At 41.9% G+C, this 67,733-nt stretch overlaps 1 long non-coding RNA gene across 4 annotated transcripts; it reads right to left on the reverse strand.

Moving 5' to 3' along the window:
• Nucleotides 1–26,687: 26,687 nt before the first annotated feature.
• LOC103279456 (probable RNA-directed DNA polymerase from transposon BS) lies at nt 26,688–60,236 on the reverse strand. 4 transcript variants are annotated; one of them, XR_010001026.1, is made up of 3 exons: nt 59,825–60,236; nt 31,727–46,474; nt 26,688–30,279 (listed from the first exon to the last, which is right to left on the reverse strand). It is a non-coding gene; the product is annotated as a probable RNA-directed DNA polymerase from transposon BS (long non-coding RNA). The 4 variants fall into 4 exon arrangements; XR_010001027.1 differs by having other exon boundaries at nt 31,727–32,059; nt 59,825–60,226; XR_010001028.1 differs by lacking the exon at nt 59,825–60,236 and having other exon boundaries at nt 31,727–32,059; nt 46,345–52,678.
• Between the last annotated feature and the right edge of the window lie 7,497 nt (nt 60,237–67,733).

Raw genomic sequence — 67,733 nt, forward strand, 5'->3', positions numbered from 1 at the left:
GGGCCCCTTCCTCGTCTCACGGTAGTTGTCTCCGGCCCCCGCCGCCGAGTTGGGGCCGTCCCGTCAACGGGATCCGCCTCCACCTCCCTGGCCCGTCTTACAGGATATCACGTCGGGGTCACCAAAAAATGTAGCGGAACCTTTGTGCTACGGTCCATGCGAGCGCAGTGGGAGGAATTGAAGACGGACAACTGGAGTCTTTCCAAGAAAAACAGTTTATTGGCAAGCGGCCGCTGGGGTTCCCCCTAGCACAACACGGTGCTTTCCAAGGGAGAACCCCCAGCGGTGGGCTGAGTAAATATTTATACAAATTACAGGGTTCGGGTCATGCCCACCCACAAGCAAATTCATTGGCTTAGAGTTGTGACGCGGCTCGACTTGCATCCAATCAGCGCCGACCAGCGGCCCGGGCGCACTCTTTCTGTGTCGTGTTCACAATCACTCAGAGCGCCTGCGTGCGCACGCGCAGTTTGTCTAGTCTTAGCTTTCATTTCTTCAGAAACACGTGATTTCCCAGAAATCACATGTTTCTGTGAGCTTATGCACCCGGCTCGCTAGCCGTCGCCATCTCTGCCCATATATGGCATTTCCTGGGGTTCTTTAACCTCCCGCCTCACAATAACTCAGATCTATGGAATCATGGTCTTTCATTAAACTACAACTCTCTTATTGAAATACTAGCTGTGCCCAGCCACGCGTTGCTGTGGCGAAGTATGGTGGTATGGGAAATAAAGTATTGAGGAATTGGTGGTAGTTAAGGTAAAGGGTAAAGGTTTTCCCCTGACATTAAGTAATAAATGGGTGTGGAAGAGGCCTAAGTGAGGCCTAACTCTGCCTGTCCCCTGGGCTGAGTGGGTTGCAAGGAGACCAAGTGGGCAGAGCTTAGCCTTCTAACTGGCAGCAATTGGATAAAAACAATTATTCCTCTCCCTCTAATTAGGACTTTATTTTTCTTTTCTTTTTGTTGTATGAATGTAGAGGCATGGATGAGTGATTGTGCTGCCAAGTTTAGTGTTTCTGGGATGTGTAGTTTTGTTGTTTTGTCCTAGGCCGAAATTTCATTACCCTTTTATATATATAGATTTATCATGTCAGAAGCGAACCATGGGTACAGTTGTAATTTATTTAAAAACACAAAGTTAAAAACTTGACATTATACTAACTGTCCTTTGCTCAGAAGCTGGCCACTTGGAGTGCCTCTGGTGTCGCTGTAAGAAGGTCCTCGCTTGTGCATGTGGCAGGGCTCAGGCTGCCTTGTAGTAAGTGGTCTGTGGTTTGATCTTCTCCACACTCGCATGTCGTGGACTCCCCTTTGTGGCCCCCATTTCATAAGGTTGGCTCTGCATCTCGTGGTGCCAGAGCCCAGTCTGTTCAGTGCCTTCCAAGTCGCCCAGCCTTCTGTGTGCCCAGGACGGAGTCTCTCATTTGGTATCAGCACAACTCTCATGATTCTGTAGGATTCAGCCACAATTTTAGTGCTTTTAAACTGCACTGACTCTATAATATAGATGCACCCTAATGTAACTTTATGTGTATTTTGCTAAGTAGAAAAGCTGCTTTAATGAACCAAATAGGAGTCGTGGTGGCACAATGGGTTAAACCCTTGTGCCGGCTGGATGCTGACCCAAAGGTTAGGTTGCAACTTGAGAACATACTGCAAGTCACTTCTGGTGTGAGAGAATTTGCCATCTACAGAGACGTTGCCCAGGGGACACCTGGATGTGTTGCTGGGGGGCTTCTCTCATATCATACCATTATGTACAAGGTTTTGTGGATGAATTGCTCAAGTATTTTAAATCTGTTTTTAATTGCTTATATTTTATTCTTTTGTATTGTTGTATATTGGCATCGAATTCTGCCAGTTTTGTAAGCCACCCTGAGTCCCTTCAGGTGAGAAGGGCGGGATAGAAATGATGAAATAAATAAATATAATAAATAAATATCCCTGCAAGCTAGAGCTGACAGACAGGAGCTCGCCCCATCCCGCGGATTCAAACCGCCAACCTTCAGGTCAGCAACCCAATCTTCAGGTCAGCAGTTCAGCCGGCACAAGGGTTTAACCCATTGCACCACCACTGCTCCTGACCATATCATTACTAGAAAAGAGAATTATATTTGGGAAAGTAGAAGGCAGCAGCAAAAGAGGAAGCTGACAACAGAAATGGAGAGACTTCACCGGGGAAGCCATGGATGCATCGCTGTGCAAAACCTGAGCAGGACAGTTTATGGTGACTCAAAGGTCTCTCATTCATGGGGTTACCATAAATTGAAGTTGACGTAGCCATAGTTAACAAAAACACATGGTCTTTCAATCTATACCAAAGCCTCATATGGCTTTGTAGGTCATCACCAATGTTTCAAATTGCACACTGCTAAATCCCATTGATTTCAATTGGAAAGCTTCAGCCCTGTGCTTAACTTTCATGAGGCTTAAAATGGGCCCAAAATCACCATCTGGACGTACTCTAGGAAGAAAGGAAACACAAAGGACATATCTGTAGGGCCATCGGATGTCGCAAGCTCATCAGTTTACAGGTCTTTGGCTATCTCTGAATGGATTAGCTGCCTTTTATGAGATGAATTGATTAAATCATTAATTCTACTGATATTCGTTTTGCCAAATCTCAAAGAAGGTGCCCTTGACGACAACATCCCCTTACGCCTTTTGTTGCAACAACAACAAAAAAAGGCTCAAAGTTTCAGATTTTCTGCTCCTTCTGGATACCCACCAAAAGCAGAAGTCAGCTTAAAGTTTTCCCCGACGCCATCAAATCGGACACCAGGGCTTGCAAAATAACAAGTTTGGAAAGAGATGCTGCTTGCGTCCTTGCTATCTGTCCCATCAATTAACTGGAGGGCAAACATCTCTTTGCAATTGAAACTTCAATTTCCAACTAATGCTTCAGTTGATTAATCACCCCAATTAATCAATTAAAGATTGCAACCCTATTTATCTCAGAATCCAAAGGGCAAGGAACTTCAAAAATGTTATCAAGCTAGTCTGTTTAGTCTGAGTATTTCAATACAGTATTGTCCAGACCTTGTTTACCTGGCTATTGAATCCTGGGAGTTAGGATACTACATTCCTTTAATTATTCTGAGAATTTAATGCACATTGCTAATACTCAATGCACTGCAGACAAGTCAAGAAATAGTTAACACCATTACAAGGAGACCCAGATTGTGCAGCGGATTAAACCGCTGAGCTGCTGAACTGGCTGACCGAAAGGTCTGCAGTTCAAATCCAGCAGGCAGGGTGAGCTCTTGCTGTTAGCCCCAGCTTCCGCCAACCTAGCAGTTCGAAAACATACAAATGTGAGTAGATTGCAAGAGATGCGTCACTTTGGGCATCCAAGGCGACGTAGACCCTTTTCTTATTCCATGGCTGCTTGTCTGGATACACCTCTGCCAGGCAGATTGGGTGGCAAATCTTGGGCTTGTGGCTATTTTGACAAAGCTTGGTGCAGGCAACCGCAGGAGCCTTGAGGGCTACCTGAGGTTCTGTAGGCTTTTGGTCTTCTTTGGTTTCTTCTTTGGCAGGAGAATTTGACTTTGCTTTGAATTGAGGGGAATCGAAGTTGTGCATTGCAGAGCAATGCTTGATGCTGTTGCAGTGTTGGCATTTAACCTTTTGTTTGCAGTCCTTGGAGAAGTGAATAGTGGCGCCGCAGCACCTAAAGCACACCTTGGCCTTTTGAACTATTTGGAGTCGTTCTTTGTAAGGCTTCTTTGCGAACTCTCTGCATTCAGCTAGGCTGTGTGGCCTTTGATGAATGGGACAGGATATGGTGTTGTTGCTGACTGGTTGAGCAGAAGTTGCAGGAGTTGCGTCTGTCATCTTGACACTCAGGTTCCTTCTAAGATCTTTGCCCTGGGCTTTGTCTTCTTTGGAGGTCTTTTCAGGCTTTAGGTCTTGGTACAAAGCAAGAAGACCTGTTTGAGGGTCATTCCTCTCACGGGCTGCTCTAGTGATGAAATCCACCAAAAAGGTGAAGGGCAGGTATACATTTGCATTCTCCTCTTTGTACTTGAACACCTGTTTCCCCCAAGCTTCTCGAAGAGGAAAAGGAAGTTTGCAGAGAATGGCACTCTGCGACGTGTGCTGGTCCAGACATGCTAAACCTGGCAGCTCTGGATTTCCTTTGGCTGAAGGGTAAACGATCTAGTAAACGATCACTAAAGTCCCAAAGCTGTTTGCAATCTTTCATCTTCAGTGATGGGAACCTGTTGAGTCGATCCATGAGGGACGCTTCTATCTCAGTGCTCGCACCGAAGCGCTGGTCCAAGCGAGACCACGCTGTGGACAAAGCTCTTTGGGGGTCTGCTACATGAGCAGCGTAAAGTCGGGTCCAAGCCACGCCATAAGAAGGGACAGTTCTTCATCCGCTTCTAGCTTGAAATCTCGAATGGCCCTCATGAAGGTGATTTTCCACAGAAGGTAGTCATCCGGTCGGTCAGTGAATTTCTGGACGCCTTTGTCTCGGATGTCTCTTCTTGGATTTCTCAAGAGGGAACCCAATTGAGACTCCAGTGTGTAAGGGTACATCTGAGGAGTGTGATGTGGCCCGACGAAGTCAATGTTCTTCGGTTGAACACATCTTTTCATGATGGTAGGCGATGCTGGGTTCAGCAGATTGCTGGCAGGCAGCACCTCTGAAGCCTTCATCTTCAGCGATGGGAGAATTGACTTGGCTTCAGCCATTGCAAGCTCTATTTCTCTCTGGGCCCTGGCCTGTGCTAGGTCAGCTTCTTGTTGGGCCCTAGCCTGAGCTAGAAGCAGTTTCTGCTTGGCTTTAGCCTGTTGAAGGAGGAGTTCCTCTTCATTGAAGGCAAGGTCTTGCTTAGCCATTTCTGCAGATGCCTCTGCTTCTAAAACCTCTTTTCTAATTTTCAAACGGACAGCCTCTCTGTTGTAGTGGGCTGCTTTGGAAGAAGCACTGATGAATGAATGTATGGATTGGGAGGAACTGCTATGCCTAGATGAATGCTTGGATTTATGGCTAGCATCATTAGATGGAATCTTGAGCAGACTGGATCTAAGGCTTACACATGGGGAGCCTTGAACCCTTTCTTCTGCACCTTTGAATAAGGAACTGGGCTTTGGTTCAGATAGAACCGCGCTGTAGCGCCTCCTCTCTTCTTGTAGGCTAAAAGAAATTTCCTTAGCCCTATCTAAAGACTCTGGAGTGTTAATTTTGTTCAGTACATAGATTATTTCTTCTGCAACAGCACTCCCATTATTGAAGGCCTTTAAAAATTCTTGCCTAAGAATTTCCTTTTCCTTTGGGCAAAGGGATGCCTTTATTGCATCAGCTATGGTTGGCAGGTTTTGCCAAGCTCTGTTAAACCTCTGCCTAAGCTGGCCTTCCTGCTGCAAAAGGCAGAGCATTGTTTTCTCTGTGGGGTGCCTTTCTCTGACAGGGCGGGGGGATTTGACCTTTGTTTGCAAAATCTCATTGCTATGACTTGCCATTATGAAATTCAAAAGGAAACTTATCCCAAGTTTCAAACAGTACAAAAATTTAATACTATATAACTATACAATTAAAGGCACACAAAAAGGGCAATGCAATATTTTAAACAAGACAATTAGCTGCTTAACTGGGAAGTTAAGCCTGGGCTTTCATAAACTTGCAGCAGGCTCTGAAGAAATGGCATGAACTGCAGAAGGTTGGAAATTTATTGCTTTGCAAACTGGGTTCTGGAAGAGGCTTGGTTGAGCTGTAAAGGCTGGCTTCTGGAGAAATGTATCTACTTTGCAAAAAGCTTGATCTTGTGCAGTTGAAGAGCTGAATGTAGCGATTAGCTAGCTAGCTTGAGAAACAGAAAAGGCGGGAAGCCTAGCAAATGTTTCAATTTTGCAAAGGCTAGGCATCTAGCAAAATGTATCCACTTTGCAGAAGGCTTGAACTCGCTGCAGCTGCAAGAGCTGGATGTATCAATTTGCTGCTTGAGATGCAAAAAAAGGCGGGAAACCTAGCAAATGTCTCAATTTTGTGAAGGCTGGGCTTCCCTCTTGAGGCAAAGGCAGGCTTCTTTTGACTTCTTTATCTTTAGGAGACTATGGGCTTGGCAAATGTAAGGCCCTTCCACTCCTTTTCCCTTCTTAGCACTTCTGGAAGGCTTCTTTCAGCAGTTCTGGAAAAGAAGGCTTCTCTCAGCAGTTCTGGAAAAGAAGGCTTCTCTCAGCACTGTGCCGTCGCGCCTGGGGCTGTACTCTTAGTAAAAGAGGCATGGACGTGACATCTTTCCCCAGGGGATTGCTTCTTGCCCTCCTTTAGGGAAACTGGAACTCCCAAGGACCAAAACACTGTAGATAACTCAGAAACTGGGTTTATTGTTCACAAAGGGGTAAAAGAAAATATACATTACAGTCTTTGATTGTTTAAGTCCGTGGAGCCTTCTAGATCCCTCTTTCTCTGGCTGTGAATGCCGGAGCAACTCAGCCTCAGTCCAATGACCTATATCTGAAGACAAGAGTCTTCCTCTGTTGCCAAAGGACTGATGTGAAGGCGCTTGAGACTCCTCAACGTTGTTCAGGTTGGCCCTGAACATGAAGTGTTAGTCCCAAGGGTAAGAACCTCAGAATTGGTGCTGAGAGGTAACTTTTGAAGGGCTTTTAGTGCCAAGTCTCTCTCTCACATCCATCCGATAGAGAGCTTGCTGGTGGAATGAAAAGAGGAAACACTGTCCTACTCGGGGAAGAGGTGGAGCCAAACAGTTTTGCTGAGTGAGCAATGTAACAGGTACAAACAACATTGATTGACAGATATAAATAACCAATCCAACTACATTTACAGGGTAAGGGCAAAATCAGGCATGATACAACAATTCAAATCTTGCAACTTATACTTCAACATATAGATGGCGCCACTCGCGCCATCACATGTCCCTACAAGATAATCGACCAAAGAATACATTGTTTTGTTGGTTTTCAAGGTAGGAATCACTGGCCTTGAAAGCCTTCAGCAATACAATGTGTTGGCCAAGAGAACCTCTGTAGATGCCAAACACAGATACAGGCAAAACATTAGGAGAGATTGCTGCTAGAACACGGCCATACAGCCCAACTATATCAATTATGACCACATAGATGGCCACAAGTACATACATGGGCATAACTGCAAATCATACCTTTGCATGTCACTAACATGAGCCATCTGGACATAGTTGTTAGAGTTTTGGACTAGAATTGCAAAAGACAAGAGTTTGAATACCAACCGAGCTGCTAAAGAAAACCCTATAGGTCACAAAGTATTGGGCTTGGCCTGAAGGTACATACAAACCATGTCGCAAACATGGATGCAATTGTCTTTCCTCCTCCAACAGGGAACGTGGAAGACTTTATGGCTTGTGATATTCAGTCCTTTTTTTAAGATGTTAATTCAACTATTTTGGTCACTTTTGACCAAGTAGAAAGTAATCTGTTTCCTCTGTGTCGTGGAAGGCTTTCATGGCCAGAATCATTGGGTTGCTGTCTGCTGCCTAATGCGTGTGTGTATGTGCCTTCAAGTTGCCTGCCAACCTATGGTGACCCCATCAATTCTATAGGCTTTTCTAAGGCAAAGAATGCACAGAGCTGGTTTTGCTAGTTTTTATTATGAAATGGATCTTACAACACTTGATATCCATTGGTGATTTCCCATCCAAGGATGGCCCTGCTTAGCTTCCAAGATGAGAACAGAATCTGGTGCTTTTAGGATTTATGAGGAAATGAAATCCAGTTTGGGCTGCTGAGAGTTTTCCGGGCTGTATGGCCATGTTCCAGAAGCATTATCTCCTGATGTTTCGCCCACATCTATGGCAGGCATCCTCAGAGGTTGTGAGCAGAGCCGGTCCAACAATGAGGCAAATTAAGCTGTCGCTTCGGGCGCAAATCATACGGGGGCGCAGTCGAGACTGATTTTCTGTTGATTTGTTGTAAAACATGCTGTTTTGGTGATTAATTTGTAAAATCTTAATGTAATTTGATGTTTAATATTTTCGCTTATCCGATGCTTATCCGACGCTTATCCAACATTTTCGCTTATCCAACGCTTTTATTTTTCAGTTATTGGTTTGGGTTTTTTTTCCAAAATTCTGTTCGCCTACACTTGAAAAATACCTAGGGCCGGCTCTGGTTGTGAGGATGCCTGTCATAGATGTGAGAGAAACGTCAGGAGAGAATGCTTCTGGAACATAGCCATACACTCCCGAAAACTCACAGCAACACAATCTGTTTCCTCTCTTTTTGTGTGTACATGCCTTAAAGTCACTTGCTGATCTCTGTTGACCCCATGGATTTTATTAGGGTTTGCATAGGAAGGTATACAAGTTGGTTTGCCATTGCCTTCCTCTGAAATGTACGCCCTTGAAGGTCATTCATTCATAAGGTCACCAAAACTACTGCAGTTAACAACAATAAACACCTAGTTTTCACTGATAGTCTTTGATGAGCTGCTCTTGCTTAACAGCCCGGGTTGGATTGAGCTCCCGACCATTAATAGCCTAGCTCATTGTTAACCTAAGCAACTCAAAAGACAGTTGCATCTGTTGAGTAGAAAATTTAGGTACTGCTTTATGCGGGGAGGTTAATTTAACTAATTTATGATACCATAGAAAAGTCCAGCAGCATGCGGAAGAATGAGGAAGTACATGAAGGACTCGGTGTCACAAGTGGACAGTGAAGCGGCAGCTCCCCCTGTGGCCAGAATCGAGCATACCCTCATGAAGCTGGAAAATGTTAAATTGCCTCTGTGTCTGTCTAGATATATCATATGTCTAATGACATTGAATGTTTGCCATGTATATGTACATTGTGATCCGCCCTGAGTCCCCTTGGTGTGGGGCTCAGAATTGGGAGTATAACTGAATGGGAAATCAAAAGTAATCAAAAGTAACTTTCCAAGCTCTGCCACACGAAACCTCAAAGATGTAACTTGTATCAGCTTGAAAAACCAAGATATCCATCCCTAAGTGGTTTGGGGTTGCTGAGATTCATACCAAAGTATCAGAGGGCAGTCGCTGACCTGGCTGTATTGTATTTCCAATCAAAAGGATAATCATTTCAAAAGGCAACTGGAATACTGCCCAGCATAATAGTAGCATCTTCCTTTTCTCCGTGTTTGGAGAAAGTGAAAGATAGCCCCGCAATATCCAAGCGCCTATCGCCTGTCTGTAATCACTTCCACATTAACTAAGAAGTTGGAAGATTGATTAGGTACTTTAAGGTCAATTGGTTTCCTTCTTCTACTTCTTTTCTTAAATTGCAATTCCTTTAATCAACCGAGTTTGTTTTAAATAAGAGACCAGTAGGAGACAAGCAGATCGCAGAATATTTCAGAGAGTCGGACCACTTGTAAAAGCTGCCTTTGGGGCAGAAGAAGGATGGAGGAGTCAAAAGGCAAGAAAGTAACCACAGAATCATATTCATTATTCACTTAATCTCCTAACACCTGGGAAGGTTTTTAACCTGTTGAATTCCAAATTTTTTAGTTAAGGACACAAAAGTACTGTTAAGAAGGAATAATGTATTTATTTGAAGTATTTATAATCCACCCTTCTCACCCTGAAGGGGACTCAGGATGGATCACAGAACATACATATACGACAAACATTCAATGCTGTTTATACACAGACAAGACAGACAATTGTACATAGAAGGAAGTATATATAGGCTTTTTCCCATCCTCGGCTTCTCGAAGGCTTGGGTGGGGGTGCTGTCGCTCCATCTCCCTGCCAAAGAGCTTTTTTGTTCATAAACGTTCTCCTTTTTTTGGTCGGATCGCCGGCATTTTTATTTTAGGGTTGCCTGAAAATACCTCCTCCCGCTTATCAGCAGTACCTATTGATCTACTCACATTTTTTGCTTTGGCCAATCAACATTCAGACTATATAATGCACCAGGCATCTATGTCTAGGCAAAGCATGGGCAAACTTCAGCCCTCTAGGTGTTTTGCTCTACAACTCCCACAATTCCTGGCTGTTAGGAATTGTGGGAGTTGAAGTCCAAAACACCTGGAGGGCCGAAGTTTGCCCATGTTTGGCCTAGGCTCTCTACTGGTTCTGAAGACCTAAATGGACATGCCTTCTTTCATAAAGTTATAGTAGACTCTCAGTTAACTGGCATCCATTGGGATTGGTAGATGCCAGATAAATGTTATTTCTGGTTGCTTGAGAATTACTATTGAAAATAAACTGAACTAATATGTACTGTAGCCATAATATACTATACTATACCATGTACTTTGAATTGACTAGGTAGGTATTAATATTGGAATACATAAAATAACAGGAAATAAAGGCAAACGTAACTTAAATCCAGGGGCTGGATGGCCATCTGTCGGGGGTGCTTTGAATTTAAAATGAGTTGCGCCAGTCGATCCATCCATACCTAGAAATTGACCTTATTACAGGCTCACTGATGGTTGGTTTGAAATTGCTTTCATTCTATCATAATTTTATGTTGTTCTAAATTGTTGTTTGTTTTATTCTATTTTAAGATATAGTGTATGCATTTTAATATGATTATTTTTATGATGTTGACTGGGTTCGTCCCCATGTAAGCCGCTCCGAGTCCCCTTGTGGAGATAGAGGTGGGATACAAAAATTATTATTATTATTATTATTATTATTATTATTATTATTATTATTATGTGATTTTCCTAATTCTTGGCAGAATGGGGTTGGACAGGATGACCCGTGAGGTCTCTTCCAACTCTATGATTCTATGAAATTTAATAAGATTTTATTTTACATTTTGTGGATTTTTTGGATGGTTAATGTAGAGTTTTGGTTAACTGAGAGTCTACTGTACAATGTTTCAAAACTCTTGCCATTTCAGCATAATGGCCCTGTGATCCACTTCCTGTGTAGTGACGAGAATGGGAAAATGACATCTATATCAACTAGATTTTTAAAACAGTTGAGAACTATGAACTATTTTAATTGGAACTATATTAACTATGTCAAAGCAAGAACAAGAACTTTTCTTTCACATATTTTTCCTCTTGGTTAGGATAAGCAGATTCTCCCAGAAAACTTAAAAACACGAGACCCATTCAATCAATGGGATCAACTTAAGTATTGACTCAGGAGTCAACGGTTGACTCCTTGGATCCATTCCCAACCATTCAATGACTAACCAATATAATCCAAGCCTAGATTTCAGGATTTGTTGTTTGCGAGAGAGTTTGGGAAAAAACACAGTGCAATAAAGCAGATCTTGCTGATTCGGATGCAGCACCTAAACCATAATGCAGGCTGACACGGTAATGCATTTGCCAGATCCTATACCGTCTGATCCTTGGCCTCGTTCCCACATATATTTCAGCTCTGCTTGGAAGTGCTTGTTTGCAAAGGGCTTTCTGCAATGACCTCCCAGGGAGGAGAACACACCAGCGAGGAGAGCTGTTAGTAAATCAAACCTAAAGTGATTTATTTTCCAAGTGACAGATACCAAACAGGCAGTATATATTTATCATTTGGACAAGGGCTTAATAAAGATAAATTCAAAGTCTGCGGCTTTGGAAGTCAGAGCTTTGAAAACCGTCAGATGCCAAAACATGCTGCTTTGATAATTAGCCAGCGTTCAGACATCATTTCAAGGGGTGCAGCTCAGGACTGTAATTCGGATGTTGGGTTTAATGGTAAAGTGAAGGATAGTTGGAGAAGGAATGGCCAGGAGAAGATAGATATATCTGCTGCAAAGGAATATCATTCCCTTCACTACCTTGGTTCCAAAATGGGGAGCTCCGATTCTCTATAGTCCAAGAATTGAGTAGAGAATGGTGTAGGTTGCATCTATACTGCAGAATTAATACAAATTACTCCAATTTAATTTGCGCCCCTGGTGGTGCAGTGTATTAAAGCACTAAGCTGCTGAACTTGCAGACCAAAAGGTTGCAGGTTCGAATTCGAGGAGCAGAGTGAGCACCCATTGTTAGCCCCAGCTTCTGCCAACCTAGCAGTTCGAAAACATGCAAAAGTGAGTAGATCAATAGGTACTGCTCCAGAGGGAAGGTAACGGTGCTCCATGCAGTCATGCCAGTGGCCACATGACCTATGGACAAAGTCGGCTCTTCGGCTTAGAAATGGGGATGATCATCAACCCCCAGATGCTCGACTGGACTTAATGTCAGGGGGAAACCTTTATCTTACCTACTCCAATTTAATTTTCCAAGGTTTTGTCTGCCAAAGATCTGCTGGTGCCACCTCAAATTACAACTCCTAGAATTGTAGTTTGAGTGCCTTGCATATTCAATCAACAATGCTTCCATATTGTGGAATAAATGCAGTTTGAAACCATTTCAAATGCCAAGGTTCAATGCAAGTTTTACAAGGATTTTAATCTTTTCTGCTCCAGCCTTTCTTACCAAACAACAACTCCCATTGGGTTGCTGTGAATTTTCCAGGCTGTATGGCCATGTTCCAGAAGCATTCTCTCCTGTTGTTTCATCCGCATCTATGACAGGCATCCTCAGAGGTTGTGAGGTCTGTTGGAAACTAGGCAAGTGAGGTTTATATAACTGTGGAATGTCCAGGGTGGGAGAAAGAACTCTTGTCTGCTCCCTCAGGCAGGAAGCAGCCAGGCTTTGAAGTTGCAAGGCTATTCAATGCTAATCAAGGTGGCCAATTGCAACATAGAAGCCCCCAATGGCGCAGTGGGTTAAACCCTTGTGCTGGCAGGACTGATGACTCGAAGGTTGGGTTGCTGACCTAAAAGTTGCCGGTTTGAATCCAACCTGAGGGGAGCGTGGATGAGCTTCCTCTATCAGTTCTAGTTCCATGCAGAGATATGAGAAAAGCTGCCTACAAGGATGGCAAAAAAAAAAAATCAAAACATCTGGGTGTCCCCTGGGCAACATCCTTGCAGATGGCCAATTCTCTTGCACCAGAAGTTTCTCAAGTTGCTCCTGACACACACACAAAAAATTGCAATATTCACACTTGCCTCCAACAAACAAGAGTCCTTTCTCCCACCCTACTAATAGGCTACTTTAGCTAATAAGAAGATTCTCAATTTGGAAGGCCATGAATTAAGAAGAGGATGGCATGCGTACCTTTGGTACAACAAGGCCAAGGTAGAAAAGAATTTTACAAATCACTTCGTTAGGGCAGCCCTACTTAAGGTGTGGCTTAAATACAAAGAAAGATTCTACAACAAAACACCACTCTGGATCTCACCAGGGGAGGCCCACCATAAAAGAGAATTAGCTAAAGAAAACTGGTTCACTTACAAACAATTACTTCACAGAAAAGATAATATGTGGAACTTAAAATCATTAGACGAACTGAGGAAGATAGAGAGTAGCCTAACGTGGTACCAACACAGACAGATAGCGGAGAGTTACGTAAAAGATAAAAAAATCGACTTTATGGGTCGGGAAACCCTGTGGGACATAATAATGTCTAGAGAAAACAAAACCATCAAGATTTTATATCAAAAACTACTCGAGTGGAATACAGAATCTGAAGGGGTAAAAGACACTATGACTAGATGGGCACAGGATGTGGGACACCCAATTCAATTTGAAGACTGGGAGAAATTGTGGAAAACTAAAATGAAATATTCTAGTTCACTCAAATTAAGGGAGAATTGGTATAAAATGTTTTTCCGATGGTACCTAACCCCCCAGAAATTATCTAAATTTTACAAAAACCAGAAAAAATAATGTTGGAAATGCAATAATAAAACAGGGACTTTTTTACATGTATGGTGGGAATGTAAAGAGGTCAAAGGTTTCTGGAAAATGATACATAATTATGCAAAAGGAATCTTAGATAAGAATTTTGATTTTAAACCTGAATATTATTTGTTAAATATTACCGACTTTCACTTAGAAAGAAATGAAGATATATTATTCTTTCACATAACAGCAGCTGCTCGAGCTTTAATAGCTCAAAGATGGCGTTCGAAAGATATCCCATCGGAAGACGCATGGATCACCAAATTAAGGGAATATATGGACATGGATTCTATGACCTTTTTACTGCAAGATTATACCAAAAAACAAAGGACGGACTGGTCACTAGTAAAAATTTTTTTACAAGGGAAACATCAGATTAATTTTGAATAGTTGGTCAGAGCAAAGACAGACATGCGTCATTCCACAGATATATAAACTCCACTTGTCTGGTTTCCAACAGACCTCACAACCTCTACGGATGCCTGCCATAGATGTGGGTGAAAAGTCAAGAGGGAATGCTTCTGGAACATGGCCAGACAGCCCGAAAAACTCACAGGAGACAAATCATTCTGGCTATGCAAGCTTTCAACAACACATTCCAACTCCCATGCTTCCGTAGCATTGAGTCATGGCAGTCACACTGCATTAATTAGAATTAGTCGACGCACCCAAAGTGGATGCTAAATTAATATTGCAATTTCTCTTTTAAGAGAGTTTCTTCCTCTTTATCACCCATATTGAACCAAAATGTTCATCTCCAATTGGAAATAGTGACAGCTCTAGAATTTGGATAGCGCCAATAGGGAAAGTTTCATTTTTGAAGAATTGAACAACTTCTACCGATCTGAGTTTCATCAAAATGCACTTATTTTAAAAAAGCTGAGTGCAGAAAAAGGCGAGGTTCCTCCATTCCTTACACACAGTTCTTTTCTTGGATCAAAAAAAAAGAAAAGAAAGAAAGTAGGCGGTTGCAAGTGCGTCCTTTAAAAGGAAATCGTGTCTTTAATGTAACATGTGGCTTGATCCTGAATGTGTTTCTAAAAGCGATCCGTGAAAACCGAAGAGTTTGCAGAAATCTTGACGCAGTTCAAGTGCATCTATTTCTTGCTGGAAATTCCTCCTGTAACTAAGGTGCCCAAACCCGGCATGCAAATGGGAGCCGCTGAGCTTACTTTCACCCTGAGTTACTCCAGCCAGGATCGGAAACAAAGAGAATGCATTAAAGCTAATCAAGCGAAATGAAGCAGACGTTGCCTTATATATAGAGATATACATACACACCAGCGAGAAGATGAATTGCTAACCCTCCTCAAGAATGCAAACCCAGCCTTGTCAATCTGGCAAAAAAGCAGATGTTGTAGGCTTCAAAGTTAATCTAAACACACACAGGCTGCCTTTTTTCCCCCAGCACTTCAGAAAAATGCAGATTGAGAACGAATGTGGGCAGTCATGGAATGAATAAACTTCAGTTTTGCACCACTTTTGTTGTTATGTGACTTCAATTGACTCCAACTTATGGGGACTCACTGTTGTTGTGGTTGTTGTTGTTCTGTGCCTTCAAATTGTTTCTGATTTAAAACAACCCTGAATAATAATAATAATAATAATAATAATAATAATAATAATAATACTTTATTTATATTCCACCCTCTTTCCCCAAGGGGTTCTCAGGGCGGATCACAGTACACATACACGGCAAACATTCAATGCCATTTTGGACAAACAGAACAGAATAGACAGACAGACAGACAGTCTTAAAATCCAGTTTTTTTGGTGCCTTGGAGGTTGAGGTAGAGCTCAGATTCAGTCACAGAGGTGTGCTGTTGCTCCATTCTCTATGATGAAGAACCATCAGGATTTTCTCCTTCCACCTTCCTCTTGGTCACCCCACTTCTCGTCTTGTTCTTTATGGTGTCATAAAATACCTCCCCAGCAATTTGCGATACCTAATTTCACTACTTACAATTCTAAGCTGTTTTAAAACTGCTTAGGTAAACAGTGAGCTGGGCTTGACGGTTGAGTGCTCACCCCGACCGGGCTTCGACCTGGCCACCTTTCAGTTGGTAGATCTTATTAGTGCTGGTGATTTACCAGTTGTGCTACAGCCCAGCCCATGAACAACCTTTCACATGGCTTTCTTGGCCAGAGATCTTCAGAGGAGATTTTTGTCATTGTCTTCTTCTGAGCCACCATGAATGTGATTTGTCCAGGGTCAACGAATAGCTTCCCATGACCAAGAGAAGAGTCAATATGGGGCTGCGATGGCGTAACAGGTTAAACCCTTGTGGCACTGAATCTGCTCACCTGAAGGTTGGCAGTTTGAATCTGCAAGACAGGGTGAGCTCCCATCTGTCAGCCCTAGCTCTCTGCCAACCTACCAATTCAAAAACATGCAAATGTGAGTAGATAAATAGATACCAATTCGGTGGGAAAAGGCAAAGAGACAGTCCGAGCAATCCACATGACCAGGAGGTAACAACGCAAGCCCCTCAGCTTGAAAATTGAGAAAAAGCATTTCCCAGAACCAGAAATGAGGATGGCCTCCAAAGCCGGAAATGAAAGAAGTCTTTGCCTTTGTCTATGTTGTATGTCTCATTGTATGTTTGTAAACAAGGCACTGAATGTTTGCCTTTGTCTGCTCTGTGATACTGTAATCTGCTGAGCCCCTCCGGGGAAAAGGGCAGAATATAAATAAAGTGTATTTCCAAATTCTGGAAACTGGAAATACGGAACTCCAATTGCTGTCATTTTTTAATGAAAGGGCTACCTTCAATTTGTTTTTAACACTATCCTCCAAAATGTGTGAATAAATGCAACTCCTATAGGTGACTTAACCTAGACCGAGCAAAGTCCTTCTTTTGCTAACCCTTTTAGCACATCTCTTGATGTGGTAAGTGGTAAAGGACCCCAGATGGTTTTGTGTTAGTGTATGGAGGGGAGGCTTGAGCTTGAAAAGGCCCTTATGGAGCTCAAGCAGAAGTGTGACAAATAATGGGGGATTTTAAGAGCCCAAAGAAATTGAGAGAAGAGAGAGAAAGTGTGCAAAATATGTCCTAGCATTGATTTGTTTTTCCTTCCCTCAAAGAGATTTCCTATGAGAAAAATATCTCAGCAAACAGACTTGAATGTTAATCCCACCTGTACCTTCCACTGACCAATCCCCAAACAATGTATGCTAAATATCGGATATGCAGAGGAGGAAATTTGCATGCTCTGACAAACATCTTTCACTACTTGGAGGAGTACTTTTTTTCAAAACAAACACACGCAGAGAGAGAAACCCCACTAGATATAGCTTGGCATATACTTATTCTGTCCTGAGTTTGGGGACTTTTTCGAGAGTTAAAACTTTCAGCTTAGACTGATGGCTTAGATCTTCCCCAGGCATTCATGCAAGTAGTTTTCCAAAGTATTCCTCTCTAAAAGGAAAGTATGCAAATAGCAATTCTGTTAGTCTGAATTGCTGATGAGACGGACTTTTGGATGCTACACAGCAAGATAGATGCCTCTCGCTGTTCTTAAAGAAGGTTAAATTATCTATTCCCAGCGATCATTTTTTCTTTCAGCTCCATTCCCATGTCACTACATTGGTTGATCTTTTCAGACAAGTACTATCTCAGATGATGTTTTCATGCCAAAAACAGGTGCTACTGACTCGCCAGTTTGGCAGCATATTTTCTGCCATGCGATGCTTCCGCACAGTCCAACACATACAAGGAATATTTTATCATTAATTAACCTGTACAGCTCTTCTTCTCTCAGATGGCATCTGAAAACATCAGTCCTGACATCAAATCGTCTGTTAACTTCATCACATGTACGTACTTCCTTCTCTGGAGTTTCCCAGGGGACACATCAGCGCCAGCTTCGTCTAAATAAAAGGGATAGTTGGGTACGAAGCCCATGCCTTCTCTGTCTGGCCCTTCTAGCCTATCTTTAAGCACAAGCGGTAGTCAACCTCCTTCTTAAAAGGTTAGAGATGCTTCCAACTTGACAGAGCACCTTCCAAATGTGCTAATGGACACGGAGAACGAAGCTCGAAAAACTGCAGGAGACACTTTGACGGCTCTGCCAAGAAGAGCTCCCAGAAGGCAGAGAAAGGCCTTAAATAAATAAGTTATATATTTTTAAAAAGGATCCCCAGGGGAGATGAGACAAAAAGGCAATGACGGCTATGCATTTGCAGAGCAGAAACTGAAATGGTTTCACGCAGGAAGGAAATACGGAGTGGGAGCAAGGCGGGTCAAGGAGGGCAGCTTCTCAACGAATGCCCAAAAATACAGCTGGCTTATTGCTTTGTAAACCACAGTTTTCTAGACAACACAAATGAGAATCTCTCCAAAGAGCCTTTTTTCTTCTTCTGTTCTGCAGATGAGCTCCTGATGAAAAGGAACAGACAGCAGGAGAAACTCTTGGGCATGCCATTCCAGTGCTATCAGATATGAGAGGCAAAGGGCATCTTGCCACAGCAGTGGTTTTGCTTCTTCTCATTGTTCTGCTCAAATGTCCTTCCAGAGTTTGTGCCGGCTTAAAATCAATATTGAATACCATCCTTTCATCCCATCCATCACTGTTGTTTGCATGCAGACTGGCTGCCTGTAATGTTTCCAGAAGAATCAAGTTTCTTCTCATGTTGGCAAAACTAAACAAACAAATTACGAATATTTTCTAGCCAAGGCATCTCCATTCTAAGTTTGTGCCATAAACAACCACGAGCCTTGTGGCAGCAAATTGCATCTACACTGAAGACTTAGTAATAATAATAATAATAATAATAATAATAATAATAATAATAATAATAACAACCTTATTTTTCTATCCCACCTCCATCTCGCCAGAGGGACTTGAGGTGGCTAACACAGGGCAGAAGCCCAAAAGCAAATAAAACAATATGGAAACAGATAAAAAACAACATCTTCAACTAATTAAACATATTAAAATCAGATAAAGCAATACAATAACAATACAGTAACAGTGAAAACCAAGTTTAAACATGAAGTAATAACATAAAAGACCACCATTTAGGAGAATGGAAGAGAGTGCAATCTAAATGAAAGTGCAGCAATATATTTTATGGTGCCATTTGGGGTTTGACACCACTTTAACTGCCATAGCTCAATACTTTGGAATTGTGAAGTTTGTAGTCTTGGTGAAGCACCAGCACTATTTGGCAAAGAGGGCTACAGACCTCACAAAACTACAACTCCCAGGATTCCATAGCATTTAGTCCTGACAGTTAAAGTGCTGTCAAACTGCATCAATTCTCAATGCAAACATTGGGCCTGTTTATCATATCATGCATTTTCATGGCCAGATGTATGAGGTGTTAACGCAGAATATCAGGTATATATGAACAGTGCATTTGTTCAGAAGGAAATTAAATGCAAAAGCTACCAATAGTGGAGATTACTCTACCACTCAATTCAAAAAAAAATTGCTGATAATGCCAACATCCTCACACTCACAAAGCCAAATAACACCGGCAGGGAGATAAGCATTATCTAAATTCATTCCTCTGCATTACAGTTTGTAATTTTCTAATTAATTGTAATTCTCTATAATTTCCCTCCACAACAGATAGCTTAAGTTCAATCCCAGCATGTCCAGGTTGTAAGGTTCTCTTGCTGGTTTTGGAATATTGTGATTTTCAGGCATCAAGTTGAAAAAGGAAATAGTTGACAGAAAATGGCACACATTGCACTAGAAATACAGAATGAATGAACTCATGAGGATGTCAGCAACAGACTTAGATCTGGCAACACTAGTCTTACTTTGGACTAGTATTGACATAACAATATTAGTCCATAACTTGTATTGTTATGCCAACACATATGTGGAGATGGTTGACATCTGGGTTAATCATAGATTACAGAACACGTTCACAACATTCGCAGGATAGTAACCAGCAATCCAAGTTATTGTCTGGTTGTGTTGTCGAAGGCTTTCATGGCCGGGATCACAGGGTTGTATGTCTTTCGGGCTGTGTGGCCATGTTCCAGAAGTATTCTCTCCTGACGTTTCGCCCACATCTGTGGCAGGCATCCTCAGAGGTTGTGAGGTATGGATAAACTAAGTAAACTCTATCAAACATATCAAACTCTAAATAATTTTGGACAATGAATATCTGTGCTTTTCTTTCTGCAATCAGTCAATTCAATGTGGCTTCATCGTTTAAGAGTTCATCACATTTAGATTTGTAGTGTCTTTTTCGTCAATATAGATAGACTTTGCAGGCTCAAATCAGATATTTGTTCTTGTGGTCCATCGCAGGGCCATGGGTCACAGGTTGGGGACCACTGACCTATAAGTAGCCAGCTTTTGCTACTGGTTTCTGCAAGAATCATAGAATCATAGAATCATAGAATAGTAGAGTTGGAAGAGACCACATGGGCCATCTAGTCCAACCCCCTGCCAAGAAGCAGGAAATCGCATTCAAAGCACCCCCGACAGATGGCCATCCAGCCTCTGCTTAAAAGCCTCCAAGGAAGGAGCCTCCACCACAGTCCAGGGGAGAGAGTTCCACTGTCGAACAGCTCTCACAGTGAGGAAGTTCTTCCTGATGTTCAGGTGGAATCTCCTTTCCTGTAGTTTGAAGCCATTGTTCCGTGTCCTAGTCTGCAGGGCAGCAGAAAACAAGCTTGCTCCCTCTTCCCTATGACTTCCCTTCACATATTTGTACATTTGTACATGTACAAGCAACCAGTTCTTTCAGCATCTTCCCAGCAAAGCTATGGATGGGATCTCAGACAGAATGGAAGAATTCACTGTTAAACCAAGCCCGTCTCTCTTCCTCTCTCCCCTTGTCCTTTTTCATTCTTAAATGAAAGGAGAAAAAGGATGTGAGGGAAAAATAATATCCTATTCTGTCTGCTCTGAATAAGAAATAAATGGAATAATTTAGCATGCATATATACATATTTGTAATAGAATAGTGGCACCTGCTTTGATATCAGTGCCACTGTCTTCTGCCTTTGTGAAGCCTCCATTCTTGTCGCCTGGCAGATGATAAAGTGTCATTTTCAGAAGATCGGGTGGAAGGGATTTCCATAATAATGCCTTGACCACACCTCCTATTGCGTCCCTTTCCTCTTTCTCTCCTTCTCTGTAGCTCCTTGATTCGCATTGGCTGCTCTTCCCATTGGCATTGAGTCCACATTTCCATGCCTTCTGTTTAAATTGTTTCCATTATTAGCTGCTCATCAGAGAAAGAAAGCAAATCAAGGCAGTGTCTTGAATATCAGGGTGATTAGGATAATTCTCAAAGTCTATGGAAATGATAAAGACGTAGGCATCTCCCATGACTTGCTGAACCTCTGGTTTTCTGATGTCTCCCCTTTTTCTTTTCTTCCCCCTTTTTCTATAGTTTACATGATGACTTCATAACCCCCTAAGGCTAAACAATAATATGTTAGATTAGATTTGTTTAATGAGTTATCGGGTTATCGTATTAAGGGATTCAGCTATATGCTGATCTGTTTTGATTAGCTTAATAAACTCAGTTTAACAACAGCGGACATTGTCACCTCGCAAATGACTGAGACTAGGGACTGTTTATGTGCTGGGAGAGGTATCGAGCAGTAATCCTTGAAACTCTATGTCCCACTCTTTCAAGTGATAAGGGCTTCTTCCATGGATGGCTTGTGACTGCAGAGATACAGCCATTTAAAATCAGGTCCATCTTTATGAAACACCCTTTGTTTTGGGCAGTAACAGACACACAGATTTCCTTAACTACAGTGAAACAACACCACTCTAAATTGGTAATCCACTTAATTAAGGCAAAGGTTGGATCCCCATGCATATTAATGAGCATCCTTATGAACATTAATATTTTATGCCTCCCCATTTTTCATAAAAAGAAAGCCTCATTTGACTGAGCGCCAGGACTTGCAGGAACGGCAGCAAAGAAAAACTATCCGCCAGAGAGCTGTCTGCTGGGATTTGAATGCTAGACGGGCGCTTGGCACCTGCGACGTCAAGTCGGCAAAAATAAATGCCACGGTGGGCTACCTGCGCCTGCCCTTTTCTTCCTCCTGTCTAGCAGAGAAAAGCACTTTTGAGCTGCAAACAACTGGGCATAATTGCTTCGTTTCACAAGTGAGAGAAGAAGGAAAGGCTTTGAAAGCCGGAATTGCAAAAAGATGGGAAAATAGAGTCTTCCTTAAGTTAGTTCTGTGCTCTTCACATCCTATGCTTCTTGCATAGCTCAGCAATGGTAGCAAAAGTCTCAAAGCATTTGTTTGTAGATAGAGGCCGGGCTCATGGATATGGAGTATCTCTTGCTCAAGGGTTTAACATGGCAAACTCATTAGTGAACTGAAAGGGGGCACAATTGGGTTGCTGTGAGTTTTCCGGGCTGTATGTCCATGTTCCAGAAGCATTCTCTCCTGACATTTCATAGGCATCCCCATAGGTTGTGAGGTCTGTTGTAAACTAGGGAAGTGGGGTTTATATATCTGTGGAATAATATCCAGGGTGAGAGAAAGAACTCTTGTCTGTTGGAGGCAAGTGTGAATGTTGCAATTGGCCACCTGATTAGCATTGAATGACCATGCAGCTTCAAAACCTGGCTGCTTCATGCCTGGGGAATCCTTTGTTGGGAGGTGTTAGCTGGCCCTGATCGTTTCCTGTCTGAACAATTGAGTGCCCCCATGCGTAATGTGTTCCTCTGTGCAATGTAGCCATGAATCAATGCACAATAGTTCAATACATACCTATGCACAATACCATTACATCTAAAATTCTACTTCAGCAACTTCGAAATGAATATGGCTGTTCCGCAATAGGCAAAAATGTCCATATAAACTCCATAATGTATAGTTTGACACCACCCTAACTGCCATGGTTCAATGCTATGGTATCCTGGGAGCTGTAGTTTGGGAAGGCACCAGGACTCTGACAGAGTGGAGGAAGCAGCAGTATCAGCACAGTTGTGTTTTTACAAGACTTTTAGCCTTCTCTGTCAAACTACAAATCCAAGGATTCCTTAGCACAGAGCCATGACGTCAAACTGCATTAATACTACAGTGCAGATGCACCCTTCACTACAGCTACATAACTAAAATAGGTGATATAGAATATGTTGCAGTAAGCTAGTGGGAAGATCCCAATGGTGTTTTCCTCTCTGCTTTGCATTTGAGGCTCAAAACATGAGCCATGTGCTGCCAAGTACATAAAAAGGAAAGGATGTTTAACTGCACTTCATCTCGACTGCTTCGTTCTTATAAGCTCCAGGCAAATCATTTCCTTGTCAACAGAGGCAACTGCACACACCACACGTAAAGTCATGGAAGGTGTTGCTTCTGAACTGCAAAAACTGCAAATCAGCCACAGCTCCGAGAAATAAGGATAGACTGATGTATCAGAGGGGCATGCCATGCAAATATGTATGTGTGCTTATGATGACACAACCCAGACCTACACATGATAAACAACTTTGAGAAAACTAACTCGAGGAAACAAAATCTAAGAAAGCCTAAGTAATGTTATGAATTTCTTCTGGGAATATGTTATCAAATGTACGTGAAAGGGAATAAGATGCATGGCATGTACAAAGCCAGTGTGCTGTCATCATTTGAGTGCTAGGTGCATCTGCACTGTAGAATGAATGCAGTTTGACACCACTTTATCTGCTAAGGCTCAAAACTATGGAATCGTGGGAGTTGTAGTTTGGCAAGGCACCAGCACCCTTGAGCAGAGAAGGCTAAAGACCTTGCAACGCTTTCTCCCAATATCCCATAGTATTGAGCCAGGGCAGTTAAAGTGGGGTCAAAGTGTTAGAAATAGCAACTTCCCAAGCCTTTCACTATTTATTTATTTATTAAGATATATATTTGCTAACCTGTATTCTATGTGTATGTTGATTTGCCAGTTAGACGTATCCCTTTGGTGTGGGAGGGGTTATAGGCATGTGCTTCTACTGAGCATGTTCAGACTCAGGACTCCCTTTTGTATTCAATATGTGTTTGGTTTTCAATGCAAGCAGGTGTATGTTGCTTTTTGGACTTCAATGGAATAAGTTTTCACTTTTGCATCAGACCTCAGTGGAGATGGATTCATGTATGTTGCTGTTTGGACCAATATAGAAGTATGCTTATGGACTTCAGTGAGTACAAATATACTTAAAGACTAGGGACTATTGATTAAGAATGATACCCTGTGTACTCAACACAGAGAAGCTACATCCTATCTGTAACTCAACTTAAATAAGACATGTGCATGTATGGTGAATTAATACAAGTTGTTTATGAGTAAACATGATATGTTATTTTTCAAAGAAGACTTTGTTTTTATTTCTGAGTGCATATTTTAAACTAAAAGGTTTTTGAAAGGGAGTGTATATATTTTGGGCAATTACAACTGTAAAGAAACTGCCATCCTCTGGTAATCAAATATATATTTTGTAGTGGCATGTCTTTGTCCTTGACCATTCAAAGACATGGTTCTTCAGTTTAACAACTGAGTTACCTGTGTGCCATTACATGAATGTGTGTGAATTGTGGGAGTTGAAGTCCAAAACACCTGGAGGGCCAAAGTTTACCCATGCCTGGTGTAGATGTACCCCCCAAAACACAAAATGGACTGACAAGATTTTTTTCCCCACCATTCTCTTCATCAAACCCTACAAAGAGTCAGTCTGACCCAACATTTAGATGTGTGTGGGGTTTCCTTCCCAGGATTGTGAGCAAGGCATGAGAGGGAGCATCTGCTTCTTCGATGCCTTTGTGGGTTTTCTCTTTTTTTGGAAGCAGAGATGAATCCTAACTACAAAAGAAAGGGAAAGGGTTATTTGCACTTCTGAGGGATCCTCGCTACCTTGTTAGCGATGCCAAGCAAGTGGCATAAAAGGGCAGAGGTGGGTGTGGGCAGATTGGGAGAGAAAACCAGAGATTAAGGGGAAAGGGGTGGGCAAAGGGAGCCGAGAGAGGCCTCTGCAGTCCTCCTCCTGCCAAGATATACAATGAAAGAGACAGCTTGGTCTTTCTGGCTGGGATCAGAAGCAAGAGGGCTATTAAGTTTTGCAATGAAGCCTGTTCTTTGGAGACACCCGGCTCCGTTCTGCAGGCTCAGGATGCTTTGATAGAGCAGATAAGCTTGCGTTAAGCCTCCACATTTTCCCAAATGCTTATCGGAGGCAAGCTGTGCATTCCAAGCAACATCCATTTTGCCACGCATTACCATTCTGGCAAGGTTGAGCACAAGAGAGTCCCCTGACTTTGCATAAAGCTGAAGAACATAGAAAGGGTGGGGATCCATGAAAGGCAGCAACCTTGCGTTGGAGAGAGAAAAATGCTATATAAGCCATTAATTTGGTTCCAAGAAGATGCATAAGCACATTAAGCAGCCTTCCTTTTGCACACATAACTCACACATTCAAAAAATATCTAGATAAACTAAGAAATTGGGCAGAAATTGTTAATCATCGTCGTCATCATAGGTGATCCCTTGTGGCTGAGTATGATTGTCTTCCAGAAGTACAATATGGTGGGATTGAATAGGGACAAATGCAAAATTCTATGATTGGACTAACTTGAAAAATATAGGATGGGAGAGATATGGCTTTGCAGTATGAAGGTAAAGGTAAAAGTTTTCCCCTGACATTAAGTCTAGTCGTGTCCAACTCTGGGAGTTGGTGCTTATTTCCATGTTGTGTTGTTCTTTATTTACTGTTCTTATTTTGGAGTTGTTTAATACTGGTAGCTAGATTTAGTTCGTTTTTATGGTTTTCTCTTTTCTGTTGAAATTGTCCACATGCTTGTGTATTTCAATGGCTTCTCTGTGTATGCCATGATAGTTGTTACAGTGGTCCAGCATTTCTGTGTTCTAAGATATGTCTAGGTTGGTTCAACAAATGCTCTGCTATGGCTGACTCCTCTGGCTGAATTAATCTGCCTTTCAGGTTCCTTGATTCTAGTTTGGATTCCCCAAGGCATGAAGCAGCCAGGCTTTGAAGCTGCAAGGCCATTCAATGCTAATCAAGCTGGCCAACTGCAACATTCACACTTGCCTCAAGCAAGCAGAGTTCTTTATCTCACCCTCATGGACATCATTCCATGGATATATAAACGTGACTTGCCTAGTTTCCAAAAGACCTCACAACCTCTGAGGATGTCTGCCATAGATGTCAGGAGAGAATGCTTCTGGAGCATGGCCATCACAGCAACTACGTGGCCTAAGCATGACTTTCCGTATGGCAGGGGACCAGACTAGATGACCCTTAAGGTGCCTTCCAACTTTACAGTTCTGCAACAGAAGGCCTAAGATTTCAATTAGGGATGAATGAAGGATCCTACCAAGATCTCTTTGCATCTAAATTGAAGTTATTTCTCAGGCTCCTTCTGCTCTTATCATGGTTCTCTCCAGGAGATGAGAAAAAACTCCAGCCTTGTGGGATTTACTTTGTGGGATCTGCTTTTAATAGCATCCTGAGCTGCAAAAGAGATAGGCTTAGAAATAAAGATTTCTGAACTCAGGGATCTCTGAACTGAACAGAGCTCATAGTCCTTCTAAGGGTGGAAAAAATCATATCCCCCCCTCTGAGAAAGCTTCCTTATCTTTAATATACCTACTTTGGAGACAGGTGCAATGTGATCCTCTTCGTGCTGAAGATGGCTGTGAAGTTTTAATAAGAACTTGCCTCTTCTATTTTCTGTAAATTGCTTCACAAACAGAATGGAAAGAATGTGCATGTCAGAAAGCGAACCTGGTGTGCAGTCAGCTCTTCTATATCCGCAGATACAACCATCCACAGCTTGAAAACCTTCTTTTTTTAATCCCTGAAAGCAAACCATATACAGAATTTTGTCCTTTTATATATGGGAAGCTATTTTACTACCCTACTGTATTTAATGGGTCTTGAGCATCCACAAATTTTGGTATCCACAAGAAGTCCTATAACTATTTCAAGTAGATTCCAAAGGCCCACTGCATATCCTTCCCTAAACAAGGGAAATGCTGAATAAATACTGAACAAGCCTATTTCTTCCTACTCATTGGAGTTTTTACTACTAATACAGCAGCAGCAGCAACAACATTTTATTTATATTCCGCCCTTCTCCCCAAGGAGACTCAGAAAGGATTACAGTATATAAACAGACAAGGCAAACATCCAATGCCTTGATACAGTGACATACAATGAGACACAAATACACAGACAAAAGCAAAGGCTTCTCATTTCATTTCCGGCTCTGGAGGTGGTGCTCATCTCTGTCACTGGGGGAGGTGTTCTTCTCCATTTCCAAGCCTAGGAGCCTGCATTGTCCATAGACACCTCCTGGTTGTGTGGCCAGCAAGACTGCTTGGAGCGTCTTTTTGCCTTTATTCCACCAAAGTGAATCTATTCACTATTTATTTATTTATTTATTTACCATATTTATATCCCACCTTTCTCTACCCCGAGGGGGATTCTAGGCGGCATTGTTGTGACTCAGCTGGAGTCTCAGAGTGACTCTGAAGGGGATTGTGGAATTCAGGTTTCAGATGTTCAAGATGATGGTATTCAGGTTCAAGATGACTCTGATGGGAATTATGGGATTCAGGTTCAGAGTGTCCCTGCTGTGAGAGATGAGGAGCAGGGAGGCATTCCCATGGCAGAGAATGGTGTTGTTGATACTGAAGATGATACCGAAGCTAGCCAGGTGCAAAGGGAGATAACGTGCAGACAGAGGCTGCTGCTAGTGAGCTGTCTGGCCTTGACAAAACAGAATCTCTGGATTGAGCTGGCCGTTTGGAATTTTGGGTTCGCAGGAGTGTTAGAATAGCAAACAAGAAAGAGGTCAGAGGGCAAAGAAATGCATTCATGCTGTGCAGAGAATATTAAAGGGTGTGCTGAGAGAGAAACCTTTGTCAAAAGCAACTTCTCGTTTTGGAGTGTAGAAGCAAGCTCTTGCTTTCCTGAATTACCTTGCAGCTTTGTGTAGTCAAGTTCATGGGACTTTGTCATTCCTGGATTACCTTGCAGCTATGTGTATTCAAGTTTATGGACTTTGTCATGCATTCATGGAACCTTGTTTTATGACTTATGTATTCTTGGATTAATCTTTATAGCCTTGGTTTTGCAACAATCTTTTGGATCTTTACTTTTGCTTTTTAAGAACTATTTACTTCCTATTTCCTAATAAACTACAAAAGACTTCAACCTGTGTACAGCCTGGTGTGTTCAGCAAGGTGAAACTAACCTGAGGTGCAACAGGCATATAGACAGCACTTGTTCGGTGCCTTGAGCATAAAACATAAACATAAAATAAATTGTTAAAACGGAGACAGACATAAAACCATAATTAAAATACAATCCAATATAAAACATGTTAACATTTGCATGTTTTCGAAGTGCTAGCTTGGCAAGAGCTAGGGTTATCAGAGGGAGCTCACCCCATCCCACAGATTCAAACTGCCAAACTTTAGGTCAGCAGTTCAGCAGCACAAGGATTTAACCCATTGAGCCATCATGGCCCCAAAACAAGTCTGGATAAACATCTGTTAGGAGAGTTTGGTTTGTGTCTTCCTGCCTGGCTGAAGGGGGTTGGACTGGATGACCCTTGAGGGTCTCTCCCAGTCCTATGCTTTCACGCTATGACTATGTTTGGATCAATCTAATTGGTTTTCCCTGTGCTGAGAGACATCCAAATACCTCACATATTCATAAAAGCACCTCTGAAACTCCGTGAAGGAGCGTTCTGGGGTGGTATTTGCTCAATTGATGAGAACAATCAAAAGAGAGTGTTTCCTTTCTTCACTCAAGGAAAAATGTAAGCAATGACATCATCTATTTAAACTCAGCTTTAGAATCGAGGGCAAAACAAATGTTCCCTTCATCTCAGAACACATCAGAACTGCAATAAGTGATTTAGAGCTTAAATTCTTTATTAAGCGCCCGGCACACTTGCAGGATTTTCTGTCGAATAATATTATGCAAAGCCTCTAAAAGTCATTAACAGTTAAGTAAGATATGGGAAGAAGGGGATTTTTTTGGGCAATGATTGATCTTGAAAGCATTTGTAGTAGTTACACCTTTTTTTAAAAAAAGAAAGAGAAACATCTCTTCAGCAAAGGAGCTTAAATTGTACACAATTGTAAGGGCTTCCACAGGGGATAAAGGTCTTCCATATCCAGTGCGTTGTGAGAGTATGGCATTCAGAATCACAAGATGCAATGAGGCTCCTGAACTTGTGGTTTTGAGGAGGACTTGGAAAAGCTCATGGAACATGGGATGGCCATTCCTGGAGGATATACTCAAAAATCTCCAACTTATGGCAACCCTAAGGCATACCTCTCACAGGATTCCTTGCCCAGAATGTTACCTTCTTTGAAGGCTGAGAGTGTGGCTTGCCCTGGTCTCCAAGTCGCAATCTGCATCGTGGTTCTCTCTTGTCTACTTCACTGTGACTCTTATCTTTTTTTAACTTTAGGTCCCTGCTCACTCATGGTCTCACATTGGCTGATCATATTCACCCCAGCATTCCATAATTTTTTCCTTGGTTTAGGCCACCTAAAAAGAACAAGAGAGGGGGCCCAGTCTTAATATTAAACCGCTGAGCTCCTGAACTTGGTTCAAATCCAGGAAGTGGGGTGAACTCCTGCTGTTAGCCCCAGCTTCTGCCAATCTAGCAGTTCAGAAACATGCACATGTGAGTAGACCAATAGGTACCCGCTCCAGTGGGAAGGTAACAGCACTCCATGCAGTCATGTCGGCCACATGACCTTGAAGGTCTCTATGGACAACGCTGGCTCTTTGGCTTAGAAATTGAGATGAGCACCAACTCCTAGGTTGGCAGAAGTTGGGGCTAACAGCGGGCACTCACTCTGCTCTCTGATTCGAACCTGCGACCTGCAAGTTCAGCAGCTCAGCCGTTTAACATGCTGTGCCACCGGGGGCTCCTTTGATTGACTCCATGTTTTCATTGGAAACCCTCGAGGCACTCTCCAAGGTGCTGAACTTATGTTGGCACTAACCTTCAGTAGTTTCTTCAGACTAAAAAACATTAGAATTACTTTCCCCACTGATACGACTTCCACCAAACCAAGAGAAAAGGAAATGCTCTAACAAGTTGTGGGTATTTTTTAAAGAAGACTAGATATGACAACAAAGATCCGCATTGTCAAAGCAATGGTATTCCCTGTAGTAACCTATGGTTGCGAGAGTTGGACCATAAGGAAGGCTGAGCGAAGGAAGATAGACGCTTTTGAACTTTGGTGCTGGAGGAAAATCCTGAGAGTGCCTTGGGCCGCAAGAAGGTCCAACCAGTCCATCCTCCAGGAAATAATGCCCAGTGGCTGCTCACTGGAGGGAAGGATATGAGAGGCAAAGTTGAAGTATTTTGGCCACATCATGAGGAGACAGGAAAGCTTGGAGAAGATCACGATACTGGGGGAAATGGAAAGAAAACGGAAGAGAGGCCAACCAAGGGCAAGATGGATGGACGGTATCCTTGAAGTGACTGGCTTGACCTTGAAGGAACTGGGGGCGGTGACGGCTGACAGGGAGCTCTGGCCTGGACTGGTCCATGCGGTCACCAAGAGTCGGTAACGACTATGCAGTTGAGCAGCAGCAGCAGATATGGATAATGGAGGCCAATTTGAAAGCTGCCACCTTTGACAGGTTTTCTTCGATTACCTGTTGAGGGGAAGCAAGGAAAAGGGATCAATAAGCAGCTGCTTGGAAATGCTAAAGGCCCCCCTGAGAAAATGGCGATCGCAACTGAACAGGTATCCCATCCACCTTCCTCTATATTTGCTATCTCTACCATGAGTTTCTCTCCATTCCAATTTGTACGTTCTCCCTTTACGACTTCCCGGTCTCCTCCGTAGCATTTTTTTTTGTCAATAGGCCATAAATCTGAATGCATTTGCAAGTCTAATGCCATCTCTGCTCACAGCGCTCCTTGCCGTATTGCCTCCCAAGTGCCCATTATTGTTTTAAATTTGTACTTACATACTGTATGGCTTACAACTTGCATTACTCACTGGCGCTCTGCCCTGGGAGGAAAGGCAGCCTTTGAGAGTGTATATCGACTGCATCCGGCAGAGCCAGCTAATATAAATTAGCCTGGGGTCTCCCATCAAACCGGATCCAACAACAGCCAAAGAGCCAATGGACATTTAGCATACCATCAATACAGGGTGATGTTGTTGTGATGGATCCCTTTGCAATAATTCCCGTGTGTCTGAAGCCTGTCATTCCTTTCATGTATTCATGTAACAATTAAATATTTTGCTATTTTCTTCTTCGGGGCCAATTTGGCCCTTGAGTTCAAGGTTTGCTATCCCTGCTGTGCACTCTTAAAGAGAGAAGCCACATCCAAATAGACTGATTCAGCCAAATCATTGTTGTTATTATTATTATTATTATTATTATTATTATTATTATTAGCGACATTTATATCCCGCTCTTCTCACCCCGAAGGGGACTCAGGGCAGCATACGTTATATGTACATACAATAAATTATATTATTAGCATAGCACAATAGAAGCATTATATATTACTATATTGTACTATACCACTATATTGCAATATTATTAGTAATATTACATGTAATATATAATATACAATTATAATAGTGTATTATTATTATATTGTAGTACATTATAATATTATCAATATTATATGTATGTTCAATATATTTATTATTAGTATGCTAATATTATTATGCAAATGCTATTAGGTGCACTAGACAAGCTTGTCACACCCAGAATTGTAGAAGGTTGCTGGTTCTTGGGAATATGTTTATTTTAGCACCTATAGAAAAGGCTGACTGCATTTTTGCACATTGTTGACAGTGTTACATGACAATTCAGCGCCCATTTTCTGCTTCTGTTTTGCAAATCCCTGGCTTTATAAGTAGAATGTTTTGTCCTTTAAACAGTGGAGAGCTGCAAAGATGCTTTCCTCTCTCTCTTAAACACGCAGGCGGCCATATCCCGATATTATCCCGGTGTTATCTCTTGCTCCTTCTGGGCACATCCATCTGTTTTATGGTACCGAGGAGCCCAAATGCCATACGATTGACCTTGTCACGGCAAAGGAAATGGGAAACAACTTGTGGGTAAAGAGAGAACTTACTTCTGCCTCCAAGCCAATCGTTGCAGAAATGGGGGTCCCTGCAGCTTTCGTTGGATGCGTAATGCGGCTTTGATGCTTGAGAAAACCTCCAGCCGAGGATTTCAAATTATTCCATGTGTTTCATTTTCAATATGCTGCCGTCGGTGAGACATAAAGAACACATCGGAAGGTGGGCAAATTGCAACTCATAAAGGCTGCTTAACGCTCCGAGTTCCATTCCAGATGCACAGCCTTCGCTCACAAATGAAATGCTTTCGCAGGCCAGGAAATTCAGAATGATCTCTTGCGGCTTTTCAATCTAAAGCCCGGAAAGGGAAGGGGGGAGAAGTCATGCTAGGATATTTAGGGTAAAGTAAAAAAGAAAAGATGCATTAATATTCGTAAGAATATATTTGGAGTCTTACAAAGTGCAGGGTTAATAGACATGTCAATCTTTCGCTCAGGCAGAGAGAGAGAAATTATAATTGGCCATATAAAAGTAGGAGCCCAGGGTGACGGCCCTGCTAATACTGCACAAGACCAAATCATGGTAGGATCCCATAGGAGCGTTGCCTCCACAACCCCTGGAATTAAGACACAAGGCACAGTAATTGAGTTAACCTAAGGGCCAGCACTTTATTCTGTTGCATTATATGTCTGATCTGTACACAGAGAACTAATTAAAGCAAACTTTGCTCAACCTCCACATGGATGATGCTGCTCCCATGGTGAGAGCTAAGAGGCGCCATCTCTTCTGCACATATCAAATCCAGATTCTAAGCACTGAAGTGATGATGTAAATGGCCTTTATTTTAAGTGCCACCATACTTTTAAGATATGTCAGTCCTGAATACTGTACATCTTAACCAATTGACCCCTGTGAGGTGTCCACAGTTCCCTCTCAAGCCACTGAGCCTCTGTATCCACAGATTCTCCATCCACAGATTCCACCAAACATTCCCCAATAAATCCAAAACAAATTATGAGTTTGCCATTTTATATAAGGATCACTATGCCATTGGCTATAGTGGTAATAATAACAACAACAGGAGGAGGAGGGGAGGAGAAACAGCGAGAAAGGGCTAAACATAATCATGCATAAACCAAATCCTGAAGCTCAAAGACTTCGGTTCTAGACCAAGCATGGGCAAACCTTGGCCCTCTAGGTGTTTTGGACTTCAACTCCCAGAATTCCTAACAGCCGACCAGAAGGCCGAAGTTTGCCCATGCACTATCATAAGTTAATACTTAGTACTGTCAGGGTTTTCATTGTTAGCCACTTTGAATCTCTTTTTGGAGAGAAATAGAGGACAATAATAATAATAATTATTATTATTATTATTATTATTATTATTATTATTATTATTATTACCGCTGTGCTGACGGTAGTGTAACTACTGGCAGGTCCAACCAAGCCAGAGAGGCCTCAGCTGAGGAGCAGAACCAAGAGCACCTAACTCATTAGCATTATGGAGAATCAAACCCAAACAAAGTCTATACTGGCTCGGTCGTCGCCCAGGATAAAAAGGACCGCGGTGGATGCTGCTGATTCTGGACATCCATCAACAAGTGGGCTACGGAATCATCAAAACCCAAATGAACAGTCACAGAAACGGCAGAAATATACAATGCCAGAAAACCGCACAATTATGAAATGCTACTACAAATCTGAACCTCAAAGGCGTGGCTACCAAAAAAGGATGCATCAACTGTGGAAACAAGAGTACCCTGACTCACAGATAACAGAACCCCGACTGGCTGACCAACGAAGATTCATAATCAAAAACAAAGTGTTCAGTGAAGTTGAACTCGAAGAAATCCAGAAAATTTGCAAAGTAAAGTACCATCAGACCACAGCACAGACAGCAGCAGAAACTCCAGCAACACTTGGAATGGGGGAACAGATTGAACCAGAAGAAAGGGTGGAGCTTTTGCAAGAATTTGAAGAGCCAGCACTGGAAACATCTGCTGAACCACCAGGAACCTTGACAGCAAGACATAAGATAAGATCAAGGATAAGATCATGGCTCATGCTGCAGCAAATGCCATAAGAAAACGGCTCCCAACTCTAAAAACAGTGCCCAAGAGACACCTGGCGCCTCTCATGAAAGATGTGAATACAGTACTCTCCACTGTCCAAATAACATCAATTGAACAAACAAACCAGTATGCCTACAGTGCAGCAGTGATAGTAACAGAAGAGCTTGGGCTCCTACAACCAAGGCAGCCCCAAAGAAAATCGACTGGAAAACCAAAGTGGAAGGTCAGGCTAGAGTTGAAAATCAAAAAGCTTAGATCAGATGCAAGTAACCTGAAAAATATGAAAGAGAAGAAACTGAAGAATGACAAAATCAAGCAATACCTGATCCGAAAGTACTGGCTGAACACCAGAAAAATTGAAGAAGCTTTGGAAATCGTGAAAGAACAAATTACAGCAACAACCAGAAAAATTGAAAGATATGAAACCAGAATCATCCAGTACAGACAAAATCAACTGTTTCAATCAGACCAAAGACGGTTCTACCAGAGTCTGAACCAAACAACAGACACAGTAATCATAAAGCCAGAGAAAACTGCAACAACGAAGTTCTGGAAAGAACATTGGGTAAAATAATAAAAACTACAACAAAAACGCTGGGTGGATAAAGGAGTTTGAAGGAAAATTCTCACAGAACAAAATGGAACAGATGGAAATAACAACTGAAATGATCAGCAAACGAGTGCAAAAAGTCAAGAACTGGACATTGCCTGGTAGTGATCAACTTCATGGATTTTGGCTCAAACATCTGATTAGTTTACATAGAAAAATGGCCCAACAATTCAATGAGATGCTGCAGAAAGGAAGTATCAGTGAATGGCTAACAACTGGAAGAACTTACCTGATACAAAAGGATCCAGCAAAAGGAGCAGCACCAGGAAACTACAGGCCAATAACGTGTCTGCCCACTATGTTTAAACTACTGACTGGCATCATAGCTGATAGAATTCAAGACTATCTTGAAGAAAAAAAACATCTTGCCAGATGAACAGAAAGGCAACAAACGGAAAAGCAGGGGACAAAAGACCAGTTATTGATTGACAAAATGATTCTGGAGAACTGTAAGAGCCAAAAAGCTAATCTTCACATGACGTGGATTGACTACAAAAAGGCCTTTGACTCACTCCCACACAGCTGGATCATCAAGTGCCTGGACGCCATCGGGATTAGTAAAAACGTTGGCACCTTCATTGAAAACATGATGGAGCACTGGAAAACTGAACTGTTTGTTGGAAATGAAAGCTGTGGACTTGTCAACATCAGGAGAGGAATTTTCCAGGGAGATTCATTGTCCCCTCTGCTTTTCATTATTGCCATGATCCCTCTGTCAACAATCTTACAAAAAAACAAATCTCGGCTATCAAACATCTAAGAATTCTCACAAAATTTTGCATCTGATGTACATGGATGACCTGAAGCTGTATGGGAAAATGGAAACTGAAATCCAGTCTCTGACCAACACTGTCCGAATTTTTAGCACTGATATCAACATGGAGTTTGGTTTGGACAAATGTTCGACAGTGGTATTGAAGAAGGGAAAAATCATTGAAAGTGAGGGCATAAATATGCCTAATGGCCAAACAATAAGGTGTCACCAGCCAGAGGCCTATAAATATCTGGGCATATTGCAACTGGACAACATCAAGCATGAACATGTGAAAACTGTGGTCAGCAAAGAATACACACAAAGGGTCAGAAAAATTTTCAAAAGCAAGCTCAATGGAGGCAACACCATCAAGGCCATAAACACGTGGGCCATATCTGTCATAAGATATACTGCTGGCATCATAAACTGGACACAGATGGAACTGGACAATTTGGACAGAAAAACAAGAAAACTCATGACCATGCATCATTCCCTGCACCCTCGCAGTGATGTTGACCGGCTGTATCTGCCTAGAAGATCAGGGGGCAGAGGACTCTTACAAGTCAAACAAGCAGTCAAAGAAGAAGAACATGCCCTGGCAGAATATGTAAAGCAAAGTGAAGAACCTGCTTTGATTGAAGTCAAAAATCAGAAACTTCTCAAAGCACAGCAGACAAAAAACCAGTACAAGAAAGCCACACTACAAACTAGAGCTGCATGGAAAGTTCCTTGACAAAATTGAAGGAAAAGCTGATAAGGAGAAGACCTGGCTATGACCTGGCTCACGAATGGGACCCTGAAGAAGGAGACAGAAGGCCTGATCCTTGCAGCCCAGGAGCAAGCCATCAGAACAAATGCAATCAAGGCCAAGATCGAAAAATCAGCTGATGACCCAAAATGCAGACTGTGCAAGGAAACCGACGAGACCATTGATCATATCCTCAGCTGCTGTAAGAAAATTGCACAGACAGACTACAAACAGAGGCACAACTCTGTGGCCCAAATGATTCATTGGAACTTATGCCTCAAGTACCACCTCCCTGCAGTAAAGAACTGGTGGGATCACAAACCTGCAAAGGTTGTGGAAAATGAACACGCAAAGATACTGTGGGACTTCCGAATCCAGACTGACAAAGTTCTGGAACACAACACACCAGACATCACAATTGTAGAAAAGAACAAGGTTTGGATCATTGATGTTGCCATCCCAGGTGACAGTCACATTGATGAAAAACAACAGGAAAAACTCAGCCGCTATAGGACCTCAAGATTGAACTTCAAAGACTCTGGCAGAAACCAGTGCAGGTGGTCCCGGTGGTGATGGGCACACTGGGTGCCGTGCCTAAAGATCTCAGCCGGCATTTGTATACAATAGACATTGACAAAATTACGATCTGCCAGCTGCAAAAGGCCACCCTACTGGGATCTGCACGCATCATCCAAAAATACATCACACAGTCCTAGACACTTGGGAAGTGTTCGACTTGTGGTTTTGTGATACGAAATCCAGCATATCTATCTTGTTTGCTGTGTCATACAACGTCGTTGTGTCAATAATAATAATAATAATAATAATACAATGCACAGCAGAGATTGACTACAACAGGTAGAAATGTATTCATATAACCATGCATGAGCCAGACCTTTAAGATCAGGGATATACCAGACTGTGTTTGATATATTATCATTAGTTCAAATAAGGAGCCATGGTAGCACAATGAGTTAAATCCTTGTGCCGGGTGAACTGCTGACCTGAATGTTGGGTTGCTGACCTGAAATTTGAATCTGTGAGATGGGGTGAGCTACCGTCTGTCAGCTCTAGCTTGCGGGGGCATGAGAGAAGCCTCCCAACAGGATGGTAACACATCAGGGCATCCCCTGGGCAACATCTCTGTAGACCGCCAATTCTCTCACACTAGAAGTTACTTGCAGTATGTACTCAAGTTACTTCTGACATGATAAAAGAATCAGTTAAAGTGATAAAAAATCCAATGTGAAAAACAAACCATGAAAATATAGAAGTGGCTCAACACTAAACTTTCCGTCGATACTTTAAAAATCAGTGGGTTTATCCATGCTACAGAAATTACCAGCCATTTTCTAGTGGTTTGAGCATTGGGCTAGGACTTCAAAAGGCTATGGTCTGAATTCACAGCCCTCAAAATCTATGATGCCACGCAGATCACACTCTCTCAACCTCAAAATAATATATCTTGCGAATAATGCCAATGACTAAGTTGTTCTCCAGAAGTTAGAAATGACTTGAAGTCAACAAAATAATATCTACAGCTCTGATCACAACTTCTCCCTGCTTGTGAGTTTCAGTGTTGCTTTCCGACCCTTCAAGCGCATTAGCAAGCCATAGATCATGCACACTTCTCTTGACTAGCCAATAATCCTAGGTGCTAACTCTATTATTCCCTAACATTTTACTTCTGACTTTATGTCTCCAAGCCCTGAGGTTTACATCCCAAGCTTGTAGGTAGAGCTGGGACTTTCTGTAGCAAATCCATCATTGTCTCAAATTTCCTGCCGGTGGAAATATTTTTATGAACTGGATTCCAAGATATAACGCCGGTACATTTTTGCTTATAAAAAGCCTACTTATTAACAGTATAAACCTGTCAGTTGTTTACGTCCCTCTTCCAGATATTGGGCTTGCATTAACATAAACCTGAAACAACAACAACAAATGGGAAATGCTATTTGCTCTACATTTGCATGATTTTTTAAAAAATGGAATGGATGGCCAAGTCTTGTTAGTCATCATCCCAAATAGAAAACCAAGGTCCATGTTACAGTAGAGTCTCACTTATCCAATATAAATGGGCCGGCAGAATGTTGGATAAGCGAATATGTTGGATAATAAGGAGGCATTAAGGAAAAGCCTATTAAACATCAAATTAGGTTATGATTTTACAAATGAAGCACCAAAACATCATGTTAGACAACAAATTTGGCAGAAAAAGTAGTTCAATACGCAGTAATGCTATGTAGTAATTACTGTATTTACGAATTTAGCACCAAAATATCACGATGTATTGAAAAAATTGACTACAAAAATGCGTTGGATAATCCAGAACGGTGGATAAGTAAGTGTTGGATAAGTGAGACTCTACTGTATTTACCAACTTAAAAGAAAACTGACACATCAGTTAGCTTGAGAAAAAAAACCCCAAGGGATTGTATTAACTCTTCTGACAAATATATATTGTCAAAGTTTCTAAGACTGCTATAGTATTTATCCTTCTTCTAGGGCTTGACACGGTATCAATCCTTCATGTTATGACAACAGGTGTGTGCCATAAAAACCCAGCCGTTGTAAAATGTTATGAAGTCGGCTGCTAGGAAGCTCATGAAGGAAGTGCAAACGTGATATATGAAATTGCAAAGTGTTGTTTCCCGTTCACCAGACTCTGAGCCTGGAGTATGAAGCACTCCATTTCTCCTTTGTTGCTGATCCATAAAAGTAATCATCTTCCTGCAGAAGGATGCTTGGACAAGCTCACTTTGAAAAGCTATGGGTGCATCTAGAATTCATGCAGTTCGGCACCACTTTAACCACCTTGGCTCAATGGAATCATTGATGATGATGATGATGATGATGATGATGATGATCATAATAATAATAATAATAATAAAACTTTATTTATACCCCGCCACCATCTCCCCAATGGGGACTCGGGGCGGCTAACATGGGGCCATGCCCAGAGCAATACAACATAATAAAATATAGAAACAACATATCATAACACCATTTAAAATACAATAAATAATAATAAACAGAACATCAAGAAATCAAAAAAACAATAAAGCAAGGGCAGGCCGCTTGAACACAGAGATAAAACCCGGAGTGAGAGGGACAGAGGAGTACTCCACTATGGGCAGGGACATTTGGAAGGGGTAATCTAGAGGATAGATGTTCGGAGGGGAGTAATACGGAGATATATGACAGAAATTACTCACCGAAAGCACAACGGAAGAGCCATGTTTTCAATTCTTTCCTAAAAGCTAACAGAGTGGGAGCTTGCCTTATTTCAGTAGGTAGTGAGTTCCACAGTCGGGGGGCCACAGCAGAGAAGGCCCTCTCCCTTGTATTTACAAGGCGAGCCTGGGATATAGGCAATGGTGATAACAGGGCCTCCCCGGATGATCGCAAAGAACGGGCAGGTTTATGGAAGGAGATACGATCACGGAGGTAGGTAGGTCCCAAACCGTTCAGGGCTTTATAGATGATGGTCTGCACCTTGAATTGGGACCGGAAGATGAATGGCAGCCAGTGGAGCTCCTTAAACAAGGGAGTGGATCTCTCCCTGTAATTTGCCCCTGTTATTAATCTGGCAGCCGAGCGTTGGACCAATTGTAATTTACGGGCCGTCTTCAAGGGAAGCCCCACGTAGAGTGCATTACAGTAGTCCAGTCTAGAGGTAACTAAGGCATGGACCACCGTGGTCAAGTCAGACTTCACGAGGTATGGTCGCAGTTGGCGCACAAGTTTGAGTTGTGCAAAGGCCCTCCCGGCCACCGCCGACACCTGTGCTTCAAGCGTCAGCGCTGAATCCAGGAGGACCCCCAAACTGCGGACCTGTGATTTCAGGGGGAGTGCAACCCCGTCCAGCACAGGTTGCCACCCAATACCCCGATCTGCCGCACGACTGACCAGGAGGGCCTCTGTCTTGTCAGGATTGATTCTCAGCTTGTTCCTCCTCATCCAGTCCGCCACAGCGGCCAGGCACTGGTTCAGCATCCGAGGGGCTTCCTTGGAATCAGATGGAAACGAGTAGTGGATTTGCGTGTCATCTGCGTAGAGATGGCAACGCCCTCCAAAACTCCGGATGACCTCTCCCAGCGGTTTCATGTAGATGTTAAATAGCATGGGGGATAAGATAGACCCCTGCGGAACCCCACAGGTCAATGGCCAGGGGTCCGAGCAGGTGTCCCCCAGCTTCACCATCTGGGAACGGCCCTCCAGGAAGGACTGGAGCCACTGCAAAACTGTGCCACCGAGCCCCATCCCAGAGAGCCTCCCCAGAAGGATACCATGGTCGATGGTATCGAAAGCCGCTGAGATATCCAGGAGAACCAGCAGGGTCACACTCCCCCTGTCCAGCTCCCTGCGGAGGTCATCCACCAAGGCGACCAAAGCCGTCTCGGTACTGTGCCCAGGCCTGAAGCCAGACTGCGAGCAGTCCAGAAAATCGGTGTCATCGAGAAACCCCTGGAGCTGCGTGGCAACCACCCACTCCAGCACCTTGCCCAAGAATGGGAGGTTGGAGATTGGTCTGTAATTGTCACAAACCAATGGGTCTAACGAGGGTTTTTTTAATAGCGGTTTTACCACCGCTTGTTTAAAACAGGATGGAAATGATCCCTGACCCAAGGAGGCATTTATTATAGCCACAAACCACTCCAACAACCCATCTTTGGCCAGTTTAACCAGCCAAGAAGGACAAGGATCCAGAGCGCAAGTGGTCGCCCTCACAGACCCAAGAATCCCCTCCACGTCATCAGGAAGAACAAGCCGGAAAGAATCCCATAAGATCGAACCGACAGGTTCCTCGGTTACCTCCGCTGAAACCACAGTTAAGCTGGAGTCCAACTCACGACGTGATCATCTTTGTTCATATGATCATCTTTGTTCATATCCCTCTTTTCTCCCCATAGGGATTAATCAGTGGATATTGTAGTTTAGTGAGACTCCAGCACTCTTTGGCAGAGAAAATAAAAAAAAAACTTGGTTGCGGTGAGTTTTCCAGGCTGTATGGCCATGTTCCAGAAGCATTCTCTCCTGACGTTTCACCCACATCTATAGCAGGCATCCTCGGAGGTTGTGAGGTCTATTGGAAACTAGGCAAGTGGACTGCATATATCCCTGTGGAATGATGCCCAGGGTGGGAGAAAGAACTCTTGTCTGTTGGAGGCAAGTGTGAATGTTGCAGCTGACCAGCTTGATTAGCATTGAATAGCCTTGCACTTGCTGCTTCCTGTCTGGGAGGAATCATTTGTTGGAAGGTGTTAACTGGTCCTGATTAATAAAGAACAATAAATAAAGAACAACACTCAGAAAACAGTGGAATTCCAGACAGGAAACAGTCATGGTCAGCTAACACCTCTCAACAAAGGATTCCCCCAGGCAGGAAGCAGCAAGGCATTGAAGCTGCTTCATGGTCATACAGACAGGAAAACTCACAGCAACCCAGTGACTCCAGCCATGGAAGCTTTCAACAGCAGAAAATCAAAAATCTTCTCCCACAAATCCATAACATTGAGCCATAGCTGTAAAAGTGATGTCAAACTGCATCTACAGTATAGATGCGCCTAACACTCAAGCCAAGAAGTGTTACACACCAAGCTTCAGCTCCCAGGATTCCATAGCACTGAGCCATGGCACTTCAAGTAGTGTCAGGCTGTATTCATTCTATAGTGTGAATGTACCCTCTCACTAACATACAGGCACAGGTTTAGAGATCACGGCTACATCTTGTTTGGATGCTACCTCTTCATATACCAATTTCAGATCGTGAGCCATTATGGCATAGTGGTTTGAGGGTTGGATACTGACTCTGGAGATCAGAGTTTAGTTCCCTGTTCAGTCAAGAAACCTATTGGGTGATGATGGGTAAATCACACTCTGGATACTTCTGGAGCATAGCCATACAGCCCAAAGAACTCACAGAAATTCACCGATATAAGGAGCCCTAGGTGTTGCAGCATGTTAAAGTGCTGAGCCGCTGAACTTGCAGACCAAAAGGTCACAGGTTCTAATCCAGGGAGCGGAGTGAGCGCCCACTGTTAGCCCCAGCTTCTGCCAACCTAGCAGTTCGAAAACCTGCAAATGTGAGTAGATCAATAGGTACCACTCCAGTGGGAAGGTAACGGCGCTCCATGTATAGTCATGCCGGCCACATGACCTTGGAGGTGTCTACAGACAACACCGGTTCTTTGGGCTAGAATTGCGTTAGCACCAAACACACGACTAGACTTAAAGTCAGGGGAAAACCTTTACCTTAAAGACAGCATACAATAAAATCAGTTTGGTCCATTGGAAGCAATTTTATTAGTCTAGACATCAGGGATGGATTTCCTGCTCAACCATAAAAGCCTCAGTTGAGTCGCACACTCTCAACCAAAGAAACTTCCAAGATAGGTTCATCATTGGTTTATCATAAGTCAGGTTCATCATTGGTTTATCATGGCTGCACCTTCAACGTATTCCCAAGACTTTGACTGAGTCCACATGGTTCGGTTTCCTTTGTTTCTCATATCTAATCATCTCACTTGACGTTTTCCAGAGACCCACCTTGCCTCTCGATGGTAAGCAATAGAGGGCCAGCCTAGCCATCAAAAGAGCTGCTCCTTTCCATTGGGGTTGTCTTAAGAAAAGAGCAGAGATGCACCGCCTGCCTCTCACAATTAGGGTGATAAATGTCTTGTTCTTTGAAGCTTGTTTGAAAGTCAATTATGCAGATTATTTTGAGAACCCAAACAGATGGTCTTGCCTCCCCCCTTATGAGACAATCAAGTTGAACTTTGATATGTGCATAAAAAATGCTCTCATTTGTTAGGCAGCAGTGGGGACATTTACACACACATCATCCAAGAGCTCTAGATGGTTATATTTAGCCCATTCCTTTTGTGCATTATTATTATTATTGTGCTTTTGTGTATTATTATTATCATCATCATCTATTTCCCCCCCTCCTAATTGGAAGCTTTGCAATGTTTCTCACAGAAACCAAATATTGATTCTACATCCCTGAGCCTCAGGTTTCGATTCACGCCGAAGGTTGCAGAGGGAACGACTTTCTCTTTGCGTCCTGCTAGTTTTTCAAATTAATATTATTATTGCTGCTGCTGTTAAACCTTTTCTTTTCGGCATCCAACCCTGAGTGCAGGGCAGGGAGGATGGATTGATCCGAGCGTCTGAATAATTTACAAGGCAGGCCTTTACTGGAAAAGCCGAATGCAACAGTGACCTTCAATCCCCACTCCGCTCCCTCCTGCTCCTGTTTTTGTCCTGCCAAAGGAAGTGCAATTCTGAGGTTTTAATGGTAGTTTTAATGGAGCAAAAAGATTGAAAGGGTGGTTATTTGGGAGGCACACAAATAGATGCAAAGAAAAACACATTGCTATAGGCAGGATGACAAAAGTAATAGCCCTCATCCAGAAACGCAATATATGCCTTTGTAACTTATTACTAAATCTTTGGGTGCATCTACACTGTGGAATTGGATCCCCTGGTGGCACAGTGGAACGAATCTGGGGAGCGGGGTGAGCTCCAGCTGTTAGCCCCAGCTTCTGCCAACCTAGCAGTTCGAAAACATGCAAATGTGAGTAGATCAATAGGTACCACTCCAGCGGGAAGGTAACAGCGCTCCATGCAATCATGCCGGCCACATGACCTTGGAGGTGTCTACACACAACGCCTGCTCTTCGGCTTAGAAATGGAGATGAGCACCAACCCCCAGAATCAGACACGACTGGACTTAATGTCAGGGGAAAACCTTTACCTTTTATCTACACTGTAGAATTAATGCAGTTTGACACCACTTTAAATGCTATAGTTTGATGCTATGGAATCGGTGAATTAGCAGCACATGGAAATCTTTCCACTGCATCATTCATCTAAACTATAGAATTAATGCAGTTTAACTACACTGGCTCAATGCTATGGACTCCTGGGAGTTGTAGTTTGCTAAGACATAAGCACTCTTTGGTAGAGAAGGCTCAAGATCTGATAAAACCACAGCTCCCATGATTGTATTGAATAATAATAATAATAATAATAATAATAATAATAATAATAATAAACCTTATTGATATTCCTCTCTATTTCCCCGAGGTGGCTTAGAGCGGATTTCAGGGTACATATATGGAAAACATTCAATACCATTATGCAATTGATAACAAAGACAGACATTACATAAAAGCAAGACTTCCGTTTTTTTTCATCTCCGGCATCCGGAGGTTGTGCTCAACTTGGCCATGGGGAAGTACTGTTGTTTCATTTTTCCACACTGAGGAGCCTGTTGTCCGTGGACACCTTCCTAATTGAATTGCCAGCATGTCTTCAGGAGTGCCTTTTTACCTTCCTGCTAAAGCAGTACCTATTTATCTACTCACATTGCTATTTTCAAACTGTAAGCAAAGGCTAGGGCTGACAGCAGGAGCTCACCCCAACCCACAGCTTGAACTGCCAATCTTCCGGTTGGCAAGATCTTCTATAGCTGACAATTTAACCCGTTGTGCTAGCCACAGCTATTAAAGTGGCGCTGAACTGCATTAATTCCACAATGTAAACACACTCTTACTTCCTTCTACCAAGAAAGAAGGACAATCAAGAATCTTCTCAGTATATGACTTTTTCCCCCCAAAATTATTATTTTGTAGTCATCATAGCTCCCACTTTTTCTAGATCTGATTTAATGACCCCTTTTATACCTTTAGCAATAGATTTGGATATCACTGGCCCAGTTTCAACTGCTTATAGTGACATCAATGATCATAACTGAATCTGAATAAAGAAACCCCAGCTGTTTATCCAATGGAAAATAAACACGCAGCTTTGAACTTCCATCTGGAAAATCTAATAAATGCATTGAACACAACTTTTCCAGCAAATATTTAGACCCTTTCTAGGATTGTTTTGTTTTGTTTTAATCATGCACTCTGTCCTCTTTGACTTATTATATTCTGAGTACACACCACAGTGAATTGAAATATACGGCTGATCAACACAGTGATCAGTCGTCAGAGGAGCCCATACAAACATCTAATAAAATCCCTGAGAAAAACAAACAAGAAACCAAAAAATAGATTTCAATGTTCCTTTTACAGCGGAGGCAAATGCTGTGTTCCATTGAAGTGTTTGCTGTTTCTTGGGGTATACAAGCTATTTAAGTGCTATGATGTGCTTTATTGCCACCTAGTGACAGAATGGAGTATTACAGAATGAATCACATTGCAGAAAATGCAAGACAAGGAATTGCTTAAGGCAGTGGTTCCCGACCTGCAGGTCCCCAGATGTTTTGGCCTTCAATTCCCAGAAATTGTAATAGGTGGTAAACTCGCTGGGATTTCTTTCTTTTTTAAACGAATTTTTATTTTTTAAAACACAAAAAACACATATTGTACACATACAAAACATTTACAATTTCCACCACCAACATGTTTTCATTTACATATTCATTTCTTTTTGAGACAATCTTTATATCTTTATCTTTATACATTTCCATTCTATATACTATATAACATTTGCATCTTATTTCTTATGGCTTGATCTCTGGATTGATTCATGATGTACAGTAGAGTCTCACTTATCCAACATAAACAGGCCAGCAGAACGTTGGATAAGCGAATATGTTGGATAATAAGGAGAGATTAAGGAAAAGCCTATTAAACATCAAATTAGGTTATGATTTTATAAATTAAGCACCCAAACATCGTTATATGACAAATTTGACAGAAAAAGTAGTTCAATACACAGTAATGCTATGTAGTAATTACTGTATTTATGAATTTAGCACCAAAATATCACGATGTATTGAAAACATTGACTACAAAAATGCGTTGGATAATCCAGAATGTTGGATAAGTGAGTGTTGGATAAGTGAGACTCTACTGTAGTTATTTACCCTTGTCCATCTTTCTTCCATTTCTCTTGTTCTATTTTCATTAGTTTTTAAAACATTTAATTTCACATTCATAATTTCAAATTCCATTTGCTCCACCATAAATTGGTACCATTTATTTACTGTCCATTTTGATTTATCTTTCCACCCTAATACTATTACTGCTTGTGCACATTCAATTATTGCTTCTTTTGTTTCCCGTTTCCTCTCTTTTCCCTAATAACGCTATAACTCGCTGGGATTTCTGGGAGTTGTAGGCCAAAAATATCTGTGGACCCACAGGTTGAGAACCACTGGCTTAAGGGATTGTTAGACCAGCGATGCACGAACCCCACAAAAATCCTACCAAACCTCTCCATCACAATGAACCATGTGCTGCATTCGAAACTCCCTTGAAACCCCATACCCTCACTGAAGTTTTGCAGTTTTGAAGGCCTTCAAGTGGGGTGAGGTTGAAGTGAGAGGTTTTATGGGAGCTTCTCGATCCCAACACTATAACTCCGACCCCTCCCCAAAAAATCAAAACTAAAGCCACACAAAGGAAGAATATTGCATTCATTTGGATGGATGGCTACAGAAATATGAATGGACACTGTTTGATCACCTGCTGATCTCTCCAGGCTGTAGAACACACCTCAATTGCAGAGAGGTAGGTTGCAGAAGAAATTGGAGCTATATATTGTATCTCATCTATATGGTTCTCTGATGACTGTATGGCTCATGGAGACTTTGTCCTGCAGAGATAGTGGCACGAAATACACAAAACACAAATAAAATTGAAACTACAATAATTCCTCTGTTGACACCTATCCCAAAAGGGCTTTCCATCTTTTGTCTTCCTCGTTCCACTCTTTCTCTCGTGACATCCTCTTGCCTTTCAGGAGAGAGTGAACTTGCTGTCCAGTTGAGCTCCACCCAATGCTCCTCATCCTGGTATTTCGAGTCCGTCACTCCTTCCCCGCCGTGAAAGGTTTACATAAAAACTCAAGGTTTTGATGAATGTCACACTTGAAAGCCAATTAAGGGGGCTGAAAGGAAGACACAATTTCCCATTGTCTAATTGCCTCACAGCACCTTCAAGGTAATAAATTTGTCACATTGAATTATTAATGAGAAACGAAAATTTGACTCGCAGCGTTGAATAGAAAAGAGCTCATTATCAGTTGGCATTGTTCCTTCCAAATAATGAGTGTGACATGAGGGGAGTCAAGAAAAAGGCATTATTGTCTCCCCTCCTCGTACACCTTGGCCTTTTAGTGCCTCAAACGATTTCCACTCTGAGGAAAGAGGGAGGAGACTTCAATTAAAGCCCAGTCTTGACCCTGCTTATCCTTTATGCCGCATCATTTCGAGAAACACTTTCTCCAAGTTCTCAAGCCAAAAGGCCAAGCCAACATAACACAGGAGACCCATAATCAAACTTCTCTGGCTGTTGCTTGGTTTTACTGGAAAGGAGTCTTGGAGGAGGGAGGAAATAGGGTTGTTGCATGTTTTTCGGGCTGACGTCAGGAGAGAATACTTCTGGAACATGGCCACACAGCCCAGAAAACATACAACAACCCTGTGATCCTGGCCATGAAAGCCTTCGACAACACGAGGGAGGAAATGCTTCAACTCAGGTAGACTATGGAGGCTTCTATGTTAGTCGAGTTGTGAATCATGCTTTGGTTGTTGAATAGCTTTGAAGGAACTCTCCAAGGTACTGAACCTATTTGGAGTGAGACTTTTGTACCTTGGAGGCTTCAGCCTTGATTGCAATGGTTCCCAACCTGGGGTCCCCAGATGTTTTTGGCCTTCAACTCCCAGAAATCCTAACAGCTGGGAGTTTTCTGGGAGTTGTAGGCCAAAAACATCTGGGTACCCCAGGTTAAAAACCACTGGTTAAAAACCACTGCTCTATTGAAACCTCGTGGAAAGGGTTTATCCCCTCACTGACATTGGATCCCCTAGCCACCATTGCTGGCAAGAAGCTAAATGCTTAAACTCTTAACCTCCATGCCTTGTCCCTAAATCCAAATAGCATCTTGCCTAGAAGGAGATAGGTAAAGGTAAATATTTTCTCCTAGTCATGTCCAACTCTGGGGGTGAGTGCTCATCTCCATTTCTAAGCTGAAGAGCCAGCGTTGTCCATAGACACCTCCAAGGTCACATGGCCGGCACGACTGCATGGAGCACCATTACCTTCCCGCTGAAGTGGTACTTATTGATCTGCTCACATTTGCATGTTTTTGAACTGCTTGGTTGGCGGAGGCTGTGGCTAACAATGGGAGCTCACCCCATCCACGGATTCAAACCACTGACCTTCCAATCAGCAAGTTCTGCAGCTCAGTGGTTTAACCACTGCATCACCAGGGGCTCCCTAGAAGGAGATATTAGATCCATAATGACCTGTTTGATGGTGGAACACACTGCCTGCCAGTGTGGTGGAGATACCATCTCTAGATATCTTTAAACCATCTTTAAATGGTCATCTGGCAGACTGTTGCCATTGTGTATAGAAGAATGGAATTGGAGCAGATAGCCCTTGTAGTCTTTTTGAATTCTATGATTCTGTGAGTAGGGGAAATTCAGTAGCTTCTTCTTTCATGAAGGTTTGGTCCAACTCATGACTTGGCGATGATCTATAAAGCTGGGTACAGACTGTTTGAAGGACCATCCTTCCCTTCATGAATCAATTAAAAAACATCTGCAGATAGTTTTTTTTTTCTGTCACAACACCATCTCAAGCTCCTTTGGTTTGAACAATGAAAAAAGGTATTCTCAGAAGCTGTTTCCAGACTTTGGAACTCCTTCCTGGGAAAGACTAGGGTGGCTTCCTTTTGGTCTCCTTTTATCCACAACTGAAAATATTTTTTCTCATTGGTCTTTCAGAAACTGACTGGGAAGGGCTTTTTAGCACAGTTGTAATGTTTTTAACTGTATACATTGCTTAATTGTTTTAAGATAGCTTTTATAGTTGTACTTTTCTTGGATTTTTGTATAGTATCTAATCCATATGGTTTTTAAATATATCAGCCACCTTGAGTCTTATTATTGGGAGGAATGTGGAGTATAAATGAATAATATTATTGTGGACATTGCAATGCAAACCTGGATCTCAGATACATTATGGGGTGGGAGAGCTGAACAGAGGAGCTACAATGGAAAGGCCATGGAGGAGAAGGGTTAAGCACCATCTTTCCTACAAATCTTCCCTTCCTGACACCCCTTAGCAGAGCAAAAGTGGTCTCCAGGGTTTCAGACATGCAGCGTTGGCAGTAGTTCCACCCCATGAAATGCCATAAAAATTTAAAACTGGATATATAATAGCAAAAAAAGAGGGGAGACACATAAACACGAGGTTTATGTTCCTCTTGCTGTATCGGCTTCACACAAAATACCATTGCCATATAATGAAGACAAGACAGATACATCCGTAAATTTACTCTGACTCTACATACATTGAGCCGAGTGTGTTATCTGAGTTTTATTATCCAGCAGCATTTTTATATGCGTCTCTACCGCTGTAATTAAAGAGATATAAAGGAATAAAGAAACACTGGAAAGGAGTATCCAACTGATGCAGAAGAAAAGAAGCAACCAACAAGGTCTCACCTTATCCATTTCATATATACAGTCAACATTTTACATTTGCAAGTGTGACCTTTGTGGATTTGATTAGTCATTTATTTAAAATGTCCTTTCGAAGAACATCTAAGTCCTTTAGTGCAGCTCTACAGTCAACATCTCCCAGAAGTTAAACATAAGAGTAGAAATAACACCTTTCTAGTGAGATTCTGTTGCTGTTGTTGTTCTTTTACTTCAGCCTCAAAATCAGGAGGTTTTCTTAGCAAGTTTTCATAGAATCATAGTTTGAAGAGACCACAAGGCCCATCCAGTCAAACTTCCTCTGCCTAGCCCAGTGGTTCTCAACCTGTGGGTCCCCAGATGTTTTGGCCTTTAACTCCCAGTAATCCTAACAGCTGGTAAACTGGCTGGTATTTCTGGGACTTGTGGGCTAAAACACATGGGGACCCACAGGTTGAGAACCACTAGCAGGAAGTCACTATTGAAGCATTAGCAACAGATGGCCATCCTGCTTCTGTTTTAAAAAATCCAGAGGAGACTCCACCACACCCTACTATCAGATGGTTCTTACCATCAGGAGGTTCTTACATAAAATATTTGTCGATGTAGTTTGAATGCATTGGTACATATCCTAGTATCTGGATCAGCAGAACATTAGGACATAGAGCAAAGATTGAGTCCTAGGACAACACTCAAACCACTCCAAAATGTCAGCTCTGTTCTAATTTACCTGTTTCAAACATACTCTAAGCTCTGATCAACCAATCCCTGACTGTTTTGACTGCCTTCCTGGCTCTAACTCTTCACTGGTCACCTCTAACTAAAGTGTCCTAACAAACTCACACCTCTACCAGGAAACATTTAATGCTCTTAACCTCATCCAAAAGACGACTTAATTTACTTCATCTAATACTCACACTAGGGGCCCCTGGTGGCACAGTGTGTTAAAGCGCTGAGCTGCTGAACTTGCGGACCAAAAGGTCCCAGGTTCAAATCCCGGGAGCGGAATGAGAGGCCGCTGTTAGCCCCAGCTCCTGCCAAACTAGCAGTTTGAAAACATGCAAATGTGAGTAGATTAATAGGTATTGCTCCGGTGGGAAGGTAACGGCACTCCATGCAGTCATGCCGGCCACATGGAGATGTCTACGAACAATGCCGGCTCTTCGGCTTAGAAATGGAGATGAGCACTAACCCCCAGAGTCGGTCACAACTGGACTTAACGGCAGGGGAAACCTTTACCTTCTTTAATACTCACACTATGTAACTTGACATAATAATCCACTGCATTACTTTCTATAATATAAACACAACATTCTTACAGCAGTCCAGAACAGAACAGGAGACTGCTGCTGATTTAGAGTTTCATCTGCAATGTGTTTAAACACATTAGTCTAAAGGAGCTGTCCAAATGCTAGACCTTGATGGTACAAGTCAGCACCATGGATGGCTTCTTAAAACCCAAAACAAATTGGCTGCCACGTTAAAAGCAACTTAAATATCCTAAAGTAGTGGTTCTCAACCTGTGGGTCCTCAGATGTTTTGGCCTACAACTACAAATTTACCAGGTGTTAGGATTTCTGGCCGAAACATCTGGTGATCCACAAGTTGAGAATCACTAGCCTAAAGGCTTCAGGTTCCATCTGATCTTGAAAGCTAAGCAGAGTGAATATTTGGGTGGGAAACCACCAAGGAATTCTGGATAATGTATGCCACATTACAGAGGAAGGAGCTGACAAAACCAGCGTTGATATTCCTTGCCTCTGAAATTCATGGGATCACCATAATTTAACTGACAATATGAAGGCACATATATGTAACACTGAAGTCACTAACCACCTGCTCCAACATAATTTGTTATATCAAGAATTTTGTCTTGATATTCTGTACTCCTATGAAATGATATATAGAGGGCAATTCACATTAAAACACCCAATCCTTCCACTGGCCTTCATATATGCTAGGTCCCATTTCCACTGAGCTCTCAATGTGTATTTTTCTTTGAATGCAATGTTTCCCAATGTGCAATCAATGACCCCCATTTTGGGGGTGAATATGCAGAGAGCTGTAGGTTCGGAGGGCAGAGAGAGGAAACCCTCATCCCGATGCATCGCCCGATGCATCCATTGGTACACTTAATGAATGTCTGCACAGGACTCACACTTTGGAGTGGGTGAAGGGAGTCAAGGAAGCGCCTTCTGAAAGTTGTACGTAGCTGTCAAAGGCCTTCCCCCGAGGAATTGATTAAAAAGGAGAAGAAGAACTGTCAAGTTGGAGACTTCTTCTAACTCTCGGTCTTGAGATTCATTTTATTCAATATTTTACATTGCAAAATTTTACAGGAGCAATGAGATTCTCTGTCCCCAATCTGCTGGGAACAGCCTCCACACATGATAAATCTGAGACTACGCTGCAAAGTGAACCGGAAAGCCTCAAGGGCTGATGTGAACAGAACTGAGGGTCAGGTTTATTAATGAAATGTGTTAAATGGTTTAGGGGAGTGGCTTGGGAGTTGCTTTCATTGACTCCAGTGAACTCAGTCTTGGAGCTCTCCCGGACTTGCTTTGTTGGTTTTCCTTAAACGTTGTGAGGTCAAAATTGTTCACCTTCATGCTGATTTGAATACTAGTCATACACTGCCTGTTCAAATCTCCCATTTACTCCCTCCTTTTTTCTATTTGGAGATGGGTCACAGAGAAACGTGGGGGATTTGGGGATAGTAAGCAGTTCTAAAGAGTTGTACGGATAGAATGGAGGTGTTTTCAAGGATTTTTAGGTGTATGGGCAGATTTTCTATGTGATTTTCAGGCAAGAATTGTCTCAATATCACACTGTTTTTCTTTCAAATATTTGGTGCTGGGAATTGGTGGTTTGTAAACTTGAGGTCTGGAGGTCCACCTCTGCATTATTCCAAGCATGGAAATGGGTATATTATATTTATCTGCTATTTTGGTTTCAATGTAGGAGAAATAAAGAGGTGGCAACTCTAATACATTAATAGTATGGATGTCAAGCAATTGATCTCTTCCATAGATCCACACCAGGCTTTTGTCTGCTTTAAGGACTATGAAGTACCGTATATACTCGAGTATAAGCCGACCCAAATATAAGCCGAGGCACCTAATTTTACCACAAAAAAACTGGGAAAACTCTGACTCCAGTATAAGCTGAGGGTGGTAAATTTCAGAAATAAAAATAGATACCAATAAAATTACGTTAATTGAGGCATCAGTAGATTAAATGTTTTTGAATACTTACATAAAGCTCAGATTTAAGATAAGACTGTCCAACTCTTGATCAAATCATTATTCTCATCTTCTTCAATGTAAATGTGCTTATGTATCCTCTTAATAATAATATAGAATAATACATGTAATAATAATAATAATAATAATAAATACAGGAAAATAATACATGTAATAATAAACAGAGTAAAATAATAAATGCAATAATAATAGTAAGATCAGAGTGAAATAATAAATGTATTAATAATAATAAAATAGAGTAAAATAAATGTAATAGCAGCAACAATAATAGAGAAAAATAATAAATGTAATAATACCAATAAGAATAGAGAAAAATAATAAATGTACCATATATTCTTGAGTATAAGCTGACCCAAATATAAGCCAACCAGGACCCTCACCCGAGTATAAACTGAGGGGGGCTTTTTCAGTCTTAAAAAAGGGGCTGAAAAGCTAGGCTTATACTCGAATATATACAGTAAGTCTCCTGCAAAAAAATATTTTCCATATATTTCAAGACTATATACATATGGAGCAGGGCCATGTGCAGCAGCCTTGTCACACTGGCCTCTTTGGCAACATGTCCGTGGTGGGCATCAACCTCGGCTTCCAGAGCTGCTAAATGGCAGTGGCCCAAGCCAATGAATACATTGAGACCATTGCCAATGAATACAGTGACCACTGTACCCTGTCATGTATAGCCCTTGGACCTAAGAATCGTTCATTTGGCCCATGAATGATTCTTAGGTCCAAGGGCTATACATGACAGGATACCCATTGGACCATGATGCCCAGGATTCCTCACTATGGGATATGTTGGCTGAAGCTTTTGGGACATTTGGAGGGACACAAAATTCCCACTCCTGTCCTAAATCAATGAGAACAAGGAACATCATGGTTGGAATTCAGGATGGCACTTAATACCAGTGACAGTGCACTTGCCTATGCAAGACTATAGAATTGAGTAGGTGAGGAACATTCATATTCACATACAGTCTAGTGTGATGTTATCATGTAGAGTAGAGGGATCAATGTACCATGGCCCAATGTCCAACGGGCACCAATGTGCATCAAGACACCTCTCTTGTATGTATCCATACACCAGCTGAGCGGTTCTGGAGCACAAGAGGGGTGCCCAATACACACCAGAAGATCCCAACCATCATCAGAAACGCTCTGTGAGTATAAGAAATGTCTGATGTTCTTCAGAAGTGCCCAAAGCACATCAGATGTGCCTCATATACCCTGCGGCACTCTTGCCAATGCTTCAATATGCACTTTCACCATTCACTAACAGGATTTTATTGCACCTCTGTAATGTAGCTAAGGATTCATAAAATCACCCAACGTAGACCATGATGTTGAACCTTCGTCTGTTCTGAAACAAATGATTGGATTTCTCTGACTGTATTTCCAGACATCGGAGCCAAGAGCTTCTTTCTGGGACACATCCTGAACATGTTTGCCATGAATCAAATGGGCCACTGCCTCTTAGTCCTTCGCCTGTCCTTGCCTAAGCCATCACTAAACCATGAGCCACCCTCCCAATTCTGATGCACACATTTTTATTGGCGGTTTCATTACAAACTCAACAGACCTGATCATTTCATTGCTTTTTATATCAACTGATCATACTGGCAATATATTTCCGCTTGCGAGGGAAGTTCAGATTGCGAAAACTAGTTATTTTACATAGGCCATTTTATTTTATTACTTCCAAGTAATACAAATCACAGCAGGCCACAATAAGGACTGGAAGATGAACCAACAAGACATGAATCACAATAGCTGGCCCTGCACTGTGCTGGAATCCTTTGGAAGGACATTTTGTTCATTTTTAAATAAATACATTTTGTCCCTTTTCTTTTCCCCCCTCATATTCCTATTCTATTCAACAACTCTGAGACGGTGCTGACATAACTCATCTAGAGGAATCTGAAGAAGATGTTGAAGAAGAGTTGCAAAGAAGTTTTGGTTCTGGATGACAAATTTCATATCTGAGCAGATATTGGGTTCCATCCTTAGAAGGACATCTCCACCCTTTAAGTGCATGTTGGACCTTTGTTTATTTTTTAATGCCATGTAAGGGAGATGGGAACATTGGTGTTCAGACTCATGGTTGGTGGAGGCAGCAGCTATCCAAGGGTAATATGAGAAGATGATATGAGTAAAGTATCACATAAGAACCATAGGGACGTCTTGAAGATCCCATATTTGAAGCCATTGCAGTGGGATTGGAGGAGGGTCTCACATTGAATCGTAGAAGTGAGACTAGATGGAACATCGCATAGCTCCTTCAGTTCCTATTTGTGAGATGATTGTAGGAAATATATTCTCTTTTCATAGAATCACAGAACCATAGAATTGGATGGGACCACAGGGGCCATCCAGTCCAACACCCTTCCGCCATGCAGAAAGATAATCAAAGCACTCCCAACAGTTGGCCATCCAAACAGTTGTTTTTTCTCTGCATAAAAACCTCCAGAGAAGGAGACTCCAATAGACTCCAATGCAGCATGTTTTTCTGTGGACCTCTTTGTCATGTCTCTCGGTGACCATCTCCTACTCAGTCTGGCCTCCAGATCTTCATTACCTTGATCATCCAGATCCATCTAACCAGATCCATCTAGTCATGTTCCCTGCTTATCTATTCTGTTCCAGCTATCCATCTCCATCTATGCAGCTGACTTTAAGATATATCAGCTTTGTCTCATTTTCTTTTGTGAATGACTTCCCCTCCTTAGCTACTATTTTTAGAAAGCTCCAGAGGGCACCATTTGAGTAGGACTTGGAGGAGGGCAGGAAGTGAAGCATGCCAGCCTTATTCTCGGATTTAATCTCTCCTCCCAGACTTATTGATAGATCAGAACTCTGCTTTTAATTGAGTTTCATATCTCACTGAATATTCTTTCATGGTTCAGAAAACATCTCCAAATGTCTCCATATGCAAATTTGGAAAGAAAGACATTTAAAGCCCATCTTTTTAACGAGAGCATACATCTAGAAATGTGCATTTTGAGAAAACGTGTGTTTACACATATGCTCTAAGAGCACATAAAGGTAAAACTATGTCCTGAAATATGTAATTTCCCCCGCTAAAACTCCAAATTTATGCAGAATTTTAAGCAAGGGAGACTACCATACTAAAGTGATATGGGTCAAAAACAGACTGACCCATTTCTAAAGACACGGTCTTTGGAACCACCAAGAGATATTATAGTTGAATAGAATGAGTCAGCTCTGTCTATTGTGAATGCTAACATAAGGACCAATTTACCACCATTAAAATGTAATAAAAGATTTCAGGTGTTGCATTCAACTCATAACTGCAGCCATCATCGGATTTACCAACTGAAAATTCAAGAAGAAGCCAATCTCCACAGGCACAAACAAAGCCTTCCACTGCCAAACCTGTTATAAGGTCCCAGAAACAATTCTATAGAAACACAGGGCATTGTACTCCATTTTGATGGATTTAGAAGTGGAAACCATCTGTAGTTCTTTTTTGTTTTTCTCAGTCACAACCAAACTTTTAGAAAACAATGAATTATACATGAGTAATTATGTGTGCTAGTTCTGCAGTGGAGAGAACTCAACTCCTTTGAGATGAGATGCTGGAGAAGAAGACAAATAAATAGGCCCGAGCGCAAATCAAGTCTGGTCTCTCCCTAGAAGTCAAGGTACAGTAACTAAAATGAGGCTATCATACTTTGGACATGTCATGACATGACTCACTAGAAAAGGCTATGCTGCTTAGTAAGGTGGAAGGTAGCTAGAAAAGAGGAAGACCACATTGCAGATGGATAGACTTAAGACCTGAACAGAGGCATTGAGAATAGGATGACTTAGAGGTTCATAGGGGAACCATAAGTCAAGGTCAACTTGATGGCAGTTAACCACAACCAGTTCTGTGTATTATTTTAACTCCACTGTTCAACCAACTGGATTTATAGTTGGATCATAGTTGGAAGAGACAGTAAGGACCACCCAGCCCAACCCCCCTGACCTTGCAGGAATACACAATGAAAGCATTCCTAAAAAATGCCCATTCAAACTCTGCTCAAAAGCCTCCATAGATGAAGACTCCTCCATGCTTCCAGGCAAACTCCTCCTAATGTTTAGGTGGAATCTCTTTTCTTGTCATATGGACCCATGTTCTAGTGCAGGGGTCCCCAAACTAAGGCCCGGGGGCCGGATGCGGCCCTCCAAGGTCATTTACCTGGCCCCCGCCCTCATTTATAATATAATATTTTTATATCAGTTTTAATAATATAATATATTGTATATACATATGATATTGATAATAATATTATCATTTTATACAATATAATACTAATAATAATGCCATATAATAATATTAATTATATGTTATATATTACATATAATATTACACTATAGTGGTATAGTTCAATATAGTAATATATTATGCTAATAGTGTGCTATGCTAATAATATAATATATTGTATGTACATACAGCTGCTCTGAGTCCCCTTTGGGGTGAGAAGGGCGGGATATAAATGTAGTTAATAAATGTAGTAAATGAATAAATAAATAATTTTAGACTTAGGCTCCCCCAGAGTCTGAAATGACTTAAAGGCACACAACAACAACAATCCTAATTAACCTATCTCATTGGCCAGAAGCAGGCCCACACTTCCTATTGAAATCCTTATATGTTTATGTTGATTAAAATTGTTTTGATTTTTAAATATTGTATTGTTCTTTCATTGTTATTGTTGTTGTTTTGCAATACAAATAAGATATGTGCAGTGTGCATAGGAATTTGTTCATTTTTTTTTTCAAATGACAATTCGGCCTCTCAACAGTCTGAAGGATTGTGGACCGGCCCTCTGCTTTAAAAGTTTGGGGACCCTTGTTCTAGTGTCTGGGGCAGAAACAAACAAACAACAACAAAAACAACAACAACAAAAACAACATTTCATTTATATTCTGCCCTTCTCCCCAGTCCCCAGTCCCCAGTCCCCAGTGGGGACTCAAAGTGGATTACAGTATATAAACAGATACAGGCAAACATTCAATGCCTTGTTACAATACAATGAGACACATATACACAGATAGAGGCAAAGGCTTCTCCTTTCATTTCCGGCTCTGGAGGCAATGCACATCTCTGGCTCTGTGGGAGGTGCTCTTCTCCATATCTAAGCTGAGGAGCCTGCATTATTACCTCCTAGTCGCCTGATCAACATGACTGCTTGGAACATCTTATGCCTTTCCTGCCAAAGTGGTACCTATTTATCTACTCACTTTTGCATGTTTTCAAACTGCTAGGTTGGCAGGAGCTAGGGCTAACAGTAGGAGCTCACCCCATCCTGCAGGATTCAAGCTGCCAACCTTCAGGTCAGCAGTTCAGCAGCACCATGGCATTGCGCCACCGTGGCCCCTAAGCTGGCTCCACCTTCAGTAAGACATCTATTAAATATGTAAACATGTATCATACTGGTCACGCATTAAATATGTATTATTTTCCTTCTTCACCTCTTGTCCTCCTGGCGGAACATGCCCAGCTCCTTAAGTTATTCTTCATAGAGAATATGAAGTTTCCAGACCCTTGATCATTTTGGTGGTCCTTCTTTGGACACGTTCCAGCTTATGCTTTTGGAATTGGATTCCAGGTCAAGATTGACCAAAGCTAAATAGAGTGACATCAATACTTCTGCCAATTGGGACACTGGCTAGGCTTTCTATGGTTTTTTGTTTGTTTGTTTGTTTGTTTGCTGCATCAGAAGCAATTTCATGACCAATATTTGAAATAACAAGCAATGATTTGAAATATAAGTCAAAACAGCATCGCAAGGAGAAAAACTCAGAGCAGAACACAATCCAAATCCACAAGTATGGATGTCTACTCAAGTGTAAGTCACACTACATTCAATAAAACTACTGTAACTCCAAAGTAAGAATATGTATAAGATTGCATCTTCTAGTAATAAGCCGATTCACATTCGTTTGGTATTTTAGGTTGAGCTTTTTCACTGGAATGGCTGGATATAGATGTTTCAGTAAACCAATATATAAAACAGAGATTACGACAATCTTCCTTCATAAATTAGATGTTTATTATTATTGGCAAGAGCAGCATATGGCTTTTATAACAGGGTAACTAGCAGGTTGCCATGTTGAATACCAAAGTGCTTGGGCGCTATCTTTAGCCATGTGTGTTATACGTCTCTTGTTCTTTTTCGTCATTTAATGTGATCATTTCCATTCTATGGCCTAACAAAGTAATGCTTATATAACTCAAAATGTGTCAGGCTCTATCTGTAGTGTTTCATTGAGGGTACTTTCTGAAAGACCTTGACAATCTTACAATAAATTATTTTTGGCTCTCTAATTTGGTTCTGCCCTCTTCGTGCTGCATTGCCGAAAGTTACCTTTTATAATTTTCTTTTTTTTTTTCTCCTTCTCATATGTTCCTATATCAATGGAGATGGGCCAGGGCAGGCCCTCTGTATATCATCAGTGTTGCCATCAGGAGGTGCCAAAAATTAATTTTTCCAGTGTTAACCAATGCTCTAAATGCTATAATTCAAAAATGATTACCATGCTGGCTGATTGGATTCCCAAATGGCTCATCTAAATTTGAGAATCTATTTCAGGCAACCTATCCATCCATCCAGCATTAAGTACCTGTCAAAGCCTGAATGTTGAGAACAAGAAGTGTTCCCTGCTGAATAAAATGAAGGGCCGATTCAATCAGCATGCTTTTCTTACACTGACCAACCAAATGCCTGCAGGATGTTGACTTATTGGGTTGACATATCCATGGGTCTATAACCCAGGGTTCGCAAACATTTTCAGCCACGGAGCCCTTTACAAAGCAAAAGTTTCTCATGGAGCCCCAAGAATTGTTTATATACCCTCTCTATATATAAAAGAATAAAAAACTGGGGGCCGTGAGGTAAGCAACAAAACCACACATCCCAGAAACACCAAACTTGCCAGCACCATCCAACGACCTTGCCGCTAGGTTCGTACAACAAAAAAACACAGCAGGAACCTAAAAGGGGGCTAACCCCCCCCAAACGGCAACAAACCATCTGCGCATGCGCCAAAAGCGAGCCCGCACGCAGACAGAACAACCCCCACCCCACCCCTCAACAGCCGCACCCGCATGCACACCTTTTCCCGCCCCTGGGCAAACAGCCCCGAGCCACCACGTGCCAGGAGTAGGAAAGGGCCAGCCCCCAGAGCCAGCCACTCCACCTAGGCGAGCCCGGGGATTCTGTGGAGGCCTAGAGGGGCGGGTCTACTCACAGCAAGTCGGGCCGGTGGCGGTGGAGGATGGCGCAGAAGGCGACCCCGTCGCAAAGGAACTGTTGAGATCCCAAACCTTGACGCCTGGGTAGCCCTCACCAGGCCTGCAGGACTCTGCGAAGGGCCGATATGGGCTCAAGCCTCCCAGGTGCCTCTCCTGGCTCTCCTCCTCTTTTCTCCTCTCCTGGAAGCAGGGGAAAGGGAGAGATAAGAGAGGGGAAGGGTAGGGAAGGGTTGGACTTGAGAAACTGCAAGTCTCTTCTGGTGTGAGAATTGGCCTTCTACAAGGACGTTGCCCAGGGGACGCCCGGATGTTTGATGTTTTTACCATCCTTGTGGGAGGCTTCTCTCATGTCCCCACATGGAGCTGGTGCTGATAGAGGGAGCTCATCCGCGCTCTCCCCAGGTTGGATTCGAACCTGGCAGCTTTCAGGTCAGCAGCCCAACCTTCAAGTCACAAGGTTTTAACCCACTACGCCACTGGGGGTTGGAAATTAAAAAAAGGGTTATTCAGCTTCCTTTCTTCTTCTCTGCCGGTATACTGTATATTGTAACTGCTAAAATAAAGTATAAATATTAAAATAAATATAGTGTCCCTACTGAAAAAACATACAAGCATGAATATAATATTTGATGTAATGTTGTAAACAGTTTTCATTTGTGCATTACTCATGCGCCTGTAATGATTATAATTTGTTACCATTGTTCTATCCTGTATATTAGCTAGTAATAGGACAACTGTATCTCTACACTATTATTCAAAAGCCTGGTCCAACAACCAAGTCTTAATTCTTTAACACTTGGGGGGCCACTACTGAAAAGGCCCTGTCTCTCATCCCTGCCAGCCTCACCTGTGAGGTTGGTGGGACCGAAAGCAGGGCTTCCCCTAAGGATCTTAAATTACGTGGTGAGTCATAGCGGGAGACACATTTGGACAAGTAAGTTCGGACTTATTGTGGGTGGTCCTGGAACATAAACCGTGTGATAAGTGAGGGAACACTGTAGATCAATAGGTATCACTCTGTTGGGAAGGTAACGGTGCTCTATGCAGTCATGCTGGCCACATGACCTAGGAGATGTCTATGGACAATGCTGGCTTTGAAATGGAAATGAGCACCAACCTCCAGAGTCAGATACAACTAGACTTAATGTCAGGGGACAACCTTTACCTTTACCTATCCATGGGTCATATCAAAATCCATAATTTGAGCACCTCAATCTGACTAATACATATGGTTGACTAATCTAGTACAAATCTAGTTTATGAGAAAAGATGCCCAGAAGTTTTATAAGGCACTTCACTACCCTGGAAGCATAGAAGGACTGAAGCAATAAAGCTGGAAGCTGCCGCCATCTGCTTCTCCAAACCTCTGGAGAGAGTCAATCTCATATGAAAGATACAAGACCAGAAGGATTCTGCAGTTGTAGGAAGCTTTCTTTGTAAGGAAAGTGAGCCACTTCAGCAGTGAGATCTTACTCATCTCCCAATGAAAAATGTGTTTCATTAAAGACGCTTATTTGAAATATTTGTACGCAAGCAGAAACCCTGGCAGGGAGAGGAACTGACAGAGAAAGGCTCGAGTTTTCTTTACCTGCACCCGCTTATTTATTAACGTAATAAAGATAAGGCAGAAAAAGATACTTTAAAGAAAATCAATGTCCCTTTTTCAGATAAAACATCGATGTAATTCAAGCAGCCCAAGTCAACTGCTGCCATTAAATTAAGTTTACAACTCGAACAAACGGTCATATAAAGCTGGCAAGGCCTGACAAATTGAATTACTGGAGTAATACATCACTCACAAAAAGTATTATTGATAGTGACAGGCTGATATTGAATTTAAATTATTCATTTGTATTGATTAAACAGCACTTCTTTACCATGAATGAAAAGAAAGCAACTGACAATGCTTCTGAGACTCATATTTTAGCAGGGAAAATGGAAATATGAGACAAGGCGGCCCAGGTATGTTCTTTAGACAGAGCCAACTAAGCCTTTAGGAATCTGAACAACCTTCTCATATGTTTCCTGCTACAGGAAGTAGAGCCATTGGGTTAAACAAAGGGTCCAGATTCAGGACAGGAATGGCATCAAGACATTTGAAGAGATCCCTTTGAAGTACAGTAAGTTTTAAACTTGGATAGTTCTGAAGTGTTGCAATTAGGTTGTTAACACAATTCCCTCGTTGCAACAGCTCGGCTCCATTGGCTTTCCATCTATTATTGGAGACTATGCAAAGTAATATTACCTCTCTATTCTACTTTGGTAAAACCTCACCTAGAATAAGTCTATGTCCACTTCTGGGCACCACAATTCAAAAGAGAGATGGACACGCTGGAACATGTCCAAAGGAAGACAACCAAAATGGTCAAAGGTCTGGAAGTCAACCCCTATGCAAAGCAGTTTAAGGGTGGGTAAGACATTTTGACTTATTATTATGGCAGTTCGAATCCGGGGTACAGGGTGAGCTCCTGCTGTTAGCCATAGCTCCTGCCAATCTAGCAGTTCGAAACCATGAAAATGTGAGTAGATAAATAAGTACCGTTTCAGCGGGGAAAAGGCAAAAAGATGCTCCAAGCAGCCTTGCCGGCCACACAACCAGGAGGTGTCTACACAGTCATATCATAGAAGCATATACTTGGGAGAGACCACAAGGGCCATCCAGTCCAACTCCCTGCCCTGCAGGAACACCCAGTCTAAACTGTCCTGACAGATGGCCATCCAGTTTCTGTTTAAAAACCCCAAGAGAAGGAGATTCCACCACACTCCAACATAGTGTGTTCCACTAGACAAAGAGGAGGAAATGGAGGAATAGAAGGAAGAGGAGAGAAGAGGAGGAGGAAGAGCCAAAGGAGAAGAATCACCTGGCATCTTTTTCAACACATGTCAACAACGTGTATTTGCGTTCCTTAATTTGTACCATCTATCTGAAAGAAGAGTATCAGTATCATCATTATCAACATCATCATCTATTTATTTACACTGCATCATCAATGTTTATGGCACTTTATCAGCAAAACAACTCAAAACAGCGGGTCCTGGCAAAGGTATACAATCCCAAATGTGTTTCATGTTTGTTTGGTTTTTAATTCTTACCATTGTCCTTCTATTTTTAGACTTAGACAGATATTTTTCTACCCAAATTTCATCCTGTTTCCACTTTTTGCTCTTTACCCTGTTGCATTAAAGGCCAGGAGAAAAATCTGAGCCAGAATGAGAAAGGAAGGGAGAGGAAATAACTTTTAGGCTGACTTTTGGATCATGGTGTTGAATTGATTCTCCCTTTCTCCTCCAACTCGTGAGCCCCTTGGGAGGAAAGCTATTTAAAGCTGACCTATACATTTTTGTTTAAGTGAAATAAATAAAGAAAATATTCCTGCTGTTACAACTCCCAAGACACGAAGTCTTCAGACTCACTTCCTAAATTGGATTTCGGTATTGCGACCTCGGCGGCTCATTTTGCGTCAAAAGCAGCGTTTTCTTTCTGAAAGGGAGAATGGCACGTTAATCTTAGGGTGCCAATTAAACAGCCTCGCTGTTGTGCTAACGGATAAAGTTCCAACCGTTGTTGTTGTTGTTGTTGTTCACTGTTGTGCTTTACAAAACAATAAACCTCCCAGTAATAAAGTCATATTGCAATAAATATTCACATCTCAACAATGGCACTCCTTTGCCAGCTGGGCCGGTGTCAATTTCTAGTTTCTTGTTAAAGGATGTACGCACCTGCCGTCAGTATTTGATGGTTTATATGTATATATGGAGGGTTTTGCTACAAGGAAATCAGAACTGCTGCCCAGATTATCTTTGCCTACTTGAAATAAAAAGGAATTTGTTTTATATACTTGACCTTTGATAGACTGTTCTCCAATAAATCCTTTTCATTTCCTTCTTCCTGCAAAGCGTGTCTGTTTAAGGAAGCACAAAGCAGAGCTCGGTTGTCAATTTCATCAAGTAAAGATGGTAACAAAGAAGGAGAGCCTAGAGGAAAATGAGCCTGTGAGTTACACGAACCTTATCCAAAAAAGCTAACAGTGATCCTTCTTAAGTTACAGTACAAACCCCGTACTGATGATGATGATGATGATGATAATAATAATAATAATAATAATAATTATTATTATTATTATTTATATTTCGCTCTATCTCCCCGAGGGGACTCAGAATGAATTACATATATAGCAAACATTCAATGCCGTTATACAATTGACAAAGACAGAACAATACATACACAGAGGCAGGCTTCCCTCTTTTCTCCATCTCCGGCATCTGAAGGCTGTGCTCGACTTAGCCATGAGGAGGTGCTGTTGCTCCATTCTTTCCATGCCGAGGAGCTTTGTCGTTCATAGATGCCTTCCTAATCGGACCGCCAGCATGTTCTTCGGGGGCGCCTTTTTCTTCCCCACTAAAAGTGGTACCTATTTATCTCCCCCCCCCACTGCTGTTTTCAAACTGTTAGGTAGGCAGAAGCTAGGCTGATGGCAGGAGCTCACCCCTCCCACGGCTTGAACTGCTAACCTTCCAGTTGGCAAGATATTTCTGTAGGTGATGGTTAACTTTCTATGCTATGTTGTGGCCCACAGGAGTGGTATTTACAGTTTTGGTTATCCACCTCAATTGTTTACCAAAGAGCCCTTGACATTGCTGCACAAAATGATCTTATGATCATAGCGCAAGCTAGAGCCACTCCATACCTGGCTAAATTGAAATGCAATGTGGGCATGGAAACCTAACTCTTTTTTACACTTCCACTATATATTAGAAAACTTTTTACCCGGGCTAGATTCGAGCAACCCGACATTAAGTCTAAGCTAGGTAGACATCAGAATATCCCCTATATGAAGAGAACCTGTGGGTGCCGTGAGGTGGATGCAGAAGTGGAGGACTGAGAACACTTTTTCTTAAAATGCCCCTATTACAACAGGATTCGATCTTTCTATTTAGAGCCTCTGCTGGAGAACCATACTCATTTAGAGAATAAGGAGAAAGTGCATATCCTTCTGCAGGGTTCAGATAAAAACTATTTTAAAACTGACCCTTTTTTACACAAAAAGCGCTGGCCATCCGCAAGAAGATGGAAGCGGATAGCTGTGACACTAATGCCATTAACAAAATCCAAATTTAAAATTTACTATGGACAAGCTACTAGTTTCACTTACTCTTGCCCCCGCTGAAACCTTACTTTAAGGGAATAATCAATTTTAATCTTTTTATTCTGTATTTGCACAACTACCTAGGCCTGTAGGCCGGGATGCTTTGTATCTATACATGGTTTTACTGTATGGGTAAGTGTGTACGTTTTGTATGTTTCACATGTTTTGATATGGTCAAAACTGACTAATCAATAAAGAGTTGTTCTTGTTGTATCCACCTCTGGCAAAATATTTCATCTCTAGACATAGTCTAGGTCTTCCAGTGCAGGTCTATGTTATTCTTCAGCTGAAAGTACTTCATTTCAATATGGTTTAATATTTTGTCTTGCATTTCTGGGAATATGTCCCTTGCTAATACTACAAATAAAGCTGTGCTTGAATAAGAGGCAGAAATGTTTATTGGCTATGGTGTCATTGAAACGAAAGCTGTTCATCTAAGGCAGTAGTCTCAACCTATGGGATTCCAGGTGTTTTGATCTACAACTCCCAGAAATCCCAGCCAGTTTACCAGCTGTTAGGATTTCTAGGAGTTGAAGGTCAAAACATCTGGAGACCCACCGATTGAGAACCATTGACTTAGAGATTGTTGTGAAGTATCAATGGGATTATGAAGAGTTATCCAAAGTGCTGAATTTATTTGGAAACAACATCAACACCAGTAAGATACAAAGCCCCGAATCCCTAGGAATTGCACAGAATATATTGCTCTGCTTTGAGTTGTTACTAATGTGAGGTCCAGGCCACCGGCAAGGTGATGCTTATTGAAATGTACTTATTGTTTATAAGCAGCTGCAAGGAATGAGCTCAATACACATTGGCATCATCAGGTCCAGGGAAAGATTGATGGACCCCATAGAGCAGCAATATTGTTAAGAATCCCTTTGGGGACCATAAGCAAGGAGCAATTGAAATGCTGCACTAATTGGCCTTTAAAAAAGCTGGAAAGAAACGGCTGGGCGGTTCCTTTCAGAAGGCGATCACAACCACAAAAAGCATTTGCACATACATTTGCAGCCAGCAGAAGGATAGATAGATTATGTATATGTGTGTGTGTGTGAGTGAGTGTGTGTATGAGATAGTTGTTGTGTTTTTAAAGAATGACATTTGTTCTTTCCCAAGTAGCTTTAAAGCCACAGATGCAAAAATTAAATAGCACCTAATGCTAACTACATGTTTAATTTCTCAAATGCTGACATCTGGTTGTTGTGGTTGTTGTTGTTGTTGTTGTTGTTATTGGCATTGTCATCATCATCATTATAGGCTGAGTATTCAAAATGCTTACGAATGGAAGCATTTTGGATTCTGGATTGTTGTTGCTGTTGTTGTTTGAATTTTGGAATACCTGTGTTTGCACCCAATACCAACCACAGGTATTTTGGAATACCTGTGGTTGAATGAGACCCTAAGGGCCATCTAGCCCAACCTTCTTCGGCCATGCAAGAAGACACAATCAAAGCCCTCCCGACATGGCCATCCAACCTCTCTATAAAATCCTTCAGAGAGGGAAACTCCACTGGATTCCCAAGCAGGTAATCTACTTGTTTTGATTTAAATCTTGTCATCCCTCCATGAGGAGACCTTTGCCTTTGACCCCTGTTAGCAATGCATGCTTTGGGAGTTGATTTAGGCCTGCATTCTGCTAGGGACATATGCAGACATCATTGCAAACTGCACCTAGGTGCATAATTCTTTGGGTCATAGCAGATGGAAGAATGGAAGAATCCAGCATCACCATCTGGCAACTCCCTGAGCCAATAACAGCCATTCATTTTTCAACTATCTATCATCTATCTATCTATCTATCTATCTATCTATCTATCTATCTATCTATCTATCTCATTTTATACCCATCAATAAGTTACATTATAGTACAGCACTGTCCAAACTATGTGTCACGACACATTATAGTGTCACTTTTGGTGTGTAAGTGTGTCATGCAATGTTGCGAATTAAGAGCCCCTCCCAGCTCACAGCATTTAAAAAGACTTCACACTTTGCTAATTATTCTCATTCAGTAAATTGCATTGATGCTTGTGTCTGTCGATAAGAGCAGTCATCCTCAAGGATAGCAAACCAGGAGATTCTTCAGCCAAACTCGAAAATGATATCAACGGGCTGAAAAAAAAAAAACATTCAGATCAGCATCACCTCATTGGGAATCTTACATTCAGAGCAAATGAGTTATGGAGGGAATGCAGGAAGTCTGATATGAGCCAATAAGTCACGGAAGGACTCCCTGTTTAGGTGATAATTTCCGGATGTATAGCTGTGCATTTATTTGAAGGTATGTAATGGATTTCTTTAATGCAAGTGACACTTTGGAGTTCCTGGTGAGAAGCGTAGAAGGATTTTGCATTTATCTCAAACTCATAACCTTAAATAAATCATACTCTTTGGGAGTTCCCTCAATATCCTTGTAGAAGGACCAGGACATGTGAAATAACTTATTTAGTTCATGCAGTGTATTTCATTTCTTGCAATGCATTAATGCTGATGATTATCATGATTAGTTCAGATTTGGGGTGCATCACTGGCAGATTAAGGCAATTTGATGGCACCTATGGGAGATTATGCTATGGTACCCTGAGAGTTGTAGTTTAGAGAGGTACCAGCAGGGCCGTAGCCAGAAAAAAATTTCGGGAGGGGTTTTGAAAATTTCGGGGGGGGGGGGGGGTTGAACCCTAGCACATACCCCTCCCCACTACAAACCTGTCAATATCTGCTTGAGATACTGCCTGGAGGGACTCTTAATGTTTTG

The sequence above is a fragment of the Anolis carolinensis genome, unplaced genomic scaffold (assembly GCF_035594765.1).
Source record: "Anolis carolinensis isolate JA03-04 unplaced genomic scaffold, rAnoCar3.1.pri scaffold_12, whole genome shotgun sequence".
Taxonomy (NCBI): Eukaryota; Metazoa; Chordata; class Lepidosauria; order Squamata; family Dactyloidae; genus Anolis; species Anolis carolinensis.